The sequence below is a fragment of the Triturus cristatus genome, chromosome 8 (genome assembly GCF_964204655.1).
Source record: "Triturus cristatus chromosome 8, aTriCri1.1, whole genome shotgun sequence".
NCBI lineage: Eukaryota > Metazoa > Chordata > Amphibia > Caudata > Salamandridae > Triturus > Triturus cristatus.
In genome coordinates, this window is record NC_140591.1 from 309,844,772 (window position 1) to 309,916,860 (window position 72,089).

Sequence of the window (72,089 nt, forward strand, 5' to 3'; positions counted from 1 at the left end):
CCAGACTTGACCGGAAATACATAAGAAGTAACCAAAAACTCCCATGTTTAAGTCATTTTCAGGTCGCGCCTAGCGGCAGCGCGCATTCACTGCTCGCTCTGCGAGGCATGTTGTATTAGGGTATGCACTGGAGGCCCCGCCCACTCTCCGACCATATCTGTCATTGGCTTGTGACATTGTCCTTCGAAAATGCTGGCTTCTGATTCATGCATAGGTTTATTAGTCCCGCCTTGTTACCGCCTTGTCTGTATTTGTTACCACCCATAACGACTGGACCTTTTACTTGGCTCGTTACGCGGTCTTTGTTATTTAGCCTCTTCCATGCTCGCGACGGCCAGGAGCCGTCACGCGTCACGGTAGGCGTGTGCGCACGACGGCTCCCGGGCACAGCGCGGAAATTCGGCGCGCATGGAAGGGGTTAGTGGGTGAGCACTATTTTCTTCAATGGTCTTTCCTTATTCCAGCGCCGTCCGCTTTCACTTTAGCGGCCGTGCTGCTTTATTTAATTAATTTGCAGCGCGGTCCGCATCAGTTCTGTATAGCACCGGCAAACAAGCATTTGCAATGCAACAGGGCTCGCATTTACACGAGTTTGAGTTATTGGCATTGTAAATGACAATGCCTTTTATTTATGTTTTGGTTTTTGAAACATAAATAAAACGCATTGTCATTTACAATGCCAATAGCTTAAACTTGCGTAAATGCGAGACCTATTGCATTGAAAAAGCTCCAGGGCTGTGTGCTTGCATCACCCATTATCAGCCTGCACTTTCCTTTTGTAAATTAGTTCTCAGATGTGTTAATCTAACCCATACAACAAAAGTGAAAAAGACTACAAGTCCCATAATGCATTTGCCAGAGTGAATGGATAAGTGCAAGTGCAGTGCATTGATGAATGAACGAGTGCAAGTGTAGTGCCAGGGTGATTGCATGACTGTATGGGTAGTGCATGCATGATTGCATGAGTGCATGTAGAGTGCCTGAATGATTGCATGACTGTATGGGTAGTGCCTAGGTGAATGGATGAGGGCAAGTCCAGTGCCTGGGTGAAAGAATGATTGCAATTTTAGTGTCTGGGTGAATGAATGAGTACAAGTGCAGTGCCTGGGTGATTCTATGACTGCATGGGTAGTGTCTGAGTGATTGTATGAGTACAAGTGCACTACCTGGATGATTGCATTCATGCAAGTGTAGTGCCTGCATGAATGGATAAGTGCAAGTGCAGTGCCTGGGTCAATGAATGAATGCAAGTACAGTGCCTGGGTAGTGAATGAGTACAGGTGCAGTGCCTGGGTGAATCCATTACTGCATGGGTAGTGCCTGAGTGATTGTTTTAGAGCAAGTGTACTGCCTAGATAATTGCATGAGTGCATGGTTGTCTTCGAGCAAGTGTACTGCCTAGATGATTGCATGAGTGCAAGTGCAGTGCCTGGATAATTGAATGAGTGCAAGTGCAGTGCCTGGGTGAATGAATAAGTGCAAGTGTAATGCCTGGGTGAATGCATGAGTACAACTGTAGTGCCTGGGTGATTGGATGAGTGCATGAGTAGTGCCTGGGTGATACGATGAGTTCAGGAGTAGTGACTGGTATTTGGGTGAGTTCATGGGTTGCGCCAGGATGATTGGATGAGTGCCTGGGTGACTTAATGAGTGCAAGGTTAGTGCCTCGGTGAATGTATGAGTGCAAGTGTAGTGTCTGGATGATTGGGTGAGTGCATGGGTAGTGCCGGAGTAAATGGATGAGTGCAAGTGCAGTGCCTGGATAATTGGATGAGTTCAAGTGCAGTGCCTGGAACAGATGAGTGCAAGTATAGTACCTGTGTGAATGAATGAGCGCAAGTGCATTGCCTGGGTGAATAAATGAGTGCAAGTACAGTGCTTGGGTGATTGAATGACTGCATGGGTACTGCCTGAGTGAATGGATGTCTCCATGGGTACTGCCTGGGTGATTGGATGAGTGTAAGTGTAGTGCGTGATTGAATGGATTAGTGCAAGTGCAGTGCCAGGATAAATGAAAGAGTACAAGTGTAGTGCTTAGATGATTCCATAACTGCATTAGTAGTGCCTGAGTGAAGGCATGAATAAAATAGTTACTGCCTGGGTGATTGGATGAGTGCCTGAGTAGGGGCTGGGAGATTGGGTGAATGCAAGTGCACTACCTAAGTGATTGGATGACTGCCTCGGTAGTGGCTGGGTGATCGGATGAGTAGAACTGTAGGGCTTGGGAGATGGGATGAGTATATGAGTAGTAACTTGATGAATCCATCACTAGATTAGTGATTTGACAAACGTAATATATCCTGATGTCCAACCACTGCGAAAAAACTATAAACAGAGAAAAATGTCTTAGAATTTCATTTTGAACACTCGGCAACCAAACCAACACACAATATTTTTTATCCAAAACTTTAATTCAACATACACAAATGTTTTACTGTTTTCAGCTTTCATTCCTCTTCACTTTAAACAGTGCTCTGTGTAAAGCATTATCATCCAACAGTGGAGAAAAAACTATCAATGGATTGAAGACAAAACTAAATGTGCAAAGTACATCATTACAAATATGTCATACTGTGCAGTCCACTCACTACAAGTGTTGTAATAGTGGCTTGCTGATAGGTTACTACCTTAATGAAAGCAACTATATGTTAAAACTGTTTCTGATATTTTTATATCTGATACAAAATGTCCAATAATTAATTATGACGCGGTCCTCATTTCTGGATATCCTTTTGTTAGGCCAAATTATGTCTAAGATGTTCTTGGTCCATGTACAAAAAACATAACACACAGTACTATGTACAAGTTGCTGTAGCAGAAACAAAAGGGGGCCTTTTTTTAGCGGTGAAGAGACTTCCTAGATGCAACTTAAGGCTACTGGTATTATAGTATCCCTATTTAGTTTTTATCCGTAGTAACAGAATGTAGTCCTCAAATGTTTTATAAATTCCTTTCCTGAAGTTAAAACAAGTCTTTCATTTCTAGCAGCTTGCTGTAGACAATATCCCTAATAGGCCGAACAATGTCTCAGAAACACATAATCCATATATATATCAACACAATACCACATTTTCTTATCCTAAATTCTCCTTAGAACTTCGGTTCTAGAAATAGCTGATATGCATATGGTAACTTTGTAGGTAGTCTTGATTTGAATGTCACTTGTATATCATTGCACTCTGTCCATCCTGTTTGACATCTTAAATACATTGTGTGGTTTCCAGAGGTTATATTAACTCCTTCATGAAATATGATTGTTATAGTTGTGAAAGTTCTTTTTAAAATGGACATTTGTCAAGCTACAAAGTTTGCAATTTCAGTTCCTAATTTAGTACCACGCACTCTGCATTGTTGTAGCATGACTATGACATATTTTCCATACCTTTGTAGAAAAAACATTGACCTAAATTCTGATCTGCAGTTTGGACAGGTCATATCTTGATGCCCATTTTTAGCTAGATTTTCAAAGGGCACAGCTTTAAAATCTGCTAATGTCAAATGAAGGAATCATTCTGGACTGATTTCAGTGCTAGATGTAAATTCACAATATTCACAGTTATGGTAGCAGATTGAATAATACTTCTGCTACTTCTTAATTCTACATAGTAAACTACATAGTTGTGAATGCATTCTTTTATCTACCTTTTTTTAATAGAATTTGTAAAATTAGGCAAATGGTATAGTCCATTTCATAACTTTACCCGTTGTGCCATTCACTAGCCCTTCTTTAACATTTATATTACAACGTAAGATTACAAGACACTTTTTACAGACACTTAACTGTTTTTCTAATCCCGCAGTTTTGGACTCAGACTTTTATAAACCATCCAATTTCGATTGCAGTTTTTCTGTTAGTAGCACTTTAACCGCTTGATGTTCCATTTTATCATTTGCTCTAATTTTGATTATCTCTCCTTTTTACAGTTGCAATCATTGTTCATTGAATTTACTACCCTCCTCAAGAGTTGGTATCAAACAAACACAAGACTTCTCTTCCTTAACAAAAGTATTTAATACTTCTGCAGCGAAAACATTAGTTGGAAGCAGAATTTTGATGAGAGGGTTTGTGATGCTCTCTTTCCTTCTTTTGTGATAACTCCCACTCTCATGTCCTTCAGTGTATCTCCAGGTTGCATATCCGATGCTTGATGCATATTTCTGATTAACTGTTTGTATTCAAAGTTTTCCCAAATGTTTACGTTTCCAATACTTCCTAGTTTCATTATGTAGTAGTGTCCTGAAGACAGGTTGTCCTTTGACTGGAGTTCGTTGTAGCAAGTCACCAAAGACTATTAAGGGTTTTCCTCCAAAAAGCACATCGTAGTCAGTTTTTAATATTTGCTGCATTCTTAAATATATAAAAGCTAGCATTAGGTTAGATACCATGCCGACTTCATCAATAATTAGTAGTTGTAATTTCTTTAATACTCTTGCCACTTCATGATAAGCATCACCAGATAATGTGTTGTATTCTAATTTGTTGTTGTGTTCAACAGGCAGCATTAATAATTGATAAAGGGTAACTCCTTTTAATATTATGTGCAGCTACTGCTGTTGGTGCTTTAACTACACATGACAAATTGGAATATATTATCTTTGTAGATAACTTGTCAGTACTTTAATCAAGAAGCTTTTTCCAGTTCCAACTTGACCACTTATGTACAATAGAACTGGTGTATATGCCGTACAAGCACACAGTTTTTTCTCATGCAGAAATGCCTGTTCTATTTTACCTTTTAATTAATCAAAAATGTATTTCTGATCTGGGTTCAATTGCTGTATTTTTTGTTCTACATCCAGAGTTTTCTGTCTTGCTTGCTGCATTGTATTCTCCACTTCATTCATGGCTATTGCAGCTTCATTTTGAATGATTGGCTGACTAAGAGGATCTTGACTTCCAGGTGCTGAACTTTGACTGCTCTGAGAACTCTCTCTTACTATCTCAGCAGCAATTGTTTCTTCTTGTTCAATCTCATCTCTCAACATTTGAAGATACACTGGAAACACAGAGCACTCAATGCTATCTTTCATAGCACGGAATGAGTCTTCTTAACAGTCACATTCTCCAAGTAGCTTGCTTTCAGTTTGCTTTGGCTTGAACAACTGCAACAACGGCTAAATAGAAAATCTCTCTTTTGTCTGGAGTTTGGCAACCTAGCTGTCGATGGTTGATTAAACTTCCTCTGTTATGTCTGACCAAATATCCTTCCCATCCATCGACAGCAAATTTTCCTTCTTCTATGTTTTAACTGACATTATTTCTGTATGTATAGTATTGAAGTATGTCATAGAGACATATCCTTTCTAGATGAGGACTCCTTCTGGATAGTACGCATCCAGCATGTTAGTCTTCAGAATATTTGTACTGTGTGTCTCAAATTCCATTAGATATTGGATTTCAGGAAAAGACTTCAGTACTCTGTTATGAGTATTAGCAAGCCCTAAACTCACCCTTAGAACTCCTCTAGATTTTGAAAATAAGCCAGCTGAGCTTAACAGGTCTACACATTCATAAGAGCCGATCTCTCTTTGAGAAAGCATTTTCAAACTAAAACTGTACAATTTCTTTGTAAAACTCTTTTCTGCTGAAATCTCCTCCCACATCTCCTTCAATTCGGTTTTCTCTGACTTTGTTATACAATAGTTTACATACCGAGCAACAGCCACTGAGTTATCTAAAACTAAGTGTATATCCATATTCGTGTTCCACATCTTCAAAATCACAGGATTGTAGTCATTTATGTATTTTGAGGCTTCTGACCTGAGGATGTATGTGTTCTTTGGTGATTTCAGTGTGAGAGTGTGTCTGACTGCAGACAAAAATCTATTAACTCTTCCTTCTGAGATTACAGGTAGTGAAAATCCAAAAAGTCATCTTGTATAAAATATTCCTTTAGACCTATATTCTTTTACAACAGTATTGTCCACACCTATGGTTTTAGAATCTTAGGACTTGGTGTCTTAATATTTTATCAACACTCTAATTTGGGATGATGCAAGTGACATACTGCGCTATGAAAGACAACACAGACTCATAAGTGTCTGTATCAAACTTTGGAGCATCTTTTACCCATAGTAGCATGTGAATATGTGGAGCACCTCTCATTGGAACTCTTTGTATAAAGAAAATCAATCACTTCACCGAGAAGTGGATTGATCTTGTTGCAGATAAAAGCCATCATGGCTTGAAACCTGTGGTTAAAATATCTGCAAACATTTTCAGGGTCCAATGAGCAGAGTTCTCAGGAATCTTTACATCAATGTCTTCTATATTTGAGTTTGCCTCTCGCAAGAATTGAAGCAGGTCATTCCATGCATACTTATCACATGTGAGTGTTAGAAACCATGTAGGTGCTCCTAAATTTTTCAACATGAATTTTAGTTCACTGTGACGACAATACCAATATTTATTCGTTCCACATTCACATGCCATGAGATTAATCAAGTTGCATTCCAGTTGCTCATCTTTTCCGTGAATTATCTCAACAAATTCTCTTGCAGATAGAATTTGCAGATTAACATCTGTTTTCAAAATGTGGTTTACAGCATAAGACAATGAAGACACATCACTTTCAAATAATAGATTAAACATATAAGGGACACGTTGACGAAATCTAGGATCCTCTGAATAAAGTCTTTTAGAACTGTACTCGGCCGCAGGTATTTGTACAGACTAGTCATCATACCTACCACCTATTCCAGTAGGAAAGATATGAGAGAAACAGCGAGCTTCTACACTTTTTCCCATACACTTAAGGTTGTTCCCTTTGCCTCTTTCACTTCATACAGATCAATAGCATCACCTACAGTCTCTTTTGAATGTAGGAGATGGATGCTGTAATGTTCCTAAATTTCTACTACTCTGCTTCGATCCACTTTCTATATCTGACCTGTTGATGATGATGTGTTGTCCTCCAGATGTTTAATGTCTGGAAGAATTTCTGCCTTTTTATAATATATGTTATTTTGCACCAGATATGAAGTAGCATTTTTAACTTTGCCAACATCTACTAACTCTTGTCATACTTTTTTACTCTTGGTCAGGACACCATTTACTAGAATTACAAGTCCCTCTTCCAAATTTCTCTACACCCCTATAGCTTCAATATTTTCCTTAAAATCTAATGGCAAGAATACAACTCTCTCTTTGAGATCTTTCTGGAGCTCAGTTGGAGGTAATTTCCCTGTCTTTGGCTCCATGCGAATTATAGCTTGAAATGGATGTATAGACTGTATTAATATACAGTCATAAACATTCAAATCTTTAAGTACTTCTGGAACAGGTACTTTGTCTATGTTGTATTCTGCTCGAGCAGGCATTTTGTTTTCCTCTAACTTATAGCAGTACTTACATATAACTTGTCTGGTGGACAAGTCAAATAGTCCCTCTACAAAAAAAGAAACAGCAAATTTTGGCCATTTAATATTCTCTTATCTTCAGTTTTAATGTGCAAATCAACATTATGAGTCTGATTGTTGTCGTGAGTGTGTCGGCAACATATACAAACACAGTCTGGTTGCTGTGTTGAACCTACTAATCTCTTTTATAAAAATACCAACACTAATACATCTGTTCTGCTCCACAACTCCTGTTGTTACCAACACTTCATTTACCCTACACTCCTGTTCCGGTCCAAAAAAACGAAATTCAACATCATCACAAACCTTTTCTACTCCTACTACACTACTATGCACAAGAGCTCTATTCATTAATGGATCTAACTTTGCAAAGTTTGCATATTCTGTTTTAAACTTCTGGAAGCAAACATACGGAGAAAACGTCTCAATATATCAATCGATTGTTGACGACTACTACAAACACAACTAAAATTCCATTTGTACACAGGTGCCTGTCTATGCCTTCCTTGCATCTTTTCAGTAATCTCTTCCTCACCATTTCTAGGTACCATTACATCCTTTGGAACAGGAATACAATTTTTCATCTCATAACATCGTCCACATTAATCAACTGCATGCACTAATTTGTTGTCTTGGAAATAGCCTTCTTAATTAAAAATGCTCAGTACTTGAAGTATGTATCCATTCACCACTAAAAACTTTGCAAAAGTTACTTCTATTAACAAAGTCTTTTCTTTTGGCTTTGTCTCCTCATAGATAGCACTATTTTGTTCAGTGTCTTCATTCGGTTTAAAACTAACATTGTTTCCTCTTCAGAACAAACGCCTTATCAACTACACCTTCAACATATTCATTTTTTCTCATTGCTTATGTTCTTATTTTATACTCCTTTATAGATGCTGACAAGTTGCGAATTACTCTAATGCAGAACATCCTACCTCTGGCTTCCTTGAACTGCTTCTGCTTTCTGCTTAAAGTCTCTCCTTTTTTCAATGACTTCTTACTTTTTACATCAGAGACTTTTTGTGTTTTAGTACTCGGTGTTATAGTTTTCTTTTTCTTCACTTCTTTTTGTACATTTTCCAGTTGTGCACAAATCATTTAAAAATGTTTTGGTCATCTTACCACCAAACCTTTTCTCTTTGACCATATTTTTCTGCATTCTCCCCCTTTGTTTCTTAGTTTTAAAGAGATGTTCTATTTGCTGCTGTTTCTTTCTACTCTGACTTTTTGTTGGCATGGTCATTCTGTGTAGATAACTAGATATTGATGTCTGAAACCAAATATAGAAAAGTTCATTTATCACTTAATTATATAGTGTCACAATACATATTTTAACTATTTACACATTTAGTTTAGTAGAGGATATATAGCTAAGGCAATCTTCAGACTACATGTGTTCACTTTTAAGTACATAGCACACATCCTATTAAATACCGACCGCCTACTTTACTCCTCAGTTACATGTACGGGTGAGTGAGAGGTTGCTCATACAGCTACTCACACACACACTTACTCACTCATAGAGTTACTCACATATGCTGCCACTCACTCATACACCTACTTACACAGAAATTCTCGTAAATGAGCATACCCTATTGACTAACTACAGCTTACCTCAGGGAACAGTCATATGGCGTAGAAGAGTAGCTTAACCCCTTCAGTGCCACGCCCTTTCCCCCTCCTGTGCCGGGCGTTGCACTAGTGGGTGGGGTTCATGACGAGATAGTCTCGTCATGGGCACAGCGCAACCGTGCTCCATGACGAGACTATCTCGTCATGGGCACTGAAGAGGTTAAAACTTTACAAGGGCTTTACATGCCAGAATTGAATGTGTCAATTTTTTGACTTATATGTGAATAACTGTGTGAGTCCCTATCAGGAGCTGATATTCCATGAGTATGCAAGTTTGTTTGTAAATGGTTGTCTGTCTTTATGATATCTACGTCTGAGTGTAGTTTGGATGTTTTATTGGGCACATAGGTTTCTATGAATGCATAGAGCTCACTAAAACATCAAACTGCATCTTTTACTTTTTAACGAATAGCTCCCTGCGCTATGGCCTAGCTACAGCCTAACTCAGTGTTCACTTAAATGTGGCACAAGAACAGTTTTCACCTTGTGCAGCACTTTTAAGGGATAGGACAGCTCTATCTACATGCCGAAGCTCAAGTATACCAGACGTGAGACATTATGTAAGCGCTACTTGCTTGCATGGTAAACTTGAAAGTGTCAGTTGTTTAGCAGATATGCGAATAAGTGTTTCAGTTCCTATCTGGGACCGTCATTCTATGTGTATGTAAATCTTTTACTAAATCACTGCGTCTCTTTATGTGATATGTGATTGTCTAAATGTCTCTGTAAGGGCCTGCAGAGATTACCTCATGGATGTACTAGTGAATATTAGGCTATTTAAGTGTGTAAGAAACTGCCTTCATTACCAGAAAATACATATCAGTTGTGCCTGTCTGAGTGAGTGAATTTTTGAGTGCTTCTCAAACTACCTCACTAAGTGTTTCAGTGTCTGTCTGCTTTTCTACTAAGGTATCTCAGATTTAAATCAGGAAGTAGGCTGGACACAAAATTGGGCACATAGGTTTCAATGAGTGCATATAGCTCACTGAAACATCCAAGTGCATCTTTTACTTTTTAAGCAAATAGTTCCCTGCGTTATGGCCTAGCTACTGCCCTTAGTGTTCACTTATATCTGGTACAACAACAGTTTACACCTTGAGTTGCACTTTTAAATGATAAGACACCTCTATCAGTAAAACTACCTTCCCAAGCTCAAGTATACAAGGCGTGACATTTATTGTAAGCGCTACTTAGTAGCTCCATAGTAAAATTGAAAGTTCCAGTTGTTTAGCAGATAATTGAATGTGATTTTCAGTTCCTATCTGGGGGGGTGATTCCATATGTATGTAAATCGTTTACTAAATCACTGCCTCTCTTTAAGTGATATGTGATTGTCTAAATGTGTCTGTAAGGGCCTGCATAGATTGCCTCCTGGGTGTACTAGTGAATATTGAGTTATTTAAGTGTGTGACAAACTCCTTTCATTATCACGTAATACATATCAGTTGTGTCTGTAGTGTGAGTGATTCCTTGAGTGCTTCTCTAGCTACATCAGAGGTGTTTCAGTGTCTCTCTGCTTTTCTACATAGCTATCTCTGACTTAAATCTGGATGTAGGCTGGGTGCATAATTGAGCACATAGGTTTCTATGACTGCATATAGCTCACTGAAACATCAAAGTGCATCTTTTTTTCATGTTTAAGTGACCAGCTCCCTGCGCTACGGATTAGCTCAGTGTTCACTTAAATGTGGTACAAGCACAATCTTTGCCTTGTGTAGCACTTTTAAGTGATAAGGCAGCTCTACCAGTAAAACTATATGCCCAAACACAAGTATACAAGGCGTGTGACATAATGCAAGGGCTATTTCTATGCATGGTGAATTTGAACGCGTCAGTTGTTTAGCAGATATCTTAATGAGTTTTGCAGTTCCTATCTGGGACTGTGATTCCATATGTATGTAAACCTTTTACTAAACCACTGCCTTTCTTTCTTGCGAGAAATGTGCATGTGCAGGTGCGCGCGCATGCGCAGTTTTCTTAAGCATTACCAGTACGGCGAGGAAGAGGAGGAGGGCAGCCCGGGTATGCCATGGTGGTAAGTGGTTTTAAGTTTATTATTTATTATTGTTATCTTACTTCTTAATAGGGGGGTGGAGGCATGGGCTGGCCAGCTCCGCTCCGCTGTGGAGTGTGCGGAGATTTGCCTTCTTTGCGTTCTGTGAGGAACATGGAGAAGGCAAATCTCTGCACACTCTGCTTTCGGAGTGGAGGTCTCCGCCCAGGGTTAGTTACAAAATGAACTACAACAGGTGTGGTTTGCTGCACATACTGTAAAGCATATCAAATTCTGTACTACATTTTTTCTATTTACCAGAGCCAATGAAACATCTATTTACTAATCATTTCCAAATGCAACCTACTTTTATTCACCTGTATATTACCTTCTACCAATCAAATTTCCAGTTTTTTTCAAACCACCAGCACTCATGCATTTCCACTGTCTTTCATAGTACCATCTGTGATATTGAGCTGCAGGCCTGTCCTGTGTGCTACTCCTCCTTCCTACAAAATGCTTAGAGTGTGGATTATGGGCCACAGCTATGTCTAGTGTGCTAAAGAGGCTGCAAAAACAAAGGATTTGACAGGGACCTGGGTTTGTCAAATGTGGAGATTAGTTGGTTTGGCCTGAGAGGGTTAAAGTTTTATCAGTTGCTACCTTTGATTAAAACCATTTTAGATAGTTGAGCTCCTCACCTGATGATTGTGCACTGTGGTGGCAATGCCCTAGGTACATTGACTTGGGTAGGGCTGGAAATCCCAATGAATGATACCTTTGCAGAACTGATGTTGTGATTTCCTCACACTGTCTTGGTGTACTCTAATATATACCAAAGACAGAAATGAAAGTGGTCAAATCAATTCTGTCCACAGATTGACAAGCCAGGAAACATGTTAATAAAACTGTTTCTGCTTTCCTCAGAGACATAACATGGGCTCTATCTACAACAACATTCTTCGTTTTGACATGCATGGAATATATAGAGGTGATAGGGTTCACTTTAAAGACAAAGGGAACAGGGTCCTTCTAGGCAACCTGAAACTCTGCATACAGTCTTATATGTAGCTGTCTTATACACACTCTCAACAAAAAGGCTCTTGTCAGAGCCACCCAAGGACCACTAAATGTTGTTTGTATTACTGCACTGTTTAAAGTCATATTTTTGTAGGGAGCTTGTATAAAAACAATAATTTAAACCGATTTTCCATTTTCGCAGTGACATTGGGTGTCGCAATGATATCGGTAGCCATGATCGCCGCGAATAGGTTGCGAAATTGCAAAACAAATGCAGACATTCAGCAGCCACCACCACATTCAAAACTTATAACTTCAAAATGGATTATTACCAACACACTAAACACATTACTATCTAAAGTACTGTATAATAGCATGTACAACTCCCTTAATATCTCTGTAACACAGTGCATGACCTTTTCAGTGCATTCTATGACTGCATGTATCACTGTACCGCTAAGTTCCTAATTCACTGTATAAGTATTTGAGAGGATCTGTGAGACGGCGCATCAGTCTATCAATTCTTCTGTAACTAAATGCATGACTGCCTCAGTACACCAATTGGTTGGGTGCATTAGTATCACAATGGGTCTGTGATTGGTTGCGTAAGTCTCTCACTCAATCTGTGAGTAGGTGCATGAGTACCTTTCTCCATTTGTAAGTAAGTATACGTTTGTCTGACTGGATCTGTGAGTGGGTACATGAGTGTCTAAGTGGGTGTCTGAGTGGGTGAGTGAGTGGTTGCATGAGTGTCTGAGTAGATCTGTGAGTAAGTGCATGAGCTTCTCAGTGGGTCTATGACTGGCAGCGTGAGAGTCTGTGAGTGGTTTTGTCAGTGCTTGTGTGGGTCTCTGAGTGTGGCTGTGAGTGGGTACATGAGTCTCTGTGTGTTAAAGTGACTGGGTACATAAGTCTCTGAGTGGGTCTATGAGAAGCTGTATGAGTGACTGTATGGATGTGTGAGTGTTTTAGTGAGTCTGTGAGTGAGTTTATGAGTGTCTCGGTGACTCTGTGAGTGGGTGCATGAGTGTCTCAGTAGGTCTGCGAGTAAAAACATTAGTCTCCAAGTAGGTGAGTGAATGGGTGCATGCATGACTGAGTGGGTCTGTGTCTGGGAGGGTGAGTGTCTGGGTGGGTCAGTGAGTAAATGCATGAGCCTTGGGTGTGTGAGTGAGTGGGTGTGCATAAATCTGAGTGAGTTTGTGAGTGGGTATGTGTGTGAGTTTCTGAGTGTAAGAGTGAGTGACTATGTCCATAAGTCTCTGAAAGGGTCTGTGACTGACTGTGGGTATGGAGTAGGTGTATGAGTGTCTGAGTGGATCTATAAGTGGGTATATGAGTATCTCAGTAGGTCTGTGAAAACATATGTGAGGGTGTGAATGGGTCTGTAAGTGGGTGTGTGAGTCTCTGTGTTGATCTGTGCATGGGTGTTTGACTCTGAGTGAGTCTGTAAGTGGGTGCATGAGTATTTTAGTGGGTCTGTGAGTGGGTGCATGAGTGCCCAGATGGGTCTATGAGTGGGTGTATGAGTCTCTAAGTATATATGGGACTGTACGCATGAGTCTATGACTGAGTCTCTAAGTAGGTGCATGAGTCTCTGAGTGGGTCTGTTCATGGGTGCATCACTCTCCGAGTTAGTCTGTAAGTGGGTGCATAAGTACCTCAATGTGTATGAGAGTGAGTACATGAGTATCTGAGTGGGTATGTGACTGGATGTATGTGTGTGAGTGGGTATGTGAATGGGATTATAAGTGTGTGATTGAGTTTGTGAGTGTGTGCATGATTGTCTGACAGTGACTGGGGAGTATGTAAAAAAATATTTTTTCATACATTTTCGCTAATGTTCATGATGACTTGCGATAGTCACGATGGCCTCACGATGGTACATGGGGGCTGTGCTGGTGATAGTGACGTCATTGTGAATATTGCACATGATTAAAAAAATCAATTTTGAACACAACACTTGTGTCACTAACACACCCATTTCTCAAACATGAGGTCAGAGTATCTCCATCCTGACTCATTATGTTAGCTTTCACCCAAATTTCTAACACCTGGAACCATTCCTGAAAGATAAAATGGTGGCCGCAACTCTATGTTCAGGTTGCATCCAGCCAATCACAGTATTCCCAATGGAGTACGCATCTGCAATTTATCGCAAAACCACCGCAAAATATCCACTGCCCGAGATATATCTATAAATTTTGGCTATAATTTCTCAAAAACTCCTTGTCGGATTTGCATCAAATAACAAAAAGCACAATCTGCTGAACAACTTTTACCTTTCTGCCAAATTTGGTGTAATTCCGTTCAGCGGTTCAGGCTGTAGGCACGACAACGCATTCCTAGGGGAATTAATATTACAAAAGCACCCTTTTTTCTCACCCCTGGTCATAAGACGCCAAAGTTACAGGCAAGTCCAAAAATGCTTTTCCTATGGAAACTAGGTCCTAACTATAACTACCTACTGGTGACCACCAGAATGGTAATTAATCTATATTTATATATATATATCCACCAAGAGGTTCCCCCGCAACAGAGAAACCAGAGGGACACAGTGAGGATTCCAGGAAAAGATATTTATTAAACACTGACGGCATTACGCGTATCGGCTAACTGCCTTAATCATATGCCTTATTTCACCAGTGCTTTGCATCAGTCCGTTCTTTAGGCAGTAATTCTGCACCCAATCGTGGGAGCCCAGCTGAGTCTCATTACTTGAAACGTCACTGCTGCCTCCTCGGGAGACTGCAAATCCCACACTGCACCATCTCAGCAGAATATATATATATATATATATATATATATATATATATATATATATATATATATATATATATTCTGCTGAGATGGTGCAGTGTGGGATTTGCAGTCTCCCGAGGAGGCAGCAGTGACGTTTCAAGTAATGAGACTCAGCTGGGCTCCCACGATTGGGTGCAGAATTACTGCCTAAAGAACGGACTGATGCAAAGCACTGGTGAAATTAGGCATATGATTAAGGCAGTTAGCCGATATATATATATATATATATATATATATATATATATATATATATATATATATGCAGGAACTTCGTCACAGCATCAGAGCTTTGCAGAAAGGACGAAGCGGACCCAATAATTCAGTGCAAGTAAGTTTTTTAATCCAAAAGTGTGTCGTGCAGAGCAATGACGCGTTTCATCCTCAGAAAGGCCTTGATCACATGACGCTAGTACAGGCAGCCAAAGAATTTAAAGTGACATAGTGCAAACCACGTGAACAATGGGCCAATAGACATAGAAAACATGTTTCCAATAACAACTTAAAATGCTAAAATACACGGATCTCAATTGCAGACTGGTTAAAATACATTTACAATAAATTGCATTAGTGCAAATACCACGCAAGAGTGCAAAATCTGAAATTGGGCAAACTTTAGCAAAAGAACGATATTCGCTATAAATGGGCAATGAACATTGAAAGTACAGCAGATGCTAGAATTCCCCTGCCAATAAATACAGGGTTATTCATAAGTGTCTACCCCTGTACTGGTGCAGAGTTTTCATAAATGTGCAAATTATGCAAGTGCAAAATTATGCAAAACCATTCATAAATATCCCAGTCAGGACTATCAAACGGACCCATCTTAGCTTTTAATCCGAAAGTGCGATTCTCGCCACAATAGCATGTTACCAAAACTGCTCATCATTGGTTTAATCCAACTGTTGACCACAATATTATATTGCACCCGCCCGCCTAAACTAAATGCTAAGTCTAACCTATGAGAATCCTGTAGATAAATGCAAATTATTGTTGAAAATTAGTCTAGTCTGCCCTGATTGGTCACCAACATGAAGTGCAAGAGGAGGAGTATGGTCAAAAAAGGGAAAAAAGAATGAAAGGTTTGTTTAAAACCTAAAAATACCTATATAAATATGATAAGACCCTAATTAGAGCTCAGGTTGTCATATGAGGTCTAATATATAGGTGTAAAGAAGTAAAGCTTGTTATTGTTAACCTGCCAATAGTCAACCCTGTTATATCACTATCTACAGACATGTAAAGAGATCTTCACTCGAGTTCAATCCATTTGGGGCTTTGGAATCTAGCTTGAGAAAGGTACTTCGTTTCAAGCTGTCTAAGCTGCCCTACGCGGTCACCTCCGCGGCGCAATTGTGGGACCATGTCCACCACAAAAAAAGCTTAAAAAATCAGCTGCCATGCGTCTCTTTAAAATGTCTTGCGACTGGATAGGCGGCATCGTTGTTGTTGATGGCCCTCATGTGCTGGAGTATACGTTTGTGAACCTGCAACTTGGTACTACCAACATATCGCAGGCCACACGTACACTCCAGCACATATACCGCAAAGTCAGATTTACATGTCAATTGTTGGGGAAATTGGCACAGGAACATCGCTGAAAGGAGTTTTATACGTTGTCCTATTCCTACCTAGTTTGCAGGCTTTGCATGAAGCACATTTAACTTTGGTAGTTTGCAACCAGGTACTGTTGATACAGATTTCAGGGCTGCTTTTAACAAGCATGTCATTCATAGACCGCGCCCTGCGGAATGTTATCTATGGATTTTTAGTTAAGAGATGACCAATGATAGAATCATTTTGAACAACCGGCCAGTTCTTATTAAAGATCATGCACAGTTGTTTGTGTTGGCGACTATAGGTGGTTATCAGTCTGGGCAGGTCTATAGTTTATGTGGGCAGCACCAGGGGCCTGGTTTGATCACTGGCCAAACCAAGGGTAGATAAGCGGGGGATAGAGTTGGCGTTCCTGATTGCTGTATCAATCACCTCAGCCGAGTAACCTCTATCCAAAAACCTTGCCATACTTAATACCTGTGCTGCTATGCATTGCGATTCCATGCTACAAATGCGTCTGATGCGCAGCATCTCTCCATAGGGGATACTGCGTATCAGGTGATCTGAATGGTGACTGGTAGCATGTAGAACCATATTACCCGCCGATGTTTTGCGGTGTAACCAAGTCTCCAGGCTGTTATTACTGATGTAAACCTCTACATCTAGAAAGTTTACAGAAGAACTGCTCACATGACCTATGAATTCGAGGTTAAGAGTATTTACATTAATATCCTCAATAAACAGTTTGGTTGATGACTCTGATCCATGCCAGATGAAAAATAAATCATCAATGTAGCGATGCCATGCTACAATATGATTTGTGAGGATGTATCCAAACTGAGCCTTGAGGACTTGCTCCTCCCATAAACCCATATGAAGGCAAGCGTAACTAGGGGAGAAGCAAGCCCTCATAGCCACGCCCGCATCTGCTGAAACACCTGACTTTGAAACAGAAAGTAATTATGATGTAGACAAGAGTGAATCATATCCACTAACATTCTGTTATGTTGCAGCATATTCACAGGTTTGGTTCGTAAGAAGTATTCCACTGCTCTGATACCATCTAGATGGTGTATGCTGGTATACAGAGCAGTGACATCCAAAGTAACCAACAAATAGTCATCTTGCCAAGATACTGATTCTAACTTTCTTAAAAAATCCCCTGTATCCTGTAAATAAGATGGTAACTTTTTGACATGTTCCTGGAGAAAAAAATCAATATAACGTGAAATGTTCTCCATGATACTGTTCTTTGCCAAAATAATCGGTCTTCCCGGGGGTTTCTCAGAGTTTTTATGAACCTTAGGGATCAAGTAAAAAACAGGAATGACTGGATGATTCGTTTTTAAGAACTTGAACTCGTCACTACTCAATAAACATGCGCTCTTCCAGGACAGTAATTTGATGTTGAAACTGTTCCAGGCTGATTTGGCTGTTTGCCAATCACTGCGTCTATAGCATTGCCGATCACTCAAACGTTGCAATGCCTCTTCCATGTACATGGACCTAGGCCACAACACAATGTTGCCCCCTTTATCCGATTGTCATATTATCACATTATTGCTGCTTTGTAACTTCTTCATAAGGCTACCATAGCAGTTGTTCTGTTTGTGATACTTCTTTTGGGCCTGCTCAGTTACCGTGTGCAATCTCTTAAATTGGGTAGTCACTAAATCATTATACACATCGATATTGTCATGCAGCAAAATAGAATTAAAGGTGGACTTAGGTTTAAAGCCTGTTAGGCCTGGCATGTCTACTCTTGGTTGAATGCCCATATCTGGGATTGTCTCATCAAGTGTGCCTTCTCTATGCAGATCCTGCAGATCACAAAGCAGTTTATATTCGCCCACAGAGATAGACGGCGATCCGGTGCTGGACATTAAAGTTTGTTCCTGTCCTGTATTGTGTTTGGTCTTGTTCAATAAATGGAATTTGCGCAGTTTGAGTTTGCGAATATATTTATAGAAGTCAATGCGAGTGCGCGCATAGTTAAAGTTGTTTGGAGGACAATATGATAGCCCCAGTGATAGGATGTTAGTTTCACTCGCGGTGAGGTGCATATCAGTGAGATTGATGATGGAAAGGGATTCACTGGACGAGCGGCTCATTTGCGATTCCATTTTCTTTGTGATTGTTTGTGTTTCACCTTGCCGTTGCTGTTTGCTTTTGTGGCAACGTCTGCGTTTCCGACGCTTGATGTTTGCTCTTTGTCTTTGTCTTGTTTGCGAATCGGAGCCCGGGGCCTTAATGTTTGTCTGCGATTTTGTCGCAGACAGTATACCTCCTGGGCCAGTGAAAATTTGATAAACCCCAATCGAGGGTTAATCACGGCCTGATCGTTTTCGGACTCACTGCCTGGTGCTGAGCTCAGGTCTGACAAAGAGGTTGATGCTTGCAATATATCTTCCACATTGAGACTACTAGATTGTACTTGTGCTGTAGTTTTGGTTTTCTTTAAGGAATCGTACTTTCTTGCAAATGTAAATATCTGTCCGTTCTGATAATCCAGTTTGTCCCTTTGGAATTTGAACGCTTTGCGTTTCTTGATAATATCTTCTTCCTTAGACAATCTTACATGCATCTCTTCCCGATATTTTTTCTCCAATTCAGATTCACCATTCTTAACTGCTTTAGCTATTTGCTCATTCAAGTCATTAATTTTCACTTGTAAGGCAGCCCTGTCGCTATCCGCATATTTCACCAGAATTCTTAGTAAGCGACATGATGAATCCAGATTGCATTCTGCCCACTCTAATAGCATTTTCGGATCTGGATTCTCATAGCTTGGAGCTAGCATAATGCGGAGGCCACGTGGAATTCTGCCCACCTCCAAATAGCGAGAAAGGGACTTATGTTCCCACCATTTTGACTGTTCTGACCGCATTGCCTTCTCCAATTGTTTAAATATGTCCTTGAGTTCAGAGTCACCAGATCCATTCCTAATCAAGTTCACATTGGCATTAAGTAATTCATCGGTGACTGGAGAGTCATCGAACATCTCAACCGCCGCCTCCTCGCGGCTCCTGACAGCGTCGGCGGCCATGGCACACTAAATATTTTTGGGAAAGTTGATTGCGAGCGCTTACAAGAAAGCAAACTGAATAGTTTTTATCCGTTGCGCTACGCACACTCCTACACCAGCAAATCCCACCAAAGCTCCTACCTGCAAGCCTTTCAGGACTGGACTCAATCACGGCCGTGAGAGTTCTCCGCCCCCAGCTTGCATTCGAAGCAGGTCTGGCTGTCCGGGGGCCGCCGCGGCTAATCCACAAAGAAACAAAAGGAATGCTTCTGGGTGATGTCATTTGAGATGTCATCAGTGATGTCATCAGTGATGTCACTGACCATGTCATGAGTGATGTAATATGTGACGTCATCAGCAGTGCATTGCGGGGGCGCGAGTTATAGTTAGCTGAACTAACTATAACAGGGGAATTTCTCGGGTTTTGTATGAGGGAAATGTCCAGCTAACTATAACACCCCTGAAACCTATGGTTTTTTCAGTGAATTTATATATATACATACATATATAGCATTATATATGAGCATTATAAATAATTGCAATCGGCTTGTGGGGTTCCCTGCTCTGCCTTATTGATGTCTGGCATCCTTTGATAAAGGTCAATGGTGACCGAAACATGTTAGGACTGCCGATGCCGTACTGTTAATAAATGCCAGATTGCCATCGTTGTGGAGTGCGGCTGTTTCTCTTTAACAGGAGAGTTGTGGGGATATCTAATGGCTTGGTTCAACCGTAAGCAACGCACCGCCAGAAAGAGCGCCGGAGTTCCCTGACATTGAACCATCTTTGTGTGAACGTGAAAGCGGAACGAGAACTGGTTGCCGCCGAAGACGATCTTCGGTTTGGTTTTTGGCATCCTTGATAATGGAAGTGCTTGAAACACAATGAATTTTGTAAATGGCAACAGCAAATATAAACATTGAGAGACATCACCCACTGGAGGGGCACCCACTGGAGGGGAAAATTGCAAGGGGCAGTGAACCGCAAGTACCAGCATGCAATTAGATTGTTCCCATCAGGGCGTCCACTAGGTGGCGACCATTATAAATAATTGCAATCGGCTTGTGGGGTTCCCTGCTCAGCGTTATTGATGCATGGCTTCCTTTGATAAAGGTCAATGGTGACCGAAACATGTTAGGACTGCCGATGCTGTGCTGTTAATAAATGCCAGATTGCCATTGTTGTGGAGTGCGGCTGTTTCTCTTTAACAGGAGAGTTGTGGGGATATCTAACGGCTTGGTTCAACCGTAAGCGACGCACCGCCAGAAAGAGTGCCGGAGTTCCCTGACATTGAACCATCTTTGTGTGAACGTGAAAGCGGAAGGGGAACTGGTTGCCGCCGAAGACGATCTTCGGTATGGTTTTTGGCATCCTTGATAATGGGAGTGCTTATAACACAACGAACTTTGTAAACAGCAACAGCAAATATAAACATTGAGAGACATCACCCACTGGAGGGGAAAATTGCAGTGAACCGCAAGTACCAGCATGCAATTAGATTGTTCCCATCAGGGAGTCCACTAGGGGGCGAACATTATAGATAATTGCAATCAGCTTGTGGGGTTCCCTGCTCTGCGTTATTGATGTCTGGCTTCCTTTGATAAAGGTCAATGGTGACCGAAACTTGTTAGGACTGCCAATGCTGTGCTGTTAACAAATGCCAGATTGCCATTGTTGTGTTGTTGTGGAGTGAGGCTGTTTCTCTTTAACAGGAGAGTCGTGGGGATATATCTATATATATCTATACATATCTATATCTATATATATATATATCTATATATATCTATATATATATATATATATATATATATATATATATATATATATATACACACATACGGTGGAACAGCTGTGTAAAGGAATCGGCTGGATTGTTGTGCCTGTACCCATTAAAGGCTTTTGAATATACAATGCTGTCAGAGTGTCTCTTATCCAGAAGTGAACTTTTGAGCTTTCATGTTTTTGTGGCCTCCCAGGCGCCGAGACAGCACCACCCCTTGGCAAAGGGGGCCTGGTGGACTGGTAGATACCATTCCTCGTTTGGAGCAGCAGTGCGGGATTTAGGACATGACAGTCCTGCGGAGGCCCTTCCGAGGGCTTGCAATATCTCCCGCAGGACATTGCCATTATTATTTCTGGGACTGCACCTCCCATAAGCCAACACGCAGTCTCATACAGAGCATCCCATTCCGGGCGTGTAATTGTGGTGATAAAAGAGAAGATCCGGTGCCAGAATGGCTTCCTGTTCAACCGCAGCCTCTAAAGAAGGAGTTTCTATGACTCAGAAACGCGTCAGGTGTCCAACGGTGGAACAGATGTGTAAAGGAATCGGCTGGATTGTTGTGCCCGTACCCATTAAAGGCTTTTGAATATACACTGCTGTCAGAGTGCGTCTTATCCGGAACGGAACTTTGGAACTTTCATGTTTTTGTGGCCTCCCAGTCGCCGAGACAGCACCACCCCTTCGCAAAGTGGGCCTGGGGGACTGGTAGATACCATTCCTCGTTTGGAGCAGCAGTGCAGGATTTAGGACATGACAGTCCAGCGGAGGCCCATCCGAGGCCTTGCAATATCTCCCGTAGGACATTGCCATTATTATATCTGGGACTGCACCTCCCATAATCCAACATGCAGTCTCATACAGAGCATCCCATTCCGAGTGTGTAATCGCGGTGATAAAAGGGAAGAGGTGGTTCCAGAATGTCTTCCTGTTCAACCGCAGCCTCTGAAGAAGGAGTTTCAATGACTTAGAAATGCGTCAGGAGTTCAATAGTGGAACAGCTGTGTAAAGGAATCGGCTGGATTGTTGTGCCCGTACCCATTAAAGGCTTTTGGATATACACTGCTGTCAGAGTGCATCTTATCCGGAAGGGAACTTTGGATCTTTCGTATATATATATATATATATATATATATATATATATATATACCAATATATATATATGTATTATCTACTGGCGGTTGCCAGTGGATAGTTATAGTTAGGACCGAGTTCCCATAGGAAATCTGAAAATTCTATTTTGAATAACTTTGGCGCCGGTTGACTTATCTTCGTGAAATTTTTAAAACTAATGGGACGCTCCGCTCAGCTCCTACCCTGAAAGTCTCGGGGTGATTCGTCAAGCGGGGGCTGAGAAAAAAGGGGGGTCCCAAAACGCGTTTTCCCCATGCATTTTCCCATAGGACCTTTAGTCGAAGGTACAGCCCGAACGGCTGAACAGAATTACACCAAATTTGGCAAAAAGGTAGCCCTTGGTTCACACTCGTGCCTTTTGCTTAAATGGTGTAAATCCGTTCAGTAGTTCCTGAGAAAATCAAAAGTAAAATCACATATATCTGGGCGGAGCCTAACCACACATCTCATCGTGAGATCTGATTGGCTGTCAGCACTTCATCCAAGAAGTGTTGGCAGCCATCTTGGGACCAATGTACATGATAGCACCTCATTAAAAAGCATTGCGGTTAATAGAAGGTTTTAAGACTTTAGTTACATCATAAATCATTTGTTGATGGTACCATACTCATTTTAGGAATTGTGGTGTGTTCTAAGGTAATTTTACCATGTGAAAAAGCTTTCTGCTGGGATATCATGAATCATGTTTGCGAGAAAACTATTTTCTCATGCTTTTCCCACAGAGGTTTGGAAGGTGATCTATAAGCTAAACTGTAAATTCACATTATCTTTCTCAGTCATGTGAGAATGAAGTCTGACATTCTCAGCAAAACTTGTACATCCAACAAGGGCAGAGACTGTCAGTTGATTCCTTTGTGTTCTACTGCAGCTTCCCAGAGTGTTCTAAAGAACAACTAGAGCGCTAACAGCCTACTTATGACAAACGTATGGCACACTTGAAGCCATCTTGGTTGGAATAAAGTGGTAACTCTTAAAACATTTAATTTAAAAAGGAACAAAATGAGGGGGTTCATTTTGCCATAGAAAGTAGGATTAGTGCTTCAGAAAGAAAATTTAGGGCACATTTTGAGTGACTTCTCAAATCCTCTTCTATTTCATTAAAAAATTCTGACATGTAGACTGAAACATGCACTTTCAATACCAGCAGCAGACTTCCCTGGTGAGCAGTAGCTTTACTACAGTGATCTAATAAGCAACTAGAGTGCTAACATTCTGAATTTATGGCAAATGTGTGACACATCTAAATGCCTTCTTGATGGAATCAAATTAAAAAACTGAAAGTATTTCCTACTGAGGAGACTGTAGTAAATGAGGAAATTAGGAAACATCATAACAAATAAGTCTCCCAAAATGGCCACCAGAGACAAAAGAGCCCAAATGTAGCCCAAATATCACCCAGATGTAGCCCAAGTATAGCCCAATGACAGAATGTCCCAGAGTGTTCTAACGAACAACTAGAGCGCTAACAGTCTTACTTATGACAAAAGCATGGCACACCTGAAGCCATCTTGATTGGAATAAAGTGGTAACACTTAAAACATTTAATTTACAACGGAACAAAATGAGGGGGTTCATCTTGCCATAGAAATTATGATTAGTGCTGCAGAAAGAAAAATTAGGGCACATTTTGACTTCTCAAATCCTCTTCTATTTCATACAAAAAATCTGACATGCAGACTGAAACATGCACTTTGAATACCAGCAGCAGACTTCCCTGGTGAGCAGTAGCTTTACTACAGTGATCTAATGAGCAACTAGAGTGCTAACATTCAGAATTTATGGCAAATGTGTGACACATCTGAATGCCTTCTTGATGGAACCAAAATAAAAAACTGAAAGTATTCCCACTGAGGAGACTGCAGTAAATGAGGAAATTAGGAAACTTCATAACAATAAATCTCCCAAGATGGCCACCAGAGACAAAAGAGCCCAAATGTAGCCCAAATATCACCCAGATGTAGCCCAAGTATAGCCCAATGACAGAAGTGTGCAAAACACTTATTTGTTGTGTATTTGCAGTTTTATATAGTGCAGACTTGTCAGGTATTGGAGTGCTTTACATGGGCATTGGTTACATCACACAAGATCAAATTCATTTTGGTTGTAGACATGGGGAGATTAAGTGATTTGACCAGAATCACAGAATGTTGAGCTGAAGCAGAAACTCCAACCTGGTTCCCCAGTTGCAAAGTCTGCAGCTCTGGAAGTAACACCACATCCTCTCCCCTAGGTGCAACATTTAATCAAGTGGTCAACTGGATAAAAAAACATAAAGATTACAAATAATTTAAAAGTTCTTTGTCGCTATTTGAAAACTCAGAAAATATGTCCTCATTTTAGTTTTTTAGAGCACTAACCATAATTTTGATGCAAATAAGACCCTCTCAAATATGTAATTTCTAAAGGAAATACTCTAGGTATTACAGTTTTGATTACATCAAGACGACGTCAGGCGTTCCACACTTTTGTAATAAAAATAGAATGTTAGCAATCTAGTTGTTCATTGGGATACTGTTGAGAGGCAGAGGCCTGGGGCACGGACTCTGAAAATTGACGGCAGGTAGGAGAGTGCAGATGCAACAATTTGACAACACTGGGCAGGCAGGAAGGGCAGTGGCAGCACAACAGACTATGGAGGGCAGTGGAAAGGGGGGCAGGGGCAACAAACCAACAATACAGGACTGGAAAGAGAGGCTGTGGCAATATAATAGACCATTGTGGGCAGAAGGAAGAGGCAGTGGTAGTACAACCATACATGCCAACAGACCCGTTTCAGCCAGGAAGCGTCCAATGTTTTTAAGCTCAAATGGGCTTTATTTGATCTGTCTCCTATCTACAATCTCCTCTTTTTCAATGTAACTCAAAGGGGAAAATCAATACTCCAGTTTTGTTTCAAAATCTCCCTCTTACCAAGTTCAAAATGTTCGCAAGCATGGTACATTGGATCATGGTAGGCAGGAGGAATTGGGGTAGGGACATGGACTCGGATAACAGAGGACAGGAGGGACATGGAGAGGTGCACCAAACTGACCCTACAGGGCAGGCATCAGGGTTTGCAGCAGCACAATACACCACACAGTGCATGCAGGACGGGAGTGCAGCACAACAATCCATAGAAAGCAATAGGGAGGGGACAGGACCATGCACATGGACAACAGAGAACAGAGGGGAAAGAGGCAATGGTATCTAGCTGACCATAATGGACAGACAGGAGTGAAAGCTGCAGCATAACAGACCATAAAGGGCAGGAGGGACAGATCAGGGGCATTACAATGGAACAGACAAGCCAGGAGGGAGGGAATAGGGGTCTGCACATGGAAAAAGAGGGCTGGGGGCAAGGGGGCAGGGCAGGAACAGCAAGATGACCATGGAGGTCAGGCAGGATGGGCACTAGAAACAAGACACACCATGGAGAGCAACAATGAGACTATGATGGCATACACACAGACCATGGAGGGAAGGTGGGAGGGGGTAAGGGGCAGCTAGCTGACCACACAGGGAAGGTGGGAGGGGCCATGGCAGCACAGAAGACCATGCATGGCAAGCGGGAGAGTTAGTGGCAGCACAATGGCTATGATGGGCAAGAAGGAGGGTGCAGGGACATGCACAAAGGACCATGGAGGATAGAAGGGAGGGTCAGGACCTGGGCACAGACAAGAGAGTTCAGGGGAAGGGGCCTCACAACAGACCGCGTGGGGCAGGCAGGAGGAACAGTTGCAGCACATAGACCAGGGAGGGCAGAAGGGTGTGGCAGTAAAATGGACCATGAGGACAGGAGGAAGGGGATAAGGGCATGGCATGTGGACAGGTAGTGTGGAGGTGGTAGGAACAGGTTACAGTCATCTGACAATGCTAGGCAGGTGGGAGGGGAGTGGCAGCTCAACAGAACACTCAGAGTAGATAGGAGTGGCAGGTCCATGGAACATGGTGGGCAAAAAGGATGGAGCAGGGGCATTCACAAAGACATCGAAGGGCAGGGGAAGGAGAATAGGGGCAGCAAGCTAAGCACAGAGGCTATGCAGGAGGTCAATGATGGGCCATAGAATTTGGCGATGGAGGGCAGGAGGAGTGGACTGGTACATCATGCTAAATGGAGGGCAGTGGCAGCACATTAGGCCATGCATGGCAGGAGAGTGGAGGCTAGTCCATGGTATCAGACAACAGAGGATAGGGAGGAGGTGGATGGGGCAGCAGGCTAACTGTTCAGAGAAGGTGGGTATTAGGAACGTTATTGTTTTTAAAATGTGTGTCTTCGCGAACTACTTAAAATATAAACAAGTATGCAGCATAATCTCACTTTTATTCAGGAAGAAGAGGACGTTTGTGACTGTGATTCCGGATTCACTTGGCAGAAACACCCCCTGACCCTCCACCCCCATCGCAAAATGTAATGCCCGTGAAAAGGGTAGGTGGACGCAGTGTTATATAGAACATAGTCCTGAGAGCACGATTGAAAATGAAAACTAGATATATTATATGGTATAAACTATGCACCAAAAAGTGTGATATAAGATGAACCGGGGCGTGAAATATAATATGCAATACATTTTGCGCAATGACAGATTCATTGGAGAGCGCGAGATAGCACAGGCACTAGCGCGTGCTATGCGATTTGCGCCTTGGAGTGTAATATGCACAGGGTAGTGTTGTGTAACCTAACTAGTCTCTAATGTTGTAATATAGAATATGTGCTGGGGAGTGTAACGTTGCATATGCACTGTGACAAAGATATGGATCCCAGATTGTAATATGTATGGCATAGCGCTGTGCGTTATAACATAGGCATCGAGGAAGGCACGTTAGATGGGGCAATATAACCCGTGCAAAGTCAAGTGTGGCATGACATATTCACGGGGTAGTGTTACAGTGCACATGGGCTAGAGAGTGTCATAGCATACGCACTAGCTGGTGGAATACAACAGAGAGATGTGAGGCACTCGGCGGGCACTGGTGGGTGTAACACAGCATTGGGCTCAGCCAGGAGCACGCTGTGACTCTCAAGTGATGTTCGTCTCCTTTCCAGAGAGTAAAATAAAAAAGTATTACACATCCGGCGGTGGATGTGTCTTTTATTAACCGTGAGGGGGGTTTCTTGCATAGTTTGGTTGAATTTTTGTCAAATCCGCTTTGAATGGCTTGGTGTGCGTGTATATTAAATGTGCCCGTCAATAGCTACCCATGTTTGTATAAATAAACGACAAGGGTGTCTACTTGGAGAGTACCCACCGGCAGGGGCGCCGGGATTAGGCACGGTAGGGCGTCAGAGCTTCACTAGCAGTGTAAATACATTCCTTGTGGATTCATTCTATGCATAGTCACCTTTTAATGAATATCACGCAAATCGTCATGGTGATAGGTACATACGGTTTGTCCAGCATGTCCTAGGTTTTTCTATAAATATATTTATAAAAAAAATAATAAAAAACAAAGGCCGGCCCCGGGGGATGGGATCCCCGGGGCCATAAGTGGCCTGAGGAGGGGGGCAACGCAGCCCCCTCCTAAAGAAAAAAAAAACAAGGCCATGACCCGGGGGTTGGGGTCCCCAGGGCCGATTAAGGCCTTGGGAGGGCCAAATTAATTTTTTTCAACAAAACAAATTAGGGTGCAGGCCCTGGGGGATGGGGTCCCCAGGGCCAGTACATTATAAAAAGAAGGGGGACCACACTGCCCTCCTTCTTAAAAAAATAAAATGAATAAAAGACCGGCATCGTGCCGGAGGCCACGCCCCCTCCGTGCAGCACTCTGCAAACGCGCCCCCTGGCCAGTTGTAAGTTGGGGAATTAATTCCCCTTCAATACTGAGGGTCCTTGAGGGCCAACTAGTCCAACAGGTATCTCCAGTATGCGCCAGGGAGCCGCGTTGCAGACAGGTGTTCTGAGGCCACGCCCCTTTTTACACCTCTATGCAACGCAGCTCTGTGGCGCTTACTGGAGGTACCTAGTGTGCTAGTTTGCCCCTAGGGACCCTTAGGATTCAAGGGGACTTAATCTCTCAACTTTGAACGCCACAGGGTGCGTTTACACAGTGGTGAAGGGAGGGGACGGGGCCTGAGGTGACGTGTGCAAACACGCCCTGTGGCGCGTTTTAAGTTGGGGAAATAATTCCCTTTCAATCCTGAGGGACCCTGGGGGCCAACTAGCCCACCAGGTGCTTCCAGTAAGCGCAGCTGCTCTGCGTTGCAGAGAGGTGGTGCAGGCCGTGCCCCTTTTTACACCTCTCTGCAATGGCGCTTACTGGACGTACCTAGTGGGCTATTTTGCCCCTAGGGATCCTCAGGATTCAAGGGGACTTAATCTCCCAACTTAAAAAATCGGCCACAGGGCGTGTTTACACAGTGGGGAAGGGAGGGGACGGGACCTGAGGTGACGTGTGCAAACATGCCCTATGGTGCGTTTTAAATTGGGGAAATAATTCCCCTTCAATCCTGAGGGCCCCTGGGGGCTAACTAGCCAACCAGGTGCTTTCAGTAAGCGCCACTGAGCTGCGTTGCAGAGAGGTGGTGCAGGCCATGCCACTTTTTACACCTCTCTGCAACACAGCTCTGTGGCGCTTAATGGAGGTACCTAGTGGTCTAGTTAGACCCTAGGGACCCTCAGGATTCAAGGAGACTTAATCTCCGAACTTAAAACGGCCACAGGGCGTGTTTACACAGTGGGGAAGTGAGGGGACAGGGCCTGATGTGACGTGTGCAAACACGCCCTGTGGCGCGTTTTAAGAGGTAGTTTTAATCCCCTGCCCTATTATATACTAGGGGCTTACATAGGAGGTCATGCTGATCACAGGGGGACCCCAATGCATAGTGTTCCCTAGTGTATGTAGGTGTTTTCACTGTATTTTGAGTGTCTTTTAACATTGCACTGGCTCTAGGCCTGGTTAGTCAGACTCAGTTACCACCAGTATCCGTCTGAAAAACTTGAGGGTACAGGATGATTTTGCAACAAGGCTTCTTTCTGCTCTTCTGTTTGTTCTTTCTGCACGTTATCCTTCTTCCTGCACTTTTCTCCGTCTTTGAGGACTTCTGTTGCTTCTTTCTGCATTTCTTTTTTTCTTTCTGTGCGTTTTTTCTTCTTTCTTCACATGTCCTATCTCTGTAGGCATAGTTAGAAATTAGCATTTAAAAAACCTTTGAAATTCACTAAAAAAACCATAGGTTTCAGGCACGTTATAGTTAGGAATTAGCATTTAAAAAACCTTAGAAATTCACTGAAAAAACCATAGGTTTCAGGGGCGTTATAGTTAGCTGGACTTTTCACTCGTACAAAACCATTGAAATTCCCCCGTTATAGTTAGTTCAGCTAACTATAACTCGCGCGCACGCAATGCACTGCTGATGACGTCACATATTACATCACTCATGACATGGTCAGTGACATCACTCATGACATCACTGATGACATCTCAAATGACATCACTGATGACATCATCAAGTGAATGTGTGTTTTTCTGAAAATTACATATGTTTGATATATGTATATCTCAAGGTCGATGAAAGAATAAATGGGCATATAAGTGTCTAAATGGATGATTTTTTTTTTTAAAAATTAATTGTATAACTGACTGATTAAGTGTATCTTAGTGAATACATGGCTAGTGAGTAATGTTTAAATATGTAAATATCTGTATCAGTCTCTCACTTTGTATATAAGTGGCTGCATGGGTTGGTGAGTAGCTACATGAGTGTCTACATAGGTTATTAGTTGGTTTTTTGAGTTTCAGTATGAGTGTCTGAGTGTCTGTATGGTTCGGTGGGGGGTATTACGTAGTGCATAGGTGCATGAATGAGTGACTCACTGTTTGTCTGTGTTGAAGACAGCATGTGTGCAGGACTGTATGGGTGGATGAGTGTGTGCATGGGTGTGTTAGTGAGTGAATGACTGTCTCAATAGTGTCTTTATGAGTACCTAAATATGTTTTAAACTAGTATATGTGACTATTGGTGTATATAAGTGAGTATATGTGAGAGTGAGAGATTGGAAGAGTTCCTGTATGAATAAGCATGTGTTTCTATAAGTGATTGTTTAAAAGACTAAGTATGTGTAAGTTTCTGTAGAAGTAAGTGTGGTGGTGTGTGTATAACTGTATATGCAAGTAAATGGATGTTTGATTCTTTATTAGCATGAGTGACTGTGTGTGAGTAACTCTATGGATGAGTGGCGTTGTGTAACAGGATGTACAGGTGTATGAGTGCATATGATGAGTGAGTACATGTATGAGTGACTGTATAGGACTGTTGGTGAATGAGTGGATGTGTATGTGGATCTTAGAATTACTGAATAGGTTGTTGTAACTGATATTGGTATGTCCATTGTTTTGAAAATTTTAGTTTCTATTTTTGAATGTGTGTATCAAAGGTTATATTAGGGGGAGAGGAGGTCTGCCACTCTATCACAAGGATGATGTCATCAGTGATGTCATCAGTGATGTCATTTGAGATGTCATCAGTGATGTCATGAGTGATGTCACTGACCATGTCATGAGTGATGTAATATGTGATGTCATCAGCAGTGCATTGCGTGCGCGCGAGTTATAGTTAGCTGAACTAACTATAACGGGGGAATTTCAATGGTTTTGTACGAGTGAAAAGTCCAGCTAACTATAACGCCCTTGAAACCTATGGTTTTTTCAGTGAATTTCTAAGGTTTTTTAAATGCTAATTCCTAACTATAACGTGCCTGAAACCTATGGTTTTTTCAGTGAATATATATATATATATATATATATATATATATATATATATCCAACACAATCGTTTACAAACATCCAAGAAACGATGTCACGGCCACAAAAGTCCCTTTCAGCGTGATTTATTCCTTATCCAAGTCACTCTGCACGTTTTGGAGTACAACCTCCTTGCTCATGAGTACGGGTGAAATGCAAATCAAAGTGTTTTAAACCTATCATGTGACACACCAATAGTCATAGACAGTGAAAGCAGATTCAATGATGGTTAAGCATTCATGATCTAGAAAGCATAACATTCATTTAAGTGTATTAAATGGAGGTACAGTGTACATAATTGAATATACTGTTGATATACATGTGTCAGACAGTGCGTGTTTGTCAATTCATATAGAGACCTGGGCTAAATATATAAAACAGCGTGACAAAAAGACCTTGTTTGCCCTATATCTCAATTGCCAGCCATTTCACGCCGCTGTTGTGAACAAAAGTTATTAAATCACGCTTGTGTATTTTAAGTTGGAACTTTTCGACCTGTTGTCAAATAACAAGACCTCTACGATCAATAAAACCCCTGTGGGCGTTAGCCTGTCCTAAAAGAGGTCCTTTGATCACTTGAACTCAAACCTATGTTCACATAAATTCCATCCAAAATAAAATGAGGCAACACCAAAGTAACTCATATATGCGCTTGCATCCCATTTAAATCCTTGCCCAGTCTATCAGTGCCGCAAAGGGCCGTAAAGCTATATAAATATATATATATATATATATTCACTGAAAAATCAAAGGTTCTTAAATTGGCTGAGATTAAAATTCTCCCTGCCATAGCAATTGATTGTTCTATGCATATTTCCTGCTCTCCCAATCTGTTTCTCCATCTTATATTTTGGGTTTCCAAATCATCTCTCTGTATGTCCAAAAGACACCTGTAAATGACACCTATGCGTTTTTTCTCTCTAACAGCCTCAACTAATAAGCATGGCTCTATTATCCTTTGTTTTTTCATCAGAAAATCCCTCATCTGTAGAAATTAAAAAAATTCCGTCTGACGGAGTTTAAATTCATCAGCTAACATCTGAAAGGAGAGCAGATCCCCATCCTTATATAATTTACCTACAGATATAATTCCATTATCCTTCCATATCTGAGCTGCTCTGTCAGTGAAGACAGCAGGGAGTAAGATGGGTGAATTTAGTGTAGAAACAAATCCCCTCAATTTGTAGCTTTTTCCGCACTACTCTCCAAACCTTGTAGGCAGCAATTGCTACTTTAAAGCGTGTCCTCTTAAAATAGTTATAGTCTAATCCACCTTTCTCTTTTGTTAAGGACATACAGTGCATCGCCCTTCGCGATTTCCCTTTTAAAACCAACTTTGATCTATACCATACCCCTGCTAAGATGTTGAAATGGGGGGGGCCCAATGATGGGAAATGTTTTAGATGTGGGACAGATGGGGCTGATATCATGCATATTTTCTTTACATGTAGGAAACTGACTCAACTTTTGGATCATATTGAAAAGTTTCTCTCAGAAAAAGATAAAATTATTATTTCTTCATCTGTTATGTTAATGGGTATAGGGGGATATAAGGGAAGGACAATCGGCTTTTGATTTTAGATACTTAATTTTCACAGCAGTGGTGGTAGCCCGTCTTTGCATAGCCTCCTTATGGCTTCAAAAAGAGGTCCCAACCTTTGAAATTTGGAGAGCTAGATCGTTGGTTATTTTCAATCTGGAGCATAGTTTATATGCGTTGAAGAGGGTACAGAAGCAGAAACTTGGATAGTCAATCTGGGGTCCAATGATTGAGTACATGAAGTAATAGTATGAAATTAATGTTTTTCTGCCTATTCTTTCTCTCTCTTTTTCCTTCTTTTTATTTATTTATTTATTTATTTATTTTTACTTAGTCTTTCTCCATCTCTTGTATTCCCCATGTACATGTAAGGAATTTTCTCATAAGGAAGTGTAAGTTAACCTCTGTAGGAATAATTGGATTTTTATTTACCTCATCTGAAATCTATATTATATGTATGTATTTGAAATGTGTGATTGCATTAATAAAAGAAAAAAAAAGAAAAAAAAGAAAAAATCAAAGGTTACAGGGACGTTATAGTTAGGGTCAGATTTCACTCGAGCGAAACCAGAAAAATTCAGCAGTTATAGTTAGCTGACACTATAAGTTACACCCCTGCAATGCACTGCTTATGACCTCACATATTACATCACTCATGATATGGTCAGTGACATCACTGATGACATCTCAAATGACATCACTGATTACACCATCCAGTGAGTGTAAGTATTTTGTAAGAGTTTATGCTTGCTAAACATATATACTAAGCTACTACTAAACTTCAAGTAGTAAACTAGATGTACTACTAATGAGTGATACTACTTTTATTATATATCATACAAGTTGGTGTGTGAATGTATATATCCTGGTGCATATCAGTGTGTGAGTGGCTGTATGGGTGTATAAGTGGTTGTGTATGCAGCTGTGTGAATGAGTGAGAAGCTGTGTGAGTGGCTGTATTGGTTAGTGGGTGTGTCAGTGGATAGATGGATGGGTGAGTGATGGTACAAGTGGCTTTATCAGTGGGTAAGTTGGTGTGTAACTGCTATATTGGTGAGTGAGTGAGTATCTGAATGGCTGTATGAGTAAATGACTCGATGTGTAAGTGGCTGTATGGGTGACTGAGTGGCTGTTTTAATATGTGTTTCATTACATGACTTTGTGTGTGAGTGCCTGTATTGGACAGTGAGTGTCTGTGTGAATGGCTGTATGGGTGAGTACAGGAATGTGTGAGTGCTTGTATGGATATGTGAAAAGGTATCTAAGTGGTTGTGTGAATGAGGGTACGAGGGAATCTATGGGTGTGTGATCGGCTGTGTTGAGAGGCTGAATGGGTGAGTTAGTGGGTGTGTGACATTGTACCTAAATAAGTGGATGTGTAAGCAGCTGTATGGATGTTATGTGGCTGGCTGCATGGGTGAGTAACTGGTTGCCTGATTAGCTGTATGGGTTAGTGAATGGTTGCATAAGTGGGTGTATGAATGAGGGAGTAGGTGTCTGAGTGGCTCTATGGAGGACTGAGTCGGTATGTGAGCAATGGTATAGGTCTGTTAATGGGTATATCAGTGGTTGTACGGATGTGTGAGTGGGGGTACAAGAAGTTTCATAGGCTGTGAGTAGGTGTGAAGGTGGTTCTGTGGATGATGGTATCAGTGATTTCCTTTGAGATATCATCAGTGATGTCATCATTAATGTCCCCAACCATGTCATGAGTGATGTAATATGTGAGGTCATAAGCAGTGCATTGCGGGGGTGTAAGCCATAGTTAGCCCAACTAACTATAACTGCTATGAGTGAAATCTGACCCTAACTATAACGTCCCTGTAACTACTGTTTTTTTCAGTGAACTTCTAAGGTTTTTTTAAATGTATTTGCTAACTATAATGTCCCTGTAACCTTTGGATTTTTCAGTGAATTTCTAAGGTTTTTAAGAGCGAATTCCTAACTATATCATCCCTGTAAACATTGTATTTTTTAAATTACTATGATTTAGTAATCACATTTGCAAAGTGCTGGAGAAATGGGGCTGGGCCTCCAACCAGCTCTCAGGAATCCCGCTGTGTAGGACTTACAAGAGGTAGCAGGAGGTATTCTTTTTTTTTTTTTTTTTTTTTTATAAACTTTTTATTTAGTTTTGAAAAACATAACAATGCAAGAATATCGGCTGTGCAGACATTTAGGAACAAGTGCGGAGATACATCATTACACTCCCCCCTCATATACAAACAGCAGTTCAACATCATGGCAGCAAACCATAGAAAGACCCCCCATCCAGAGCCCACCCGTCTCATCCGCTCGTGTCCACTAAAGGGGAATGACGCCGTCAGGACACACCAACCATGTGCAGCGGGCACCCCCATCTTCGGCTCAGCTCCCCCAATGCAGCCTGCCCCGAGAGCGCACATCCCCCCAATACCCAACAGGGAGGACTACCAGAGCTACCCCACTCCCGTAGGCACTATTCCGGAACTGGGTCGCGGTGGGGAAGAGCTCGGGAGGTTAACGATATAGGACTTGTAGGGGCCCCAGATATCTTTGGGACGCGCCACTGCAGGGAGGAGACTGGCGTAGATCTCGCTATTTGTGCTGCAATAAGCCATAGACGTGAGCCATGTCCCGGCCGTGGGGGCTGTTCTACCGCCCCAATGTTTTGCCACCTCACGCTTGGCGAGTAGCAGGCCCAGGGAGGCTAGCCTGCGGACGTTCTTGGGGAAGTTCACTGTGTAGCCCAATAACGCAACCTCCGGAGTGGGAACCAGCGTGAGCTCCAACATAACGCCAAGGATCTCATGTGTCTGCGTCCAGTATGATTGCAGTCTGGGGCACGTCCAGGACAGATGTGCAAAGTCAGCGTGTGGTGCAGCGCATTTCCAACATGTGTGCGGGCGCGCAGGGTCAATGGCGTGGAGCCTAGCTGGGGTCATGTAGCAGCGGCGAAGAAATTTATAATGGAGGAGCTTATGTCGACTATTGAGCGATATCGCGTTAGTGACTTTGCAACAAGCGGTCCATTGGTCATCTGTGATCGGCCTACCCAAATCTGCCTCCCAGGCCGCTCTCAATCGGCCATCCTCACATGGAACCAGCGCCGCGCATGCCTTATAAAGCTTAGAAACCATATGGGGCTCGAAGGATGCTGGCTCGAGAGGGAATCCCGCAATGTCTGAACGAGCCGCACAATAAAGCCGGCGCAGGACAAATTTGTCCATGAACGTGGCCTCACTGAAGCGCTCCTCCTCCGAGACCGAAAATATGTGGCCCCCAGGGTAGAGGTCTCCGATCTTAGTAAGGTGAAACTTGGTCAAAGTACGCTGAACCAGCGCCTCCCCCGTGCCGGACAGCAATCCGGGGTTGGGAAGTGGAAGAGAAGAGGAGTAGAGGAGAGGCTGGGCTAGATAGTGAGTAAGACGATGCCACGCCCAGCTTGTGGTGGACACCGTTTGAATATCAACTGGGTCCCGGGGAACCCCCTTTGGCAACACAGCCGCCAAACGGCCCGGGAGAACGAAATCCGCCTCGGGACGCAGGAACGGAATACGAGCGTCAGGGTGGTACCAGGCATAGGCGTGCGCACATTGCGCAACCAGATAGTACAAATACAGATCCGGTACCCCGAGGCCGCCCCTATCAGGAGGGAGCGTGAGGGTCTTCCAACCGATCCGGGGGTGCTTCCCGCCCCATACCAGCCTGATCAGCTGGGATCGCAGCGCGGAGAAGAAGGCCCGGGTGATAGGGACAGGGATATTATTGAAGAGGTATAAAAATCTAGGGAGAACTATCATTTTTATGATTGCAATTCTGGCCGACATGGACAGTGGGAGCCTCAACCATCCCTCCACCTGTGTCTCCAGCCTGTCCAAAGCGCGGCCATAGTTGAGGCGGATAAGTTCGTCCGTGTTAAGATGGATCTGTATGCCCAGGTACCGAACCGAGTCAGAGCACCACTCCAACGGGTACTCGCACTGCCATGGGGAGGTGCTGCTGGTTAATGGGAAGATTACGGACTTATGCCAGTTGATGCCCAGCCCGGAGTGTGCGCCGAAACGAAGGATCTCCCGTATCAGGGGGGCTAGGTTGACCTGCGGTTCTCTTACATACAGTATGGTGTCATCTGCGTAGAGGGACGCAAGCAAGGGACCCGTCCGGAACTGGAGACCCCTGTGGAGATGGCGCTCCTGGAAATGTCGGATCAAGGGGTCCATGGCCAAAATGAACAGTAGCGGTGAGAGTGGACAGCCCTGCCGCGTACCACGCGTTAAAGAGAAGGGACAGGACAGCGTGCCATTGATACGCAATCGGGCCGTGGGGCGGCTATACAAAAGCCGCGTGGTAGCAAGGAAGTTCTCCGGCATGCCCATACGTTGCATGACGGAGAGAAAGAAAGGCCATTCTAGAGTGTCGAAGGCCTTCTCGGTATCCAGGAGGACCGCCGCCGCAGGCGTGGCAGGGTTAATTCTATGTAGGACCGTGAAAAGCGTTCGCGGATTTAAAGACGTAGAGCGACGCGGGACGAAGCCCGATTGGACGGGCGAAATGATAAATTCCATCAATTGAGAGAGCCTGTTGGCCACTATCTTTGCCAGGATCTTGTAGTCAAAGTTTAAAAGGGAGAGGGGCCGATAGGAACTACACAACGTCGGGTCCTTGTTTGGTTTTGGAAGTAGGACTATTACCGCCTCGCTGAGGGTAGCCGGAAGGGAGCCGCGCTCCAGGGCCTCCGCATACACTTCTATCAGTTGTGGCGCCAGCTGATCAGAGAAAGCCTTATAAAAATCCCCGGAGAAGCCATCGAGGCCGGGGGCTGTGGACCCGCGAAGCACCTTAATCGCCCCGCGCACCTCTGCCACAGTTATAGGCTCCGCCATGAACTCCTGCATGCCCTTATCGAGGAACACAAGTGCGATTTCCGACAAGTAGGCAGCACGAGAGGCTGGGGATTCCCCCAGCTTGGTCTTGTATAGTTCGGAGAAGTAGGTCAGGAATTCGTCTCTGATCTCTGTGGGAGTTGTGCGGAGCGAGCCATCCACGCCCCTCACCTCAACTATCAAGGATTTACCATACGGAGGCCTCAAAGCCTGCCCCAGTGTGCGTCCCTGCCTGTCTCCCTCACCATATCTACGCGCCGTCTGGTACTTCCCAAGATACAGAATCTCCCTGTCCGCAGCCTCCCAGAAGTCAGTCAGGAGGCGAAGCCGCCTAGCGGACACGTCCCCAGCCTGCCCACGCTGCGCCTCAGCATCAATCGACTCTAGCTGTGCCTCCAGTTTAGCAGGAGGTATTCTTGGCCTCAAAGATCCCCCAGTAGCAAAGTGGACTTCATCCTCTAACCAGTAGTACACCATGAGTGGAGTGGCGTTTACAGACTGGTGGCAAAAGGGGGCCTGGCCTCCAAAAACCTCTTAGGAATCCTGCTGTGTGGGACTTGCCAGAGGTAACAGGGGGAATAGTTGGCCCTAAAGGACATCCTTGGGGGCCAACTACTTATCCTGTTATCTCCAGTAAGTCTCACACAGCAGAATTGCTGAGAGGTTGTCGGAGGCCATGGCCCCTTTCTCCACCACTGTGCAAACGCAGCTCCTGGTGCACTACTAGTAGGGGTATGAATTCTCCTTGGCTCCAGAGGATCCTTGGGGACAAACTACCCCTCCTGTTAACTCCAGTAAGTCGCACACAGTGGGTTTGCTGAGAGATGTTCGGTGGGCATGCCCCCTTTGTCCACCACTTTGCAAACGCACCTCCTGGTGCACTACTAGTTGGATGAAATACCCTTGGCTCTTGAAGGCCTTTGGGGGCCAACTACCCCTCCTGCTACCTCCAGTAACACCCACACAGCTGGATTGCTGAGAGGTTGTCAGATGCCACGCCCCCTTTCTCCAGCACTCTGCAAAAGTGTCTCCGGAAGCACTACTGGTTGGGATAAGTAGTCCACTTTAGTCCTGAGGCCCTCAGGAGTAAGGTGGAATTCATTCCCCAACCAGAAGGCCCCATGGAGGCGCGTTTACAGAGGGGTGGAGAAAGGGGGCATGGCCTTCAAGACCTCTCAGCAATCCCACTCTCTGGGACTTCCTGGAAGTAGCAAGGGGGCCTGCTGGCCCAAAAAGACCCTCAGCATTCAAGGGTGTTTTATTCCCCAACCACCATTGCACCAGGAGGCACATTAGCAGAGTGGTGGTGACGGGGGCGTGGCCTCTGGCGACTTGCCGGAGTTTATTTGTTTTAATGAAACTTTTTTTTATGTTCCACATCCATTGGGGCCGGCCCTTTCTTTTTATTTTTAATGGGATGGGGCAGCGTGGCCCCCCTCCTAAGGCCAATTTTGGCCTGGGGACCCATTCCATGGGTATCAGGCCTTTATTTATCTTTTTATCTAGTTCAGCCCCGGGGACCCCATCCCCTTGGGGCAGGTCTTCATCATTGGGAAGGGTGCCAGCATGGACCCCCTCACTGGGCTGAGATTGCCCCAGAGACCCCATTCCATGGGGAATGGCCAGCTCGTTGAGGACTGCGGGGGAAGCCTCATGGGCCCTACGTTCCCTGCTGGCTCCCCACCTACTGCAGGAGCCGGCATTGCTTTTGGACAAACATGCAGCTCCCTCCAAAAGCAATTCTGCCCCACTTCATGGAAGCAAGAGCATTTTTACTGCTCTCGCTTCCATGAAGCAGACTAGAGTTTGCTATGGCTTGGCGTGAGTAGTGCTCCCGCCCAGCCACAGCAAAAGGCAATGTCCCAGGGGTGGGCAACCTGGGACATTGCTGGAGTCAGCCCTGGAGGTAGCTGTCCCCAGAGCCCTTTACAGCTCCACGGGGAGCCTGCCCAGACCCCCCAACAAAAATTAAGTCCCAGGGAGGTGGTGGTCCTTGAGGCTGCGGGGGCATGCATCCCCGTATCTAATTTAGTATACAGTTGCCCCGGGAAGGTGGCGTTCCCCAGGGCTGCATTGGGGGCTGCCCCCCTATGAATTATTTTTAAATATTGCCCAGGGTAGGTGGCGGTCCCCATGTCTGCGGGGGAAGCTGCGTGCCCCCTGCATTACAGTGAATCAGCCCCTAGGAGGTGGCTGTCCAGGGCTGTGTGGGGGGCTAAACCCCCTCCAAGCATAATGTTTTAATATAGCCCCGGGTAGTTGGCGGACCCTGGGGCTGCTAGGGGCCGCCATGGGGCCCCACATAATTATTTTTTATTGACCCTTGCCCTCCCGGGAACCTCAATTAAACAAAGCGTGGGAGCATGTGCTTCAGTTTTTAAAATGTTTCAGACAGATTCGCGGATCTACTGCGACTCCCGCCAATTTATTTATTTTTTAAATTTGGGGGGGCCTTGGGGGTCCCCCTGAATAAATCTAGAGGGTCAGGGTGTTTCTACCCTGCCCCTTTCCTTTATAAAAAAAGTTTTTTCATATGACTCGGTTCAACTGAGTCACAAGACGGCTGCCAACATTTCCTTGTTTGAAGTGTTGGCAGCCAATCAGATCGCAGGCACAAGATCGGGAGGGGTCATGGATCCAACGCAGCCACAGTTTTATATCTAATAAATCTTTCAATTTCGCAGAAACTGCTGAACAGATTTACACCATTTAACAAAAATAGTGCTTTCTGGACCAAGAGCTACCTTTCTGCCAAATTTGGTGTAATTCCGTTTCAGCAGTTCGGGCTGTAGCCACGTCTAAAGTTTCTTAAGGAAATTAATATAGAGAAAAAGGGTTTTGCCCCCCCTTCTTCACAGTCACTGCTTGACGGATTACCCTGAAATGATCAAGACAGGAGCTGAAGTGACAATAGTTTTGAAAATGTTCCGAAGATTCGCAAACAGCGCCAAAGTTATTCGCAAATCAAAAAACGCTCTTCCTATGGAACCTGCATCCTAAGTATATTTATATATGTATATATTATATACACACACACACATATTATCTATATTATGTCCTGCTGTACTTTGCATATTTGTCGTCACTGCAGACAAAAATGTTTATCTTTTAAATGAACTAGGTTTATACTGCTGCCAACCATAAATGTATATAGCTCTCACTTGCCTTTGTGATATGTTTATTTTGGCATTTCTCTTACATGTGTAGATGTTACACCTTTTGTTATTCTATTACCGTTTGTTGTAAAGCACCATGTCAGTCTTCACATCTAGCAGCACTATATAAAACTGAGCCCGGGCGTAAAATTCCGTTCCGCTCGCGGAGTTTGCAGAATTTTGGCAAGTCTGCGTTCTGGCTAGAACACGGAGTTGCAATATACTCCGCGCTAAGTAATGTCGCGGAGTTTTTTATGTGTTGGTGCGGCCAAAATGCGTTTTCACGTGCACAGGAGTGACTTACCAGGTGCCTGCCATCACCGACGAGATTTACAAGCCGTTCACGAGTGCCACGAGATTTGCTGGCGGCCGCATGGTCCCATGAGAGTTTAAGGTCGCCAACACGTCATTTGAGCGCACCAGCGGAGTTCTGGTGGGGGTTTTGTAAAAAATGCAATCCTGAATGCGCAGGGTCTACCGCGACTGCAATCTGGAAAAGGTTCTCTCTCTGAGCAGCATCAAAATCTTCTTGAAATTAAAATTTGGAGTAAAAAACCTCCTTAAATTGACGTTAGGCAATACTTTTTTGTGCAAGGAGTCCTTTTTCTTTTAAACTTATTTTTCAAGGGGAAGTGAAGTGCCCTAGAGTCTCCAACTTCCTGTCCAGCAGTCTCATCCCAGTGCTTTGTCCATCTCCTGTTCACTTTTCATTTGGATTTGGAGCTGGTAGGATCACTGTTTGCGTCTGCTGCATTTAGGGCATGGATGACATTGAATTGAAATACAAAATGTTTTTTTTTATTATTATTTCACTTTTTTTCATGTGTGTTAATGCCTTTGTTGGATTTGTGTGGTTGTAACTTGCAAACCTTTTTAGCTCTCTGGATTTTCGTTTTTAGCATTGTTGCATTAAAGATGCATTGTTTGGCATGCCTCCTTTGTCTAGCCAGTGTGTGAGTGTGTTTGCATTGCAATAGTAGGGCAGCAAAGCATTTGCCTTGGTTCCTCATGTGGCGGGTGCCATTTTGTAAAGTCTGTGTCTTTAGGCCTGCTTGTGTTCATTGTTTTTCAAGCCTACTGCTTGTTGTTGTTGTGACCATGTGTCTGGCAGCCATTTTGTGAAGGCAGTCAGTGTCCTTTTGCCATTGGCCTGCATGTCTTTCCTTTGTTCCCACTGGCTTTTTGCTTCTTGTTGTGGCCTGGCCGTGTGGCTAGCCGCCATTTTGTGAAGGCAGCCAGTGAGCTTTTGCCATAGGCCTGCATGTCTTCTCTTTATTCTCAAATGCCTTCTTGTTGCTTGTTGTTGTTGTTGATGATGACCATGTGGCACTGCCTGCAGCCATTTTGTGTTTTCAGCCTTTGTGCCCCTGTGCCATATACTTGCATGGATGGTTGATCAATGAGATAATAGCAGCTTAATAAATTAATAATTAGACGCTTGAGGGTAATTTTTATTTGTAACATATTTGTTAATTTTTTTTATTGTATTTGTTCATTTGATTTTTTTTCATTTGATTTTTTTATCTTTCCAATTTGTTTAATGATTTCCTTTTTTATCTTTTCTTTTTCTTAAATTTTTCAAAGTTTTTTTTTGCAGTTTTTAAAGTAACATGGTTTGGCATCAATTAACCATTAACCCCATGTCTGCTATATGACGTGCACATTGCACAACAGTATTCATTATCTAGGGATTGTTCCACTGTCATTTGTCAGCTCCCTGAGTGCCGCATCCCACGTGATTCACAATGCCAAACCATTACATTTGTATTTTTGTTGTTGTTCTTCTTCTTTCCTATCCTTCCTAAGTGTACTCTAAAGTACACATTGAAAGCCCTTGTTGTTGTCAAAGTCTCAGAAACGGTTACACTGTGTGTTAATTTTTTAATAACTGAGGTAACACTAACAAGTGTGACCACACACTAAATGATATTATATTTGTTTGTACTAGTAATTGAACTACAACAATGCCACGTTTCACTGATGTTCTTCTTGCTCCTTTGCTTTTCGGTGGCAAAAGGAGGAGACTACATCACCCATTGTACTGCCAGATAGAAGGCCTGCATCCTGCGCTCAACATCACGTGACGTGTGACCACAGACATCTCTTCAACCTGTGAATCTAAGAAATGTGCCGCTGCGAGCTAACTGACAGCTTCAAGATGGTGCCAAAGAAATGTACCAGTACCAAGAAAGTTAAAATTGCCAGTGAGAAGAAGGCACTGCCACTTGCCACCACTGGTATGTCACCCAAGACCTCTTTTGGGAAACTGAAAATTGCGCCTGCAGCAGCGGGGTCCAGAGAGCAAGCTGGGAGCATCACCCCCGCATCAGCGGACCTACCCCACCAACCTAGGCCCAAGCCCATGTCTCTCTCAGAGGCAGCCAGTATTCTCATTGCGGCAATGCCGACGAGCAGTGACGTTGAAATTGACTTATCGTTATCGCAAAGTAGTACCCAATCAATGCAGGAATTTCAAATAAGTGGGCAGCAAAAACCGCAACCAGCACCAATAGTAGTAGTCCCTCTGAAGTAGGGGCAGTCCCAGAAATCAACCTTCCTGCTGAGGAAGAAGAGCAAGCCTCTCTTTCAGATGATCCATTGCCTTCCAGATCCCCAGCAAGGAAAAGGTCGGTTAGTCCATCAACTTCTTTTCCAAGCCTCCCTTCTGATGATCTAGACACCACTTGGATCACGCCTCAGTCTGAGAGTGAATCACACCATGCCCACGTGACAAGGCTAGGGAAAAGGAAGGTTCCGGAAACCCTAGAGTTACGGAGGTAGATGTAGAAGAGGAGGATGATGATGAGCCAGTCATCATGGACTTTAGCCCTGCTCTAGGAGACACTGATATGGCCCTAGCCCAAATTTTTATGAGGGATGAGGCACGGTTACCACCAACACAGATACCACCAACACCACCTCTAGCTGCCAGATTTACAAAGTCCCGGCAGCGACCTACTTCCACCACAAGTATCTCAGTAGAAGTAAGTACTGCAGAGAGTCAAACGTCAAGTCGGTCTACCAGTTCAAACAACATTACAAGTGGCACCAACAGCATCAGAAAGTTGACATCCCCAGTTTGCGACTTATTTTCGGTTAGTAGGAAGGAGGTGAGCATTGCTATATGCTCCATTTGTGGAGCAAATGTTAGTCGGGGTAAGCTTTGTATAAACTATGGTACAAGAGGCCAAACAACCCATCTGAGAAAACACTACTTGACCCAGTGGCCAAAAAACTGAAAGTGTTGTTGGTGGGGGGTGAAGATCTGATTGCAGTGGAAGGTGAAGAACACAACAAAGCAGCCCTGTCCCCAGCAGTGCAATGGTATTGCCTTCATCATAATCAGCAACACCGCATTGGCACAAGAGTCAGGTCGAGACACCAAGGGGTCCAAGGCAAGAGAGTACAGTGACTGCTGCAACAAAAAAACATGCATTGAGCCTAACAATATCTGGTCTCAAGAAGTCACCGACATCAGTGGCACCAGAAAAGAAAAACATCCAGGCTATCATTCTCAGCATGTTTAGACCGAATGGGCAGTACGAATGACCTCCTCTCTTTTTCTTTTGTGGAAGGGGTGGGTTTTCCTGAATTTGTGACAGCCATTTGCCCGAAATGAAAGGTTCCTAGCCAGTCCTATTTCGCCAGAGTTGCTGTTCCAATGTTACATCATTATGTGTTGGAATTGCTTGGACAAGCTTTGCAGCAGAGTGCTGTTCACAGTATCCCCCTGACGACAGACATGTGGACTGGTTGCCAGGCCACTGATTACATGTGCTTCACTGCACACTGGATCTCTTTTGGGGGGGGGATGAGAAAAGATATCTCCAGGTGTTGACACTGTTGACATTTTTAATGGCACTCAGAAGCATGCTACAGTAGCCATGTTCACCATCGAGAAATCCCATACTGCTGCAAACATTTTGGAAGACTTTAACACTAAGGTCTTCAAATGGCCGCTACCAAGAGGGCTTAACATTGGTTTTGTTGCCACGTACATAGGCAGTAATATAGTTAAGTTTATGAATTTATTGTTGATCTTTTGTTGAAAAAGATCATTTTTTTCCTTATTACAGTACTTTTTTCCAAGTGCCCAAATACACAGTGAATACATAAATATTTGCATATGTACTACATCAATCAATCTTATCACTTCTTTTTTGCTTTTACATCACATCATTAAGTGTGTCAACAACCCGCCAGCTTTTGTCCATCGTTCAGTCATTAACATTTAGCACTGTTTATTAAGAGTATTTATTGGTTCACTTAATGATGTGATCTAAAAGAAAAAAAGAAGTGATAAGATTGACTCAGAACTGACCACTCAGCTAGTTAATGCAAAGCTTGCAAACACAAATCTAGTCCACTCTAGTCTACTCTACACACAAAAAGAGACTCAACCAAGTCAATCTTTCCCTTCTTGTTGTTCAATAACAAAATTGACCTACTACAGGCCGATCAAGTGCATTGAGTCGGGACTCACTCGGGACACTATTGTCCCGGAGTTGGACACCATACTTGTAGTCAGACTCAGGAGGATCAGAAATGATGGAATAACTCAGGGCATGGGCGTGCACGTGACTACTTCGAGAACTGCCAACAGAAGAAGATGGACGTTTTCTAATTCACTGAAACCAACTGATTTGGATGATGATGACTTTGAAGTGGCCTAAAGGTAAACATCAACAACACCAGACCTACACCTTTATGTGTAGTGGTAGCGAGTGTGATGTGACTGACTGATAGAAGTGCATTGATTTTTTACTTAATTGGGAAAATGCTGTATTGCTATGTCTGTGCTCAGTGGTGGCTTGATCAAATTCGAAGCTAAGTGGAGCTTGGGTGGTGGGCCTGTTGTTGGAGGTAACTGCCGGAAACAGACATTTACCCATGCTGCCTCTGAAAGTATTCTTGTTGCACTCCGTTATGCATTTTAACTTTTACCCTGATTATTCAATACATTTTGTTTTCCATAAACAGGTCCTCACCCTGCGTCATACTGGAAAAACAACTTACCTTACCTTACCGCACCACATCCACCCGGAGAGAGTTAAACCTCACTGCAGAATCTAGTACTTCTTGACTAGTCCGCTAATGTGCTTCTACTGTCTACAACTACCACCACCATTGCACCTTGGGAAACCATCAGCATGAAGCCATCGCTTCACTTGATCACAGGTAAGAGTGAAGAACTGTGGGGGATTCATTCAAGATGCAATAATCTATATACTATGGAAATTAATTCACATATCCACACCCCTTCTGAGTCCATATGGGTTAATATAGTTGCAGACTGCATAGACTCGGAGGAGAGACTGACAGTAGTAGGACCAATTAGGGTACTGCATCTCTCTGTTGGTGTGTTACACTATCGGCAGATTAAAAAAAATGGCAGCGCCCCTGCAGCGGCAAAGGAAACAGTGCAAAGTAAAAGAGTAAGCCCTCCAAAATAGATTTACATCATATGTAAAACTATAAATGTATTCCACTGAAAAATATGAACGAGAATGAAAGAAAGTAAACCCACAACACCTGACCCACACCTCTCCCTAACAGTCCCAACCAAGGTTCAGTAAAGCAAGTCCAAAAAAGTGTCCATAAAAAATCAAATGTCCATAAAAAAATAGTACACCCAAGTTTTCCCCAACTCCCACATTCCCACCTCTACCCAACAAGTCCCACCCACCAAACAAAAGATTTAAAAAGGGACAAGAGAGGCCTATCTACCAGAGGGCTAGGAGCAGGATCTTTCTCTCCAGCTGGTTGAACCGCTCCTCGATCCTGGCCTCCAACCCAGCCATCCTGAGGAGCATGCAGCGCTTAAAGGTTTGACATGAACACGAGGAAGCAGCAGTGGTTGATAAAGACTTGCAGTGGGTGGCTTCTGGACTAGGGCACCATACCACCAGAGGCACTGGTGGGGTCTGGGGCATTGGAGGTTGCAGCTGTTGCCTCCTCCTCCTCCGCCAAGGCCACCGGCCACCGATATTCTACCCTGATGGCCTCTAGCTTCCTTTGCCAGTTCTTGGCTGCTATCTCCTGCCTGGTGGGTTGGGAAGGAGTAGCTATATCAAGAAAGAAAAAAGACAATTGTAACCAATACTCTTAGCAAAACAGTAACGCATAAAATTATAAACATAAAATTATAGTGGCACAGTAGAACTAGCAGTACATAACATTTGTGGTATCCTCGCTCCCTCAGCTCCTAGGATTTGGGTGTGATTAGAGTTTCAGGCATTAGGTACTATGGAAACAAGTATTCTTCTCTCTCTTGTTTAGCTAAATTAATCTTGTAGACATGTCAGCTCAGCTTGCGCCCTTGCCAGACATACTCGTGTCGCAGACTCATGTTACTTTACTACTGTCTGCCAGTGGGGCAGCTGTACAATGCAATTATCCCTTTTTCTATTATGCCCATATTCTGTTAAATCAATGGCAAATGCTCAATTTCACTTTCACCCTGACTACTACAGCACTACTATTGATTACTAATTTGAATGATGATATACCGCGCGGCACCACATGATGTGAGGTATTACTAATGTAACCATGCAGCCGATAGGCTACCCATGGCTGACTCTGTCAAAATGACATGGGTAGGGAGGGAGTGGTCTTTGGAGTCAGAGGGAGGCAATTGATGATGGGTGGGTACATATATAACATATATGTTGTGCTTACAAACTACTGTGGGTCAAGGGAGTAGTCTGAAATACGACCTCAAACCTTTGAATCAAAAATCTTGAAAAAAAAACACATTCCTTGTTTATTCTTCTTCCCAGGGATTTTTTGATTTATCATTGCATTGTTCTTCTAGCATTATTTTTATTCTTCACCCTTGGTTTTGCTAGTCTGGCACAGTTTAATTTCCTTTTACATTCTCTTCATCCAGTCTTCACCTATGATTGAATACCATCCAGGTATCCATCCATCCAAACATGGCTATCATTCTCAACAAACCTTTCACCAACATACATTTGTCATTGAACCACCCATGCATCCTTGCTTGCCTTTGAGGTTGACCCATCAACCCCCCAAAGGATCCTTTTCACCCATAGAATTTCACCCACTGTGGCAGACATCCTTTTTTTCACCGTTCACCCATCCTTCAACCATCCATGCATCCAATCAGCCACCTATATGCATCCCGGGCCCCCTTCACCTACGTATCCTTCTCTGCCAGTCATATATTACATGTCAGCCGCACTTCCTCCTTCCATTCTTCTTTCCCTTTTCCATCAACCTATCAAGGTCTGACTCATAGTCTTCTTCATAAAACTTTCTCTGTTGAGTTGAAGATAGAAGAGGCCAATAGTTATTCAACTCCTGCTAATGCTAAGTAAAGGGTATCTTCTTCAACTGTTCACAACTTAGTCTCAACAGTACAGTGTATTGTATACACCCTTGCAGTGAGTGTATAAATTTGATTGCCAATAATCAAGGAATATGACTTACCACCCCCCACCACTGCTGCTAGCTCACCCCTGCATCTGCCGCATCTGCTCCCTCCTGACTGGTGTCGCCTTCCCCGCTGGCCCTGGCACTGATGGTCAGTACGTCTAGAAAAAACATTACACATTTTTTAGATGCCATATAAGCCTCCCCCTATTTATTTATTTTCACTAGCAATATTGAAAATACAATACATACACCACACACATCACTGCAATTTGGGTGCAGACTAGAGTAGACACTACAGCATGTCCTATCAAAAATAATAAAACATCCAGTTGGGGATTTTTTGGTGGCAATTTTTGAAAAGCCTCTCATGAAGAGCACAACCCAAAGGACTGGGCTCAGTGGCTAGAGCTATTGGTGAATCTGAGTTTTTGAAAAGAAAAAGAGTGACAAACTTGGCGCACATTTGGACATAAGGTCTTCTTGGTTGGAAAATGTATAGGTGCCGTCCTCCTCATACTTCCTTCCAGATATGGTGCACGGTAATCAGTTCAGCATCAACTGCTGCTAATAGTAATACTATGCCTAGACGAGAAGAAAACACAACTTTGGGGTGTCCAACGTGACCATCATTAACTGATTGAGCATGAGAAAGTAAACGAAAGCCGTCTCATCTCAACAAACATGCATAGAAACCTTACTTGGGCATGCAATCTGCACGGCAGAGTAGTAGTACTAGTAGTAGTAAGTACCAATGGGTTCTCTGAGTCTTATAGTACCACCAGTAGGCAGTCCACAAAATATATAAGGGGATAGGGGAAGCTGACTGAAAAAACAGAAGAAAGCAAGCTACACACAGACTAATACAGAGTAAGAAGCAGTTTTATGTAAAAAAAAAACAGACACTAGAATTTAGTAGGTAATGCAGGGATAACAAGAATTCAGAAGCAGTGAGCTCGAAGAAGATTTGGGAAAAAATAAAATGAGATGGACGTTCCTTGGAGGCACCTCCAGCTCCTGCACCCACCTCGGAAGACCTCATATTCTTGCCCCTGGATGCTGGTGATCATGTAAGGCATAATTAAAGAGAGAAAAAATGATCGGTGTTAAATAAATATAAAATAATCGCCCCAAAAAGATTTTGACCTTTCCTAAATCAGATCGACTAGTAGTAGACTACTATCGCGGTATCGGACCATCCTATCTTTATTATTCCACAGTTCCATTCCAACTCCTGAATCCTAAACTTACCTAGCCTGCCTATTCCAAAGACTTTGGAATGAATTGTAAAAAAATTATATTTGCTTCTAAGTTCAGATCTCATTCGTCATCATCTCAACCTCCTTTTATGGGCCAATTCACTAAGTCTGCATTTAGTCTTAAATGCATAGATGGACACATGCATATTGCATACCCCAAATTGGTTGGTTGCTATTTACTCACTATACAAACTACAAAAAAGGTTCTACTAAGAAGTCAAGGACTGAAGTGAGAGGACACGGGCCACTACATATCTAATACTAAGCAACTAACTAACTACCACTTTCTTAGTTACAGGATAAAGGAAAGGAGTCTCTCTAGTCTCTCTAGTCTGCATTACCTAACTTAAGTTCTCTTACACAATCAGCTCAAGCAAGCGCAAAGTTGCAAACAAGTATGATTAGATAGCACCGAGCACCTGTCTAGAATAATGTTTACATAATATAACATTTTTAGACGTAACTTACATGCATGTGAGCAGCAGCATTCTTGCTCTTTGGGAAAAATATATTTGCAATAACATAGAACACACAATAATAATTATAATTAGCTACTCACCAAGCCCCGCGACCTCAACCCCTAGCAGGTCCAGCAGGTCCTGCTCTCAGTACAGAATATCGGACCACAGGTGTGTCATTTGGTTATGGGTGCGCCGGACCCCAGAGCAGCGATACAGTGCCCAGAGCATCCGTCGCCCACTGCTGCTGGGTCTCCCGGATCTCATACCCGGACCCAGGCCTGCCGCCTGCTCCCAGGGTGGCAGGGAGGTGGCGCTACACAAAAAAACAAGCGCTACCACCTCCACCTCAGAAAACAAGGCCCAGGGATGCACCCCTTGGCGGCTCCTCTTTGCCCAGGTTACACTCTGTGCCATGATGTTGGGCAGGAGATGAAGAAAGGAGGAAAAAAAATTAGAAAGCAAGTAATATAGAAAAACTGTACAAAAGTGCACTAAAAAACACCCAAAAAGTTAAAAACAACACAAAACTCTAAAATAAACATAAATAAAAGCCAAACATCTTTGGTAGAGGGCCCTGAGACTAATCCTCTTAAATTCCAAATTTCAGAGTTTTGAAAACGGCAGGAGAGGAGACTGTTCCAGCTTCCTTAGCTCTACTAGCCCACTGTAGAGCAGACATATCACAATGAAACAAATGCATTTGCTCCTCTTCATCGGTGACCCTTCTAAGGAAGTGAAGCCACACTTGTTCAAAACAGGCCTATTCCAAATGCAAGCATGCACTGTATCCCTGGCTCACATACATTGGGTACATCCCACTATTCCTGCTTGTCCTTTTGGGTGACCTTTTGAAGCCATGTCCTTCCTTTCCAGAGTTTTAGATTATTGACTTTCACTTTGATTGCAAAAGTCCACTTTCATTTAGCCCAAGATGTTTTCCCTCACTTACTGATATAATATGGTATTTTCTGCACAAACACACAGAAGAGCTAAACATATTTCACTGACACAATTTTTGTGATTATTGTCTACAAAACCATTGTGCACATGGTTTCCACTGAAGCTGAAAGAGCATAATATTTTCTTACGGGTGCTTAATTTTTCACTCTCACAAGTTTCTTAGAGCACAAACAGTTTTTTCATTGAAAATAAATGTGTAAATGATGCCAGTAGCAGCTACCATTTAACAAATCCAACCAATCCTGGAGCTGCTCTCATCAGCTTGAGAGCAGCTCAAGGATTGGTGGGAGCAGGCTAATTAATCCAGCACTCATCTTGAGGCAGGGGGCCTGTGCCAGCAATGTCCCAGCTGTTTCACAGCCGGTGGATTGCTGGGTCTACAGTGTGCATGTCGGGCTGGCCGTAGGTAGCCACCTGGCCAACTCGGCATGTGCACTGAAAGGGGCAGCAGTAATCCTGCACTAGCAAGATTCAGCCCCGCTCAGCCTCACACTCACGCTGTACACAGTGCGAGCTGCTGGCTAAATAAAATGGCATTATTATGCCATTTTATTGATGTGTGTTTGCTTGCGGCGCTCTCAGGAGGCGGTGCGATGCTCCTCCCATCTTGTGGAGGGCTGCATGCTGCATGCCCCTTCAGACTTTGAAGCAGAATGTTTATATGCAATCTTTTTCTTCCTTCTGTGTTTTTGCTAACTTCCTTTTTGTTCATTTGTGAGACAAATTACCATTGCAAAACATAGTTCATGAATTTTAACTCTAATAAAGTATTCACTGTCTCTTTACTCATAAATGAAAAACCTTTTCGAACGGACACTGTTCATACTGTACAGATGCTCTCAGTTTCCTACTGCAGTGTTTTTTTTTACATCTCCCATGGATTGGGTGTACTGTCCAGTCATTATTGATTTTGATACTGGAAGTAAACCATCACACCATCCTTGAACTGCATCAACTCCATATGTTTTGGGTTTGTAGGATGGTTTTAGTTGATGGTCAGGCGGTTAAAGCAAAAGGGGCATTAATTATTTTTTTTTTAAGTTCAAAAGAGTTTTATTAAACAATGAACAGGTAAATGCAATACAAGATATCAATTGGGGAGAGAGGGGGAGATAAAAGGGGTAGGAAAAGGGGAGGGGAATGGGATTGCAAATGAAACATATAAGAGAAATTGCATACAAAAACAGTGAACATGGGCATTGAAAAGAAATAAAGAAATTGTATCAATCCTGATCAAACAATAAATTACAAAGAGCATAAAAATGAAACGGCAGGGTAAAATATGCAGAACGTGAAGAGGGTATCATGGGGGCTTGGGAACTTCTTGTTGGGCAGGCGATGGAAGGGAAGAGCGAGCAGCACAATTATCTAGATATAGCGTAATGGGGAGCCACAAGTCTGCACGTTTAGCTGCCAATTGAACAGGGAAGACAAATGCATTATCAAGTCTATGGTTGTAACAGACATTATACCACCACGCTTTGAAAGAAATGTTAGATGCATTTTTCCAATTGACAGTAATCTGTTGAAAAGCAACAGCCAATAGCAAATCAACAATGCGAGCAGAAATATCTACATTACTCCAACTAGTGGACAAACTGCCCAGGAAAGGTGAGTAAGAGAAAAGGGGATGCTAGTATGAAAAATAACATTGATTTGGGCTCACACCTGTAACCAAAAGTCATGTACATGTTTGCAGAGAAATAGCATGTGTGGTAGGGTAGCATTGGTAGCATCACATGACCAACACTTATCTGGGGTAGTAGGAAATCGCTTATGTAGTGTAGAAGGAGTATGAAGTAACCTGTTGTAAATAAAAAATAGGGATTGTGTCAACGAAGCCGCTCTGGAAGTTTTGCGCAATTTTGTCCAAATTGTGTCCCATAAGGATATCGGCCAATCTATCCCAAGGTCATTTTCCCAATGAAGTTCAACCTTGGATTTAGGTCTGAGTAACTCGGGTGTGTGAAGGTATTTATAAAGAAGAGATGCCTTGGGGGCAGTGCGAAGGAGAGAATGAAGTCGAACAATAGGGGTGGTAGAAATAGGGGGAGGAGAAGAAGCCGAAAGTCGTAGATAAATCTCCAGAACAGCAGCCTTGAGGAGAAGATACTTGGAGAAAAAGGATTTGGGTAAGCCAAAGGAGGAACAAAGGTCAGGAAAAGAAACAAAGGTGGAACCGGAAAAGAGCTGCAAAATCCAAATCAAACCACGGGTTCTCCATGATTTCCAGTAAAAGGGCTTATTACCAATTAGGAGATATTTATTATGCCAGATAGTGGAAGAGATGAAATCAGCCACGGTCGTAGGAGGGCCAGGAGCAGCTGACAGTAAGAGCTTAAGAGTATACTTGTGAATAGGAGTGGGAATCAACGAAGGCTTACGGGAGAAAGCAAGATATTCTGCAAAAGAGAAGGGGGAGAGTAAAGTACGCTCAACCTTAAGCCATAAAGGGCAGGGGAAAGTGGAATCTTGTAACCAAAGGGAAGCTTGACGCAATAAAAAGGCCTTCTGGTATGCGGGGAAATCAGGAAAGTTGACACCACCTTCAGAAGCCGGACGTATGAGCCTAGCCCGAGACATTCTTGGTTTTTTGGAGTTCCATAAAAACGAAGATAACGTTGAGTTAATCTTGGTAAAGAATTTCACTGGAATGGGGAGTGGAATATTGGAGAGTGTGTATAGAACAATAGGAGATATCATCATTTTGATAGTGTCGAGACGTCCCCACCAGGAGAGGTATAAAGGATGCCATCTTGTCGTGAGATCTGCAATCTTCTGTGAGCATTTGGACATACACAAAGAAATAGTGTCTGAAATTGAGGGGGTAATATATAGACCTAGATATTTAATGTGGGACGGACTCCAAGTAAACCGAGATTCAATAAATTCTTGTTTGAAAGTAAATTTGGTTAGGGGAAGGATCTCACATTTATCATGATTAAGTTTATATCCAGAGATAGAGGAAAACATTCTTACTTCAGTCATGAAAGCAGAGATGGATTCCGCAGGTTTAGAAAGAAAGAGCAATATATCATCTGCATATGCAGCGAGTTTAACATGCGAATCCGCAATCTGGAAGCCATGAATGGCAGGGTTTTGACGCAACCTGGAAAGGAAGGGCTCCAAAGCAAGGTTGAAAAGAAAAGGGGATAAGGGGCAGCCCTGGCGAACGCCTCTGCCTAGGTCAAAATAGGGTGAAACTTGACCATTAGCAAAAACTGCCGCTCTAGGATGGGAATATAACAGAGAAACTAAAGAGATAAATCTAGGACCAAAACCAAACAAAGTGAGGGTGTGGAAGAGATAGCGCCATTCAACACGATCAAAAGCCTTTTCGGCGCCAAGGGCAATCGCTGCAAGTGAGTGCTGGTAGCGGGAGGACTTTGATAGGATATTAAAGAAGAGTCTAGTGTTGTCCGTAATATACCGGCCCTTAACAAACCCAGATTGCTCCTCTCCTAGTAGGTCGGGGAGAAGATGGTCCAGTCGAATCGCTAATGTTTTAGCGAAAAGTTTGTAATCAATATTGACTAGAGATATGGGCCTGTAATTTTTGCAGTATTGTGCATCCTTTCCGGGTTTAGGTATGAGGCAAATATGGGCATCGGAGAAAGTCCCTGAGGAGGCACCACAAGAAATAAAACTACGAAGTAGAGAGTGAAGTCGTGGGATCAGCAGTTTAGAAAAGTGAAGGTAGAATTCGACAGTAAAGCCATCAGGCCCGGGGGCTCTGTTGGGTTTGAGATGTTGCAATGCAGTAAGTAGTTCCTGTTGTGTGACTTCTGATTCTAAGGAGGAAAGATCTGGAGGAAAGTCAGCTGGTGTATGAATGGTGGAGAAGAAACGATCAAGGGAACTAGGGGTAGATTGGGTTTCAGAGGTATACAAGGTTTCATAGAAACGTGAAAATTCAGCAAGAATATCAACATCCGTATGCTTTAAATTATCATCAGAGTCATAAATAGATTCAATATTTAACTTATTATGCTTAATCTTCAAATAATTGGCTAGGAGCTTTCCAGCCTTGTTCCTACCCCCATAGAATTTAGCAGTAGATTTCAGCAGGTACAAGGAGGCATATTCTGTAGACTTCTCATTAAACTTCATTTTTGCTGCAATGAGGGCTGTCAGCAGAGTGCGAGGTAAAATACGCATGTTCCAGTGTTTTAATGTCAGAAAGAAGATTTTTAGTAAACCTTCGGGCGTTCTTACGCTTGTTCGCGACATAACTTATAATAAAGTCACGTGCTGCTGCCTTAAAAGCATCCCAGATAGTGTGGTCAGGGAGGGTATCGTCATCGTTAAGGAGGAAAAATTCATCAAAAAAGGAAGTAAAGGTGGCTGTAAATTTGGGGTCTGTGAGGAGGGAGTTATTGAAACGCCATCTCCTAGGGCCAACATTTTTAGGGAGTACATCAACACTAGTAAGGACGGGGGCATGGTCAGAGAGCAAAATCGGACCTATCTCAGAGTGTAGGAGTGACTGAGCGAGGTTGTGGGAAAGAAAGATGTAGTCAAGTCGTGACTGGGAACGGTGACAGGGAGAATAAAAAGTATACTCCCGCAACTTTGGATTGGAGAGGCGCCAGGAGTCTACTAGTTTATGTTGTGAAATCGCATGACTAAACAGCTTGTGGGGCTTGTTGGGGACATAAGGGGCTTTGGACTCCCTATCGATAAAGGGATCAAGGGGTTGATTACAATCTCCCGCCAGGATAAAATTGTGGTCCATAAATTTAGTTAAAAGTGGAGAAAAATCAGCCCAAAAAGAAGGTTCGCCTGTGGTAGGACCATAGACATTGAGAATAGAGACTAGAACACCTCTAAGTGACAACTTAGCATAGACCCAACGACCAGAAGTATCCGACTCATGGGTGATAACCTGGAGGGGAAGAGATTTGCGACAAAGAACTGCCACACCATTGCGTTTGCCATCACCTTGTGAGAAAAACAATTCACCTACCCAACCACGCTTAAGCTTAACAGATTCAGCCTCAGTTAAATGCGTTTCTTGGAGGAATGCAATATCGACATTCAATTTGGCAAGATGTGACAGAATCCGTTGACGCTTAATCGGAGAATTAATACCCTTCACATTCCATGACAATATATTCAACGACATGTTATCAACTTATTTATAAAAATGTAAGTGACAGATCCAATGAGAGATAAGCCCATAAAAAGTAGAAAGTACAGAAGGAAAAAAGAAGAATTAGTGGAAACATGGTGAAGAGAAGGAAAGAAAACAAGTGATCATAAGTATGAGCCGTATCAAGAAAGGGAGAATAAAATGCAACAATGTCGTGAGTGACCCAGAAAGCTAGAAGTAAGGAAGAAGTAGAGAGAAACATGGAGTCAGGAGGACAAGAAATGCAATTCATACAAACAAAAGACAAGTGCAAAAGCAGTAGCAAAGGCAGAGAGTATAAGAGAAAAATAAAGACATTGGAGTAAGGAGCCAGAAAGGGGAAAAAGGTTGAGAAGCGAGTGTAGCAAAAAAAAAGAAGAATGCAATCCTCATAAGAGCAAAGAGTGTCGATCAGTAATAATAAATCAACGTGAAGATATGTGGACAAGAACACAGACATGAGAAGAGATAAGAGGGAAGGGAAAGGAGAAAAACCAACAGATATGCCAGGAGGGTAAATAAGGAAATGGGGAAAAAACATACCTACAAAGGGAAGATACGATTGAAGGGTACTTACGGGGGGTATCATAGGAAAAATGCAACCAGGAACTAGGACAGGCGAAAACATACGTAGAGACGTGAGGAGGGAGGTAGGGCCAACTGGGAGAGGCAGGGCATTCGGGATAAGTGGAACGTCCAACCAGAGAGACAAGACGGAACGCAAAACAATGATCTGCGGAGGGAGAAAAATAACACGGTTAGGTGACCACAAACAATAAAGGCATACAACAAATAAGCGACCAACTGAAGAACCAAAACTGCAATGTCAGAGACTAAAATAGGAAATGTAAGCTTAAACAGGAAAACGTGTAAACTGAAGAACCTGTGAAAATGGGAAGTAGCAGAGCAAAACAATTTAAGAAGACAAAATGCAACTACAGAAAGAGTCATGGTGGAATAGAAGATGAAGGACCAGACAGCTCCATATCGGCATGACCGCAGGAATTCAGGAAACTCCGAAGTCGCACCGGATCTTCGTATGTTGTAGTCTTGTTATTGTGGGTAACTTTAAATAGGCAGGGGTGAAAAAGACCATATCCAGCACCAATGGAGCGAAGGTCAGGTCTCATGTCTAGGAAGGCCTTGCGGCGGTTAGCGGTGATTCTGGCATAATCCTGTGCAAAGAACAGAGTGGAGCCCGACCATGTAAGACGAGGAGAAGCTCTGGCAGCGGAAAGAACTTTCAGCAAGTCTGTATATTCTAGAAAATACATTATTACACCCCTAGGCTTCTTTGGCACGGAAAGAGAGGAGGACGCTCGACCAAGCCTGTGGGAATGCTGGATGTTGAGTGAGGTATCATCAGGTAAGTGCAGAAGCTTAGGAAGAAAGGACTTGAAGAAATTGATTGGATCATTCCCCTCACAACCTTCCACCAGGCCGTAAAGACGGAGGTTATTGCGTCTGTTACGATTTTCAAGGTCCTCCACCTGCTTCTGAAGAGAAGAAATCTGCACATGCAAATGAGAGACTTTGGTCACAGAGTCCTGAAGAGATGAGACATCTCGCTCTACTGACGACACTCTCTCATCCATCAAAACCCAGTTATCGGTGAGAATCTGTAGCTTAGCATTAGTCTCTTCCATGTAAGGGCGCAAGGCCCGAATCTCTTCCAGGAGTAGTTCCATAGAAACAATCGAAGAGGACTTAGGAGGTGAAGGTGGGTCTTTTTTTAACCTCTTAGAATTCGCTTTTACTGAGGATTGTGAGGAAGGTTCCATATTTGACGTCATGTCAGTTGGAGGGAGAGGTTGAGATGCTTCCAGGTGAGCCAGTGCCGTGAATAATTTGGAGTTTTTTATATAATTGCGCTTCTGAACTTTACTTGAACAGTCCGCCATCAACAGGTCTGTGGGGCGTAAAATGAATAGTAATTCAGTGCACGACTAAACAAAAAACAAGAAAAACTCCAAAAGTCGGAGTAGGTTAGAAGTATGCCAGGTAAAAAATTGGAGTCATGAGAGTCAGAAGCTAGAGTCATAAAATGGCCGCCGTGTGTGAGGAGAATCAAAAATTCCATTCAGATCCATGAAAGAAAAAGGAAAAAAAACAATAAATAAAAAGAAGAAAAGTCACCTTAGAACGCTGTGCAGCAACATCTGTACTTCAAGGGATGCTGAAGTCACTTCCATGTGATGAGGTATCCAAAGATCCCAAACGCGGTAAAACGCGTTGGTGCGGCAGTTGCATGCAAAAACAAACAAAATGGCGGCCGCGGCCGAATGACGAGCCGCGACCGGAGTTGAAATGGGCTGTAAAGCCTGAAATAGCAAAGTCTCAGCGCCAGAGAAGGAACAGGAGTAAGCCCGTCATGTTCCTACACGAGGAGCTTCCCTCCGTTGCTCGGAAGAGGTGCGCGGACCGCCGGTACAATCTGGGATGGACGGAGCCTCTATCCAGACGCCGCCATCTCCCTCGGGCGCTAAGCCACGCCCCCAGGGGCATTAATTATATACATTTGATATGTTGTTTGATGGGAGGTTAGCTCGATGCATGCAGACCCATGTCAGAGCTGAATGGAAGGGAACTGGGAATTGTTTTGTACTACATTGTTGTCTGCTGGGCAATCATGATTACAAGCTGAGGAATACAAATCCCATAAAAGCATTGGTACTGGCGATAGACTTGTAGTAAGTATTTGGACCCACTGAGGATGCTAGGAATTTAAGGAGGGTTGGGGAATCTGGGTCTGACCTCACATTTTCCTACATTTCCGGCCACATTTAATGATGTGGGAGTTGTGTGCCTGTGGGTGTTGGAATCTAGTGGTCTGCTGATTGTCCACAAATTTATATTTCTTAAGATATAGACATTTCTCATTCTATGTACTAGAAGACTTGAGTTGTTGGTAGATTAATGAAATTCAGAGATTGCTTTAGGGCATTTCTGTTGTTTGTTTCATGAGGCAGATATGTGCTGCTGCATTATATGGCACTTGTTTTGGCATCAAACATTCGTGTGTTTGTTGGCCCAGAAAGTAATTTTGTCTACCATGCTTTTTTGTGTTTTTGTGGGTCAGCAGCCATTTTATCTATTAACTTACTGTAATTTGGGGGTGCATCAAACTCCCTTTTCCGCAATTGTTCTCGCTTTCAAATGTGTACATTGAGTTGGCTACATTTATTTCTCGAAATTTTCTGTAATTTTCTAGTATATCTCCTGGAAGCCAACATGTTTTAGGGGCCCTAAAGTGGCAAGATATTTTGACTGAGGTACTTTACATCTTCTTTCATATAGGGTTCTGTTTACCATAGGCCTATTAGTGCATATGGGTAACTAAGCTCTTAATTTCCAGACACATATGATGGCAGGACACAACAGGGTTTTTCTTAATTTAAATATATTTATTAATATATTGTAATATGCCTATATTGGATTGCATATTGTTATGTGTTTTCTCAGCAATGGCTGGTTATGAAAACCTGCCTTATTTCTCCGTTCTTCATGACTGCATGTTAAAATAGGAATTACTTTCTTGAATCTACTGACTAAGATTTTATAAATTGAAGATTGTCCATACAATTCTATCTTTTCCAATAATGTGTTCAGTATCTCTTCAACCTCTACGAGATCATCACCAATGTGGCACAAGCTGTGTTCCTGCCTTCTTAATTCTTATGGAGTGCTAAGCAGAGTGCTGTACCCTGTACCTCTAGTATTTCTGCCCAGCAAGTAGTAGGAAGTACTGCATCCACTGCACTACCAACATCAGTCTTTGAGAAAACCGCCCTTCATTCTCTTAGCGCTGTGGTGAAAGCAGTGATGGGTGACACGGCAGAGTACCAGCAAACAGTTCTAAACAATTAGCAAGAAGAAATAACAGCTATAGTAGAGGAGGATAACCTTGCTTCTGAGAAACATTTTGTTACCCTCTTCACAATTTACTCCATGAAAAATATTCCTCAACTTCACTAAGTTCCATGACTGGAAAAGAGACACAAGAATAAAGAAAGTATCAAGGACATCTGGTTGGCACTGGTTGTGATAGTGATGAGGATGTACCCATGGTTGTTGATGAAAGACGCCTGGGATGGTGCAAGGTACATTGAGGCAGACAGCACTCTCCCGGACAAATTCTCCTACAGACATTACTGACAGGCGCACTGGGACGCATATAGGGTGACATAACCAGTGAGCCCCCCCACACAATACACAATACAATACCTTCACATCCTCGGTCAGAGCAGGCACTTAGTGTGTTGGCTGGCTGACCCGCTACGTTCGCATACGACATCAACACTTGCATCTCTTCGTGGTCAATGAGAGACAGATCTTGGCCACCCCTGCAGGGACAAGGAATGGTCCTCCTTGTTAGTGAGTCCCACCTATATACCACGGAACACCTGATTTCAATTAATCCAACAATACATCTTACATAGGCACTACCTCACCCAAGCCAACATAAACAGGTACTTTCATTGCAATGATGCTACTTGCCCCTGTTGTGCACTGGTAGACGCCAACTTAATACACATGCTATGGACATTTCCCCACCTACAGAGCTACTGGAGGGATGTGATCAGTCGTCTAATACATTGTACTGATAGAGCTCTTTTGTAAACATGGGAAGTATGCATGCTAGGTCTATAAAAAAGAATTAAAAAGCACAAGGTGATATCCTGGTTTATTGATCTGGGCCTCCTGTTGGCCAAATCCATGAACACCCGTCGGTGGAATCCCCATTTCCCCCACACCTCAAGTCCTGGAGAGTGTTGCCCTGTATAGGGAGGACGCTTTGCTACTTCATTAACATCCTATTGCTAGTAGCTGGCATGCCATTGTGTTTGATTTACACACTGACATACCAGACGCTCAATCATTATCTGATGCTCAATTGGTCGGTGAAGCGGAAGAAGGGAATGAGCCTTGAGAGACGCACCAGCTGCCTCCTCCCGGCGCATCTGTTCCGGGTGTAACACATTCCCATGCAGCGCAGCACCCCTGTCTTGCGGAGAGAAAGATAGGCCACACATATTCTAATAACTTTCAGTACGTTCAGGTTGTTGTGGGGCTGGGGAAGGGGTAAGGGCTAATGCATTAGTTAATGTTTTTGTTTTGTTGGAGTTTTATATAACTTGACCCGAAGGTATCAGAGTGCTTTACATGAGCACCAGTTGCATTACAGACTGACACATTCATTTTGAAAAGGCATGGCGAGATTAAGTGATCTGCCCAGAATCACAGGATGTTGAGCGTCCCTTGCCAAGACTCGAACTCGGTTCCCCAGCTTCGAGGTCGAACGCTCTAACCGTTAGGCTACATATACTTCTCTTGTCTTGTTTGAATTGTGTTTGATTGAGCTTGCAGCTGTCTTTGATAATGCACAGTTTCAATTACTGTGTGGATAACATACCCTTACCTGTTGGCCACCTTCATGAATGGTGCTGACCTCAGTTCAGTTTGTCCGACTGAGTGTCCTTTACTTGTTTCTCTCTTAATCGATGTCATGCGACACACCAGGTGTCACATCAGACAGGTACACCCGGCCGTCGCAGCTACAGGCAGCTCTGTCAACTTTACTCTTATCATACCTTTCAGTCTTGATGTAAGTTGAATCATAGTACAATGTAAACGTCTATTGCCATCTTTATGCTCGTAAAGTGTATAAACATAACTGAACCAAAATGCAATAAACGGATTCAAAACAAACACAATTGAGGCAGACAGCACAACAGTACCAGCTTCTTTTCAGTCTGTAACATATGCCATGCCAAAATATATTGTAGGGTGGCATACAAACATCTCGGCACCTGGGGCCAGCATAATCATCAATACATAAGAGAATTACAGCTAAAGCAACTGCAGGATTGGGTAGATGCAAGTTAAACGTCTGAATCCACAGATAAAGGAGATGATATTAGGTGCGCACAAGGTGTTACACCTCCATGTCCTGAAGCCATACTCCAAGTCACATCCCTGCCTAGCATGCCTTCACCAGCATACTCAGCCTGACACATGGATATCCCCCATGGACTTTTATCTATGTTGAAATGTCTCCAAAATGGCAGTTGTGATATAGGTTAGTTAAGGCTCTGCTCATTTAGGAAACTAAGTATTACCAAAACCATCTACTGACCCATTTATACGATGGAAGGTTGGTCAATATGTTGGTGATTGACATTTTTTCATTTTCTTTGTTATAACGAGAGCTGTTCCTAGTATTTACAGAGACTACTTCTCCATTTTTGCTGTGCAAGAGTTACCCTGCACTATCCTTGGTTGGACGTGCACAACATCTACCTGACAAGTGACAGGCCAGGCTATGGAATACATGTGTATCACTGACCAAAGGCTACTTTCAAGATGAGTGACTTACGTCCAGCCACTAGAAGAAAATGCAAACAGCTGTTAATAGATGTGAATTATTTTGAATGTTTCCAAACTACTGGTTAAGTGTTGCTGTTATTGTGACTGTCAATTGAAGATCTGTTGCATGAACTGCAGAAGACAACACATATCTTGGATGCTTTGTTTTGTCAATAATCTAAAGCACCATCGGCAGAATGTCCACAAAACGAAGCAAAGGTTCAGGCGATACTGGTCAAGAGGTTACAGCCTTTTGGAAATCTACCCTCTCCATGCTTTTGGTGATGCTCCTGTTAAAGCCATGTATTTAGTGGCATCTCAATAGAGACTATTCAAGTGCATCATCAAAAAGGTCACACCCTTTAATTATGTTAACCAGGTAGCATGTACAGACAATGTAACACTGAGCATTGCTATCCTACGGATCCATATGCGGATGGTTAAGATGCATGGGCATGAAAAAGAAATCCATTGTGTCACTGTGATGGGTGCCCATGCAGATCTGTAATGTCTACCATTTAGCACATTTCAGAGAAGGAGATCACGTATTACAAGTGGTAAAGTATGAATTAAAAATCAGTACTTGAAACCGTAAATCTACATTTTCCAAAACTGTAGAAGTTCCCTATTTATCAACCTCTGAAGAATGCAATAGTACCACAAGTGGCATTGCATTGCTGGCCCAGCAACAAAACACATGTGTCCATTTGTCTAGTAGAAGGAGGAGGCTGAGTGAGGTAAGCCTTCTAACTTCCTGCCATTGCTTAATTTGCAAAAAAATCGAAGTGCCGGGGCTCTCGTTAGGAGACCACTGCAGCTTGCACCACACATTGCCCCTGCCATGCTGTCAATGATAGTAACAGCACACCTGCTATTCATCACACTCCTTCAAATGTGATAATTCAGACTATTCCAGGCTCCCAAAGCTATAAACTTGGCTTGGGTGGCAGGTAATAGTAATTCTTAATATACATTGAATTAATAATTACCTTTTGTGGCCATCTCTAAATTAGATAGACAGTGCCACCTTGTGGCAGTCTGTCACAAGCGCCGGTGTTAATAATCAAGTGCCGTTGCTGAGCACCGGAAACCACCAGCTCAAATTAAGCACTCCTTCCTGCCTGCGAGTTTCTCAGCATCATCCACAGACACCCTCTTTGGGAATGTTTTTTATCAGTTGGCCTAGTAACATCCTAACACAGCATACACAAAAACATTGGTTGTCATACATTAGAGAAGATGGTACTGGAGTACCTGGGTAACAATGCTCATTTTCCACTGGACCAAGAACAATGGACATACTGGGGTGGAACATGGGGAGGTGCCAAAATTAAAAAGCCTAGCACTGCAATGTTTATTGTTTCCTCCAGCCGATACATCCTCAAAATGTGTTTCCAGTGCAGGAGGACAATTTGCAGTAAGAGGTACACCAGTCTGCCTGTTAAAGATGTTAAGGTACTTATCGGTTTGAAAAGAACCAGTATTTTCTCTCAAAGAATCATGGAGTTCCTCAAGCAGCGCCATTGGAGGACCTCTCATATCAAGCCTGCTGGGGTGAGAATCAGGTTAAGGAAAAGTTTCCGGGTTATGATCTTCAGCGTTAATCCTCTCTTGGACACGCTGAAGGATCATGTCCGTTGTAGGGAGAAGAAAAAAAAACATGTATTTATCGAGCAGTTAAATATCCACAATCAATTCTAGTGTGAGAGAGTTTGGAACATTTTAAAGGTTTTATTAATTCAGAATCTTCTAGTATTTTATATTTTATTAAATCATTAATCAATATTGATCAATACGTTTTAAATCATGTTACTATCCAGTCATTAAAATAATAATAAATCAATAAAGTAATAGCATGCTCCATAAAAGAAAGAAAGAATCCCTATTGTGAGAATGGGGGAAAGTGTCAGAACTCATGAATAGCTCTTATTTGGAGAGAGAGTGAGAGCGAGCATAACGTTTTCAGCAGAAATAATTCAAAATAATCACTATCTCAAGCACTACGTCCCCCCACAAAGAGAGGTTCAAGAAACTCAATAGAGTCTCAGAACAACGTGGTGTACAGTCAGGGTAAAAGGAAGTCTCAATGGTGATTGGCAAAAAGGGTATCTGGGCAAAAGGCATTAGTCTAGTCTAGAAACACACACTTATATAAACAAGACATTTTATGAAAGTCTGCAACAGTTGGAAAGACCGGCACGAAAAGGCAGTGAAAACTGCCATCGTATTCCCTCGGTCGTGAAGAGGCGGCCGGGGGAGTACTGAAGGATTTCCGGACGGCGGATGGGCTCTCTGAGGCTGTCGGAAGCCATCTGGAAATCCGAGTCGGATTCCTTTCTGACCGAGCCCATCGGAATGGCTCGGTCGGAAAGGAATCGGGCCAACACGTTCCGATTCGGTCGGAAGGGCTCCGACCATCGTTCGGAGCCCTTCCGGGCGAAATCGGAATCGGCCCTGTAATGTGCTCAAGAAATTTCAATGGGAACTAGACTTTTCAGCAATGATATTTGAGCCATTTAAGGCCTAATATGTGTAAATGTGACAGCTATGTATATTTTTCAAAATTTCTAAAGACATTTTTCTTTAGTTTAAGCTTGCAAATTAATACTATGTATTTATTATAATCTATATTATTGAATGTTAATTAAAATGCTCTACCAAGATATTCTTGCTGAACCCGGAACTGGACTTTAGCTTCTACAGTTTATTTACCAACTTAACTGTCCAAAGTGGGCCACCAGAAAGGACAAGGATTGTAGCCTGGTTTTTGCCACTACTGAGAGGAGAGGCCGCCGTGGTAACTCGTGTGGACCGGTGTCCTGACTAAGCATCGCAACCTGAAGCCATTGTATCCCCCCCACCTGTGCATCAGAGGACCACTGAGGACACCCAGCCACTGCCCCTGAAGATCTGCAGATCCTGCACCTGAGAAGCTTTTGGAGACTTTGGTTGTGCATTTCCTGCTGGTTTGAATAAGACTTACGGAAGGGCCTGAAGGCCCCAGGGGAACTTGTCTGCCAGATAGTGTTTCAGTGCTGGAGAACTTTTGACTTTTCTAGAAGAGTCTGAAAGGGACTCCTTAGACTCAGACTGCTAGTGCAGCTGTACCAGAATGTCACCAATAGTGGATGGGGAATAACCACTACAACTAGTGAGAGAGAAGTGGGACTCTGTTAAAGCATAACTGCCTATTAAACATTAGAGCCCTGACTTCAGGGAGATGTGTCTATAGTTTGTGAATGCTGCAATTCACTTTGTGATCATATATAAATACTACTCATAAAAGACAGTATTTAACTGGACATTGTTGCTATTTAATATACTTTAAGTTATGAGCCTATGTTAACTCCTCTGTATCTGAACGCCCCCTCGCGAGAAGCCTTGGACTGCTTGAACTGGTCTACAACTGAGAGTCAAGTGCTGAAGGGGTAATTGGCTTAGTTGCTTAGGATCCATAGACCAAAAGACTTCAACCCCTACGGTCTGGCCCAGCAACTCCTGCTTGCACCATGGCCATCTGAAAGGGGTTCTTATGTTGCTAAATACATTTAAAAAGAAAGAAAAGACTATGATCCCACTACAAACATTTCTATTACCCTACTATTGCAAACAAATGCCACATATTAATGCACACCTTTTAATAGTTTTTCATCGACTCTGCAGTACCATTTTGATTCAGATTCTTTCAGTAATTAAATTGTTACTCTAGGGACAATCTACATTGATGTTGTCTGTTTAAACCAAACACATTGTCATGTACATGGGTGAGATTCTTAGAAGAATGCAATGTAATTGTAGCTGAAATGTCTAGAACTATTGTTGAGTGTCAACTTCACCTTGTGCTAACACAAAGAATACTTCAAACATATCAAGAAAAAACATGATTTCACCCACAACTGTGGTGTTTAAATGATCCTTTTCTTCACAGCAGGTGTTTAGTTGAAGGTGTGATGCTACAGCTTATATCTGCTACCAGAAGATATGTTCCCAGTTTTAAAGGCAGCAATTTTCAGAGAGTGTGGTGGAAATGTCGAAAACCTATCAATCTGAGGTTAAGTTTACTTCTTGATTTTTACTTTTGCAAGACATGCTATATTTGGACCAATTTTACTCATTGACTTAAGCAACTTGCTATTAGTGCCCAATGCAAATACATTCTGTTAAATTAATTATGCAGTAAAATCCAAGATCAAACAGTCTGGATGCAGAGTTTATTTTTTATAAAGCCAGTAAGTTTAGTAAATGGAAAAAAGGAGTTAAAATTCCATCTTCTTCCATTCTAATGAAAAGATATCTGTTTTATTTTTTCTTTGAAAACGTGTTTTTTTTAAAATAAAGCAAAAAACTGCTGCACTTGCAAATATTCTACTACAAATTAGTTTCAGAACTACGGGGCTGATTACGATGACGGTGGGATTGCCACCTGCAGCCCGTCAGTGGAGGTCCCACTGCCATCGGAACCAGGTTCTTCACCCACCATGTGACAGTGGCATGCGGATGGTCGGCAGTAGGAAAGACTGACTGCCACGCATCTGAGGGGCTCCTTGAGCCCGAAGGTGCGGCGGAAGGGGGTGTATTTGTATTGTATTGCAATATCCCTTCCCGCCCGCCTTTTCATGGCATTTAAACGGTCATGAAAAGGCAGGCGAAAGGGACTTCCCCCTAGGCTGTGGGTTTAAAAGGCACCTATAGTGCCCCCAAACATATCCCTGCACCATGTGGCAGGCACCGCATGGTGCCTGCCATGTAGTGCAGGGATGTGTAAAGTGTCCCCTTTTTGCATTGCCGCGTGTGCTGCAGCCAGCAGCACCCCCCACAATGCAAAACATTGGCATTGCGACAGCCGTGGTGGCGGTCACATCCTGATGCCCTTGGCGGGACCGCCGACAGCCTGTTTGGCTGTTAATTTTCTCTTGCCCTTTCTTCTCCTGCTCCTTAGAGCCCCAGCTTCAAACTTTCAGCTGGAGGATGGTGGCAAAGCTGCAGCACGTCAAATCAACTAGGATTCCTCAGCCAATCTAGAAACTTCCTATATGTGATGTGAGGTGATGTGCCTTCACGTGGCGGGACAGATGAATTGCTACAAATGTCAGGCGATCTGCTCCATACACCATTTACATGTGTCAACCTACAAATTCAGGTTCTGGGATCCAGATGTCAGCAACTCCCAAGATACTGCTGGGCAGGGTGGAGGCTCCTCAGGGATTTTCACATTAGTCTCCTTAGATGATTGTTCAGATAGCAGATCCTGAGATTTAGGTTGTTGAGCCCGACCAGGGGTTTGGAACATAACCACTTCCTCCTCTATCCCACTGCAGTTCAATTGTTGGCCTACACTTTTCCAAGTTTAGAAAATGCTAGAGAATGTACCATGAAGCTCTTCACTGATCCACTGGCTAATAAACCAACATTTATTTTTTCTTTTTGTGGTGCATTGTTTACTGCACTGGAAGCATGTTTTTCTTTAATTCACTTTGCTGTAAAATGTGAATATATAAATATTATTTTCTCAGAATAACGTTGTTGCAGTTCTCAAATGCTTAAGACTTGAAACCAGAAATAGGCCTGCATGGGCAATTATATGAATGTACACATGCAATTCTTGCGGAATCATGGAGTTGTTTACTGCACTTTTGCATTGTACGATCCCAGTTTTCAGCTAAGAATGAGAATTATCAAATTGCACATAGCCTGAAGAATGTGCGTGAAAATAAGTGAATTCCAATTTGAAAATGCTCATGTCTACTTGAGAATGGCAATTGCACAACACGTGCACCGGCGGGCTCAAGGAGGCCGTCCGATGCGTCGCGTGCTTAAATAAGAATGCACAAGCATGTTAACGAACTGCAGTTTGATGACGTACATTGAATTTTAGTGTATGCACACTTGGTAATCGACTTTCAAGCTCACATCACATTTGAGAACTTTGATACAGATGTACTAAAGTTTAGCTGTTCTCAAACCTGTAGCAAACTGGTTTGCAACCACCAGAAATTTACATTTATATATACTAAGGACTGAAAATTGTCTTTTTCAAAGATTAGCATGCCAAATGGAATAATTAGGAAAAACAATTTTTGCAACTTGAAAGAGCGCTGGGCCTTACAACATAATCTCTCGGTCAAGTTGTTAAAGAGTGTTCCCCATTGTTTTTATGGGCCTTTGTTGGTTGACGTGAAGCATTGAAAGGGAGAAAACATCAACAGTACATTTCTAACTTATGAAGTCAATGAGACTCCACAATAAGGACCAGAAATCGCCAAATGCGATTTAAGGGTGTTATTTTGGATTACCAATCAATCCAGTATTTATGCAAACCAATAATATCAATAAATATATCAATACAGCAGATAAGCTGAAATATATCAGCAGATTTAGCCACAATAAGATAAGATACATGATTGTGATAGCATTAAAAATAAAAATAAACAAATAAAAAAAAACAAATTAAAGCAAACAGGTGTTCCATAAAGAAACTTCCCTTTACTATTCTAAACATATGATGATGATGAACAGAAGGCCTCTTTCCATCATTAATTCTCCATGTTTACTGCCAAGTTCTTCCCTCCAGGCCAATCTAACAGCAGTCTAATACAAACAATAAGCCTTTCTCTAGCTACCGAGAATCATTATAATACATCTGCACAGAAAGAGAGAGTATGCTGACAAAGCAAAATGCATTTCAATTGAGGCCTGTACTCCGGCTAAGTTTAGCGGACATTTAACAAACACTTTGAAAACATGGTTATACATACACACGTGTAACTTGAAGGATAAATGTAAAACATGAGTAAAAGAGTTTATTTTTAGATATGAACGTATAACTTGAAGTGTAAGTGTAAAATCATAAATAAAGTATACATACTTACATGTTGAAACTGAGCATTAGTGTATACGTGTATAAATCTCTAATCCCTACAATAATTATGTCTCATTAATACACTTAATGTTTCACTCATGTTAATGAAGTTAAGGCACACAGTGAATACAATGTCAAATGCAAGTATAGAATTGCATTTCAGTGGCTTGTAACGTTGGAGCCTAATTCATGCTGCTCCAAACTTGAGTTAGTGGTTTGCTAATTGCTAGTTTAAAATATGGAATGGCCTGTTATGTACTAAAATTTGCAGATTGCGAACTGTTGGGAAATAGCCATTTGGCGTTTGCAAATTAACACCAAGTACAAACAGGTGGTAACCATGTGCAAGCCATAAAAAGACGAGCTCGAGTTTTTTTTCTGTTCAAAGTGTCTATCCTATAAGTGATGGCTAGAAGGATGTGACTGCATCAGAGAAGAAGGAGGAGAAAAGAACGCATTTTTTATGGTCAGGATCGCATAATTTGATCCGATAGAGGAAGAAATCTATGATAAGTACATGCTCAGTAGTCCGTCCATCCTGTACCTCACTGATGAGCTAGATCCACTAGTAGGCACAACCGCCTAAAGAAGTGTGGCTATACCCACACATGTGAAGGTATTAGGTTCATTGCACCCTCTAGCCTCCACAGCTATAAGGGGAATTTGGTAAATGAAGGAGGAGTGTCATAAAGTGTGCAGTCGAGATTTTTCCATACTTTCCTAGATGCAACAGAGTCAGGAATATCCAATCACATTTTCTTTCCTAATAAAGCCTAAGAAATATAAGATATCAAGGTGCAATTCTACGGATTTGCACATTTTCTTCATGTGATTGGATGTGTAGATGGGACACATGTCCTGATATACTCTCTCACTGCGATGCCACATGTGTATTGCAATTGTAAAATTCAGCATTGCCTTAACAGAAATAGATACCCTGGGAGTACCCATGATTCCTACAGGTTCCACCTCTGTGGTCTACACAGCTTTCAGTCCGGAGGTGACTTTGGGTTTTAACTAACCTTTAGGTGGGTAACCACTGAAGTAAACTTTCTATACATCTGCCATGTATGGATTGACATTTACAACATGTACTTACAGTGCATACATTTTAATGCACTTAATACTCAGCCCAAAACATCCAGATATGTAGCATCAGGGGAGGGCTCTAGGTCAAAGTTTTATTGTATTTGCTTTTTATTTAACCAGGACAAAAATATATGTTGTTGCCCATAATCTGTACCTATAGATATACTCCTTGAACAGATGCAAATGTATTGCTTTTTTCAAACACATTTGGCGTAATAGGAAGCTGTGCCAATTTCAGGTTTCCTGGCACACTACTGACAATGAAACACCAAAATGATGATAGGAAGAAAGCTTGCAAATCATCTAACCACTGACAATCCCTTGGAATAGCGTTCCATACCATCATTTTCCATCCACTGTGTAAATCTAGATAGAGGGCCTGAGTAAAGGCAGCCATGGTGGCGGAGGACTTTTCACCTGCCATCCTGCCTTTACTCTGCCCATCAAATTCAGAGATGTCTACTGGCCTTGTGGAATCTCTATACAATGGCAGGAACCTCCATAATAGTGGTTCTTGTCACTATAGAAAAATGTTTTGATGAACTACTCCTTCGAACACGACGAAAGTTGGGAGTTTGTCTCTTAAAAATAAAAAAATAATGATCTCTACACCACAGGAGTTTTGTCCGATAGTGTGGGGGACATTTTGCTTTTTTTCTGTCCTTTAACTCCAGGATATATCTGGAGGTGACGGGCAGAAAACGCCATCCAACATTCCTCACTAAATAGGGCAATCAGTTGAGGATAATTTGCACTAAAGGAGAACATTTTACTGTGTCGGTGTGAAACTCAAAGTCTCAGAATCGGGTGGGTGGACTTTGAGTGGTCTTGACCACCAATGCAATACAGTATCCGTCTGCCAAACTCAAAATTCCATGTAATGTAAAACAGTACACATAAGTAGTGACCCTGCATCCATTCACCCTGTGACCTGCTCATTTTCAGTTTGGAAATCTGAGAATCTCTTTGACGAAGCTATGCCCCTCTACACGTCCATTCTTGAACTCCCAAAAGAATGGTTTAACACAGATGCACACATTCCATAGTAGAATATGCCTTTTGCGTGCTTGCCTGCCTAAAAGCTGTTTCCATTGTCTGCACAAGAGTTAAAGGACCCTACAGCTAGCACTACAGACTGCATGTAAATAGTTGCCTATTGTGCAATCTTGCATAATATTGCTACGAGGATAGGCCTTACCATAGTGACTAATCAGGACAGCTCTAATGATGAGGATGTGCCTCCCCCCTATCCCCAATCACTGCAGGATGCAGTAAGGGCCACAGGGGACTGGTAATGCAGGACAGAAATCACACTTAACCACTTCTGAGGTATGATTAATTAAATATAGCATGACACAAATAATATGCAGACAAATTGTCGCCAGTGCCAAACTTGTGAGTGCTCCATTTATGCTCTTACAGAAATTAGCATTGTTGTCTCTTTCAGCGGCGGCTGGCACAGGTAAACACGCTGGGGCAGGGTGGGGAGGGCTGGGAAGTGCGGATGGGTGGGAGGGGGGAAGTCGTCAGACGATGGACTTGGTATAATTAAATAAATAATTAACACCTATTCCGTTGTCTGTCGGCTCCTCCCCCCCGCCGTGCCCTGGCCCGACCCACAGCGCTTACCTGTGCCGGCCGCTGCAGCTCTTTCATTTCAATAACGTTTGTTATCCTGGAAATGGAAGGTAGACAACGGCGCTCATGCAGTCACGGATGGAATATGGGTAGAGGGCGCTGAGATAAAGATTGTTTATGGTAGCAGGTGGGCAGCAAACTATAGCTTATGGGAATTATGCACTTCGAGGAGGGTCTCAGCCACACAGTGCTTAATTTGTGCCGGTGCTTTCCGATGCTTAGCACCGGCACTTACTTATCAGGGCCAGGTCTACAGGCATCTGCTGCACGTCACATTTTGTACTGATGATATTTATATATTTACCTCACTACCGGACTCGTTGCAGAGTGACAGCCGCACACTTATATCAC